Here is a 51,108-nt window from a genome sequence, read left to right on the forward strand (position 1 = left end):
AATATAAGTTCCTTTTTAGTTTTGACCATACTAATTTGACTGTGCAACTTAATGAATCAGTTTCAATGCTGAGTAAATCAAATATACTCATCTGCCAATTTTCCACCATCTGAAATAGAAATTTATTGATGCTAGTGATGGAATCAATTGATAAATTGTGCACTTGACATTACTCTTCAATACAATGCTATACATTTTTTGTTCCTCTCTGTGACTTTGTGGCGCATCTGGTGACAATTGCCATTTCTTTGGCATTTGTCTGTTTTTACAAGGCCAAATTGCTAGTTCATTGCTCAGCCCAGAACGGATGGAGCCGGCCGGATTCAAACCAGGGACCATTTGCCTCAAAGTCCAGTGCGGATGCCACTACACCAACCAGCTGGCAATGCTATATTTTGTTCAGTAATTTACATCATGCATTAGGATTTGGAAAAAGAAGACATCAGGATGTTTCTGAATTTTATTCTGGAACATGTACTAGATGTAACGTAGATGTTTTTCCTCAAAATTAGTGCAAATCAAGAAAGCATATACATGGTGGAGAATTTAAACTCCTTTAAAAGGTTGCATAGTGACAAAAGCAGAAATAGTTTGCTCTTAAAACACACTTTGTGTTGCCAGTAAAGTTTTGAGTGTTAGTAAGACATACTTGTAAACATCTGATTTTCTTAATAACTGTAGAAATTAAATGCATGTTAACATGTAAAAAACAAATTGCATTTAAACCATTAAGACATTTTAAATATATCATAATACATCATCAAGCAAAGTGACAGGAACCTAAAGTAATAAAAACAAGTTATATCAGAGCTTTGTTGTTCAGCCCATGGACATTAATTAGCGACTTAGGAAGTATGTTTAAATTCTACCAGGTGTTTCCTTTCAAATCCACATTTGTAAAAACAAACCCTGTCAGCAGATGTTTTTGCAAGAATTAAAATAGAATCTAAGCCAATCAATGATCTCTGCAGTCATTACAGCAGCGAAAGCTACATGTATCAAATAATTTGAAGTTTTGACAAAAGTCCTATATAAATAATTACATATTTATAAACTGAGTCACTTTAATCTGACTCATTTGAATCAATATGTTCACTACAACCTTTGTTCCAGGAGTACAACTCAATATGATTGTTTTCCCCTTTAGGATAGATTTTATGTATGTGTGATCAATATTGAGACTCGCCTGCTGGAAATACATACGGGGAATTTGGGTGTGAAGCTGAGCATATTTGCGTTTAAAATAAACAAGCAGAAAATGTTATGGCATAGCTTGAAAATCCACAATCAAGACTTAATTTTCTTTCAAGAAAGAGATGGAAATATATAAGAGGTCAGTGAGCATCTATGGAGAAAGACACCAAGTTAAAATTTTGTAACAGTTCTGATGAAAGGTCGTTAACCAGAATCAATGATTCTGCTTCACTCTCCACAGATACTGCCTGACCTTTTATGTATTTCCAGTATTTCCAGTTTCCATTTATATAATGTCCACTTCCAAATGAGGAAAACCATAGCTGGCAATGCATATACAGTAAGTAGCAACCATGTAGTCAGAGGTCCACTACTTAGATGCCACGGCCAGGAACGCACCAATGCCTGGACTTGCTTATTTTTTTATTTAGGGGTACAGCATGAACAGGCCCTTCAGCTCTTCAAGCCATGCTGCTCAACAATGCACCGATTTAACCATTTAACCGAAGCCTAATCACGGGACAATTTACAATGACTAATTACCATACTAACCATTACATCTTTGGACTGTTGAGGGAAACCAGAGCACCTGGAGGAAACCCACATGCATGTGGGAGGGAATGAACACCCTTGCTTACAGGGGACACCGGATTTGAACTCTGAACTCCAATGGTCAGAGCTGTAATAGCGTTGCCATAGAAAACATCCCATTTTGCATGCATTATAGCTTGGTATGGAAACTATTCTGTACATGTATGCAAGAAGCTGCAGAGAGTTGTGGATACAGCTTAGCATATTATGGAAACCAGCCACCCCTCCAAGGATGCTTTGATGTTTCAATAAAGCAGCCAGCAAAATTACACAGCCCACCTACCCCAGACATTCTTCCTGCTCCCTTCTCCCATTGGATTAAAGATACTAAAGCCTAAAAGCACATGTTACCAGGCTAATGGACAGCTTCTTCCCACTATTATAAGACTATTGAATGGACCCCTAGCACGATGAGATGGATTCTTGACCTCACAGTCTACCTCGCTATGCTTTGCACCTTACTGTCTACCTGCACTGCACTTTGTTTTTGTTACACTTTATTCTGCATTGTTTTTTTTTACCTTGTTCTCCCTCAATGCATTGTGTAATGATTTGATCTACATGAACAGTATACAAGTTTTATACAGTACATGTGATAATAATAAGCCAATTCCAATTAGGAATATTTGCAAATTGTAAGGGATTCAACTTGTTCACATATAACTCACATGCAATCACAAAAAAAGGTAGTATTACTGCTGTGCACAATAATCCCAGGAAACCACCATGATATTTTGTCCTATGGCAGTGTAAACCACACGGCTGCCAGATGTGCATTAAACATCCCAATGTCTTCTCACAATGTGCTTTAAACTGTGGAACAAAATTGAGTTACGCTTCAGCTGCACCAGTGCAAATTTCCAGATCAATTAGAGTTAATCAGCTTTTTACAATGCTCATTTTCAAAGGAGCAAAAGTCTATGATTTGCTGAAGAAAGAGAGTCATGTGTTTTCATTTTACCTTGCTGTCAGACAAGGTGTTTATTGTACAATTTGACCTTTGATCTTGGCTTATCTCCCATCCTGCTATGGAAGGGAGTAGCAGGTTCACAAGGGTATAATTACTGAAACAGAAAATGAAGGTTTTCCTTCCAATGACCATTGACCTCACTGTTTTGATATGATATGTATGACTGTGTTTAATTGGACATCCAGCCTCTTAGGGTAGTGAATGTCTTTTTGTGCCAGAGTGCAATACTCCACAGTGAGTGCACCAGTGTCAAAAAAGCTGCTGCAAGGGTCTTTGTATTTGCACCCCATATGGTTCTTGGAAGATTCTACAGGAGGCTTTGTTTGTGTTTTCATCTTCTCTATCCTCAACAAATGTTTCCTGGAGATCTGGGAATAGCTGAGTCAATGTCATAGGTACTTTGAAGAATCTACAGTACACACCCTGCAGCTTATGAACAAACAGAGAGCCATTCTTTCCAGGACATAACTTGATTGCAGAGATGCTCATGGTTGAAAAGGTTTGGAATTTGGAGTCAAAGAAGAGTCTGCCAAAGAGAGCTCCTCCTGTCTGCTACTCAAGTGGGATTCCTAAGTTCTGAGGCGGGGTGAGGGGGTAAAGTGGAAGCAGATCAATGTATGTGACGTGGAAGCTCTGTCAATGGAGTTCACCTTTCTGCAACATTTTTACTCTTTAGTGATCATTTTAAGGCAAGAATATTTGTGCCAGTCTGACTGTAGAGGAGCTGAGTTTTCTAATCTGGACTGCCCAGTCATCAATGTCTGCTCTGGCTGACCAGTGAACTGGAAACATCCAATATCTATAAACCAACCATCCTTCTAAAAACACTTACCAAAATGGCAGACTCTAACACACCACGTTAAGGAGTTGGAGCTGGAACTCGATGAACTCTAGATCATTTTGGAGGCTGAAGGGTAAGATAACACCAAATTTCTTGGTGTTCACCTGGCGGAGAGTCTCACCTGGTCCCTCAACACCAGCTCCATAGCCAAGAAAGCCCAGCAGCATCTCTACTTTCTGCGAAGGCTGAGAAAAGTCCATCTCCCACCCCCCATCCTCATCACTTTCTACAGAGGTTGTATTGAGAGCATCCTGAGCAGCTGCATCACTGCTTGGTTCAGGAATTTCACCGTCTCAGATTGCAAGACCCTGCAGCGGATAGTGAGGTCAGCTGAGAAGATCATTGGGGGTCTCTCATCCCGTCACAGACATTTACACCACACACTGCACCCGCAAAGCTAACAGCATTGTGAAGGACCCCACGCACCCCTCATACAAACTCTTCTCCCTCCTGCCATCTGGCAAAAGGTACCGAAGCATTCGGGCTCTCACGACCAGACTGTGCAACAGTTTCTTCCCCAAGCCATCAGACTCCTCAGTACTCAGAGTCTAGACTGACATCTACATCATTTATAATTATATTGAAATTTGTCCTCTACAGTGCCTATTGTCTTGTTCATTAATTATTTTAACTGCCCTGCACTGTTTTGTGCACTTTATGTAGTCCTGTGTAGGTCTAGTGTAGTTTTTGTGTTGTTTTACATAGTCTAGTGTAGCCTTGAGTTGTCTCACATAGTCTAGTGTAGTTTTGTGTTGTTTCATGTAGCACCAGGGTCCTGCAGGAATGTTGTTTTGTTTTTACTGTGTACTGTACCGGCAGTTTATGGTCGAAATGACAATAAAAAGCGACTTGATAGATAAGATGTATAGAGAGGTTGTTACACCCAAGGTGCAGGACACAGGAAACTGGGTAACAGTCAGGAATAGGAAAGGTTTTAAACAACCAGTGCAGATTACCCCTGTAGATATCTGCCTCAACACCAGGTGTAGCACTTTGGATACTGTTGGGGGTGGGGGGATGACCTAGCAGAGGAAGGTCACAGTGGTCAGTTCTCTGGCACTGAGTCTGGTTCTGTGACTCAGAAGGGAAGCGGGGAGAAAAGCTGAACTGTGATGATATGGGATTCATTGAGTAGGGGAATGGAAAGGAGGTTCTGTGGACGAGAACAAGATTCCCGGATGGTATGTTGTATCCTGGGTGCCAGTGTCCTGGACATTTCACATCGAGTCCTCAACATTCTCAAGCGGGAGGGTGAACAGCCAGAGGTTGTGGTCCATGTAGGTAGCAATAGTGTAGGTAGGAAGAGTGAAGAGGTTCTGTCAAAGTGAGCTCAGGGAGTTGGGTGCTAAGTTAAAGAGCAGGACCTCCACTGTTGTGATCTCAGGATTGCTACCTGTCCCACATGCTAGTGAGGCCAGAACTAGGAAGATGATCTAGACTAACAGATGACTGAGGAGTTGCTGTAGGAGGGAGGGTGTCAGATTTTTGGATCACTTCCAGGAAAGGTGGAACCTATACAGAAGAGACAGTTTGAATACTCTGGATTGTAGGAATGTTTGGTGGGGGGGAGGGGTGGTAACTTAAACTGGAGTTGCAGGGGGATGGAACCAGAGTGCCAGAGCAGTTAGTTGAGAGGTTGTGGAGACAGATAGATAGATAGATAGATAGATAGATAGATAGATACTTTATTCATCCCCATGGGGAAATTCAACCTTTTTTCCAATGTCCCATACACTTGTAGTAGCAAAACTAATTACATACAATACTTAACTCAGTAAAAAAAATATGATATGCATCTAAATCACTATCTCAAAAAGCATTAATAATAGCTTTTAAAAAGTTCTTAAGTCCTGGCGGTAGAATTGTAAAGCCTAATGGCATTGGGGAGTATTGACCTCTTCATCCTGTCTGAGGAGCATTGCATCGATAGTAACCTGTCGCTGAAACTGCTTCTCTGTCTCTGGATGGTGCTATGTAGAGGATGTTCAGAGTTATCCATTATTGACCGTAGCCTACTCAGCGCCCTTCGCTCAGCTACCGATGTTAAACTCTCCATTACTTTGCCCACGACAGAGCCCGCCTTCCTTACCAGCTTATTAAGACGTGAGGCGTCCCTCTTCTTAATGCTTCCTCCCCAACACGCCACCACAAAGAAGAGGGCGCTCTCCACAACTGACCTATAGAACATCTTCAGCATCTCACTACAGACATTGAATGACGCCAACCTTCTAAGGAAGTACAGTCGACTCTGTGCCTTCCTGCACAAGGCATCTGTGTTGGCAGTCCAGTCTAGCTTCTCATCTAACTGTACTCCCAGATACTTGTAGGTCTTAACCTGCTCCACACATTCTCCATTAATGATCACTGGCTCCATATGAGGCCTAGATCTCCTAAAGTCCACCACCATCTCCTTGGTCTTGGTGATATTGAGACGCAGGTAGTTTGAGTTGCACCATATCACAAAGTCCTGTATTAGTTTCCTATACTCCTCCTCCTGTCCATTCCTGACACACCCCACTATGGCCGTGTCATCAGCGAACTTCTGCACATGGCAGGACTCCGAGTTATATTGGAAGTCTGATGTGTACAGGGTGAACAGGACCGGAGAGAGTACGGTTCCCTGCGGCGCTCCTGTGCTGCTGATCACCATGTCAGACCTACAGTCTCCCAACCGCACATACTGAGGTCTATCTGTCAAGTAGTCCACTATCCAATCCACCATGTGAGAATCTACTCCCATCTCCGTTAGTTTGTGCCTTAAGATCTTGGGCTGGATGGTGTTAAAGGCACTAGAGAAGTCAAGGAATGTAATCCTCACAGCACAACTGACCCCATCTAGGTGAGAGAGTGATTTGTGCAGCAAATACGTGATAGCATCCTCCACTCCCACCTTCTCCTTATACGCAAACTGAAGAGGATCCCGGGCGTGCCTGGTTTGTGGCCTCAGATTCTGTATTATCAGCCGCTCCATGGTCTTCATCACGTGCGACGTCAAGGCAACAGGTCTGAAGTCATTCAACTCCTTTGGTTGTGGTTTCTTCGGTACCGGGACAATACAGGATGTTTTCCACTGTCTGGGTACTCTTCTCTGCTCCAGGCTCATGTTGAAGATGCGCTGTAGTGGTTCTCCCAGCTCAGTCGCACAGGCCCTCAGTAATCGTGGGGAAACTCCATCCGGTCCAGCCGCCTTGCTGGTACAGATCTTCCTCAGTTGACCTTCCACCTGTGCATCCGTAATCCTGGGTGTGGGCAAGGTCTCCTGTGAGTGGCTATCTTCCTGTGAGGGAAGTAAGCCTGGTGTGGAGTTCTGCGGTGAGGATGAGATTGTGCTGTCGAACCTATTGAAGAAGTTGTTCAGCTGGTTCGCTTTCTCCACATCTCCACTTATGTTTGCCCCCCGCTTTGCACCGCATCCGGTGATGATCTTCATCCCATCCCACACCTCCTTCATGCTTTTTTTCTGCAGCTTTTGTTCTAGCTTCCTCCTATACTGCTCCTTTGCCCCCCTTATCTGTACTCTTAGTTCCTTCTGAACTCTTTTAAGCTCCAACCGATCACCATCTTTAAAGGCCCTCTTCTTCTGGTTTAGGAGGCCTTTGATGTGACTAGTGATCCAGGGCTTATTATTGGGATAGCAGCGAACAGTTCTAACAGGAACAACGGCATCCACACAAAAGTTAATATAGTCCGTTGTGCATTCAGTGACCTCCTCAACGCCCCCACAGAGCCCCCCTTGCAGTACATCCCAGTTAGTAGTACCGAAGCAGTCTCTCAGGGCCTGTTCAGCTTCAGGAGTCCACTTTCTAAAAGAGCGTGTGGTAGTGCGATGCCTCATCACAATTGATTTATATCTGGGCTGTAACAAAACCAGGTTGTGATCAGCTTTCCCCAATGAAGGCAGCGGGGATGCACTGTATGCGTCCTCTACGTTTGCATACAGTAGGTCAATAGTCCTATTACCCCTGGTGTAACAGTCCACATACTGGGAGAAAGCAGGTAGTGTCTTGTCCAAAGTCACATGGTTGAAGTCCCCTGTAATTAACACCAGTGCCTCAGGGTGCTGTGTCTGAAGCCTAGCAACAGCGGAGCTGATGACGTCACACGCTACCGTTGCGTCGGCACGCGGCGGGACATACACAATCACCACAATGACGCTTGCAAATTCTCGAGGCAGGTAATATGGCCTCATACTCACGGTGATCAGCTCAATATCTCTTTCACAAACGGAGAACTTTGTACTCACATGCCCGGGGTTGTTGGTAAGACCTCAGACAAAGTCAGGAATCAAAAGGATGAACATTGGGTGACTAGTGTCCTCTATTGTCCTGAGCTGCGTATATTTCAATGCAAGAAGTATCTTAGGAAAGGCAGATGAACTTAGGGATGGATCGACACATGATATTCTAGCCATTAGTGAGATGTAGCTGCAGGAAAGGCAGGACTGGCAGCTCAATATTCCAGGGTTCCATTGTTTTAGACGTGACAGAACGAGAGGGATCAGAGGAGGAGGAGTGGCATTACTAGTCATGGAAAATGTCATGGCAGTGTTCAGTCAGGATAGTCTGCAGAACTCGTCTAGTGAGGTATTATGGGTGGAACTAAAGAATAACAAAGGTATGACCATGTTATGGGGCTATATTACAGACCACCCAATAGTCCACAGGTTTTAGAGGAACAAATTTGTAGTGAGATCACAGATTGTTGCAAGAAACATAAGGATGTTATAGTAGATGATTCTCACTTTCCACATATTGACTGGAACTCCAATAATGTCAAATGACTAGAGTTTGTCACATATGTTCAGGGAAGTTTCCTTAATCAGTACGTAGAAGTCCCAATGAGAGAGTGTGTGATACTTGATCTGCTGTTAGGGAATGAGGCAGGGCAGGTGACAGTAGTTCGTGTAGGGCAACACATTGCAATTAGTCATCATAATGCCATTGGATTTAAAACAAATATGGAAAAAGATATATTCTGGTCTGGGAGTTGAGATTCTAAATTGGAGAAAGACCAATTTTGATGGTATCAGAAATGTTCTCGCATGTGTGGATCGGGACATGCTGTTCTCTGAAAAGGTGTACTTGGTAAGTGGCAGACCTTCAAAGTGAAATTCCATGAGTACAAAGCTTGTCTGCGGCTGTCAGAATAAAAGGTAAAGATAGCAGGTTTAGGGAACCTTGGTTTTCAAGAGATATTGAGGCCCTGCCCTGGTTAAGAAAAAAAAAATGTAGGTGTATAGTAGATATAGACAGGCAGGAACAAATGATGCCCTTATGGAGGATAAGAAATGCAAGAGAACATATAAGAAAGAAGTCAGGAAGGCTAAAAGGAGGTATGATGTTGCCCTAGTAGACAAAGTGAAGGAGAATCCTAAGGGATCCTAAGAGCCTAACAAGGCAAGTGCAGATATTATAGGGACCCTAGCAGAGATATTTATATCAGTCTTAGCGACAGGAGAGGTACCAGAGGATTAGAGGATAGCTAATATTGTTCCACTGTTTAAGAAAGGCTCAAAAAATAACCAGGAAATTATAGGCTGGTGAGCTTGACATCAGTAGCAGGTAAGTTATTGTAAGATATTCTAAGGGATGAGATATATGAGAATTTGGATAGACAGTCTCATTAGGAATAGTCAGCATGGCTTTGAGCATGGTAGATTGTGTCTAACCAATCTTAGAGGTTTTCAAGGAAGTTACCAGGAAAGTGGATAAAGGCAAGTCTGTGGATGTTGTCTACATGGACTTCAGCAAGGCATTTGACAAAGTCCCACATGGGAGGCTGGTCAAGAAGATTCAGTCACTCACATTCAGGATGAGGTGGTAAATTGGATTAAACATTGGCTTTGTAGAAGAAGCCAGAGAGTGATAGTAGAGGGTTGCCTCTCTAACTGGGGTCCTGTCCTGTGACTAGTGTTGTGTTGTAGGGTTCGGTGCTGTCACCTTTGTTGTTTGTCATCTATAGCAATGATCTGGCTGATAATGTGATTACCTAGATCAGTAAATTTATAAAGGACACCAAGATTGGGGGTGCAGTGGACAGCGCAGAAGACTATCAGATTTTGCAGCGGGATCTGGACCTACTGGGAAAATGTACTGAGAAAAGGCAGATGGAATTTAAAGCAGCCAAGTGTGAGGCTTTGCACTTGGTAAGACCAACCAGGGTAGGCCTTACACAGTGAATGGTAGGGCACCGAGGAGTTATGTAGAACAAAGGAACCTGGGAATACAGGCCCATAATTCATTGAAAGTAGTGTCGCAAGTAGATAGGTTTGTAAACAAAGCATTTGTCACAAAATCTGTTGTAGAATTCTATGTTCTATGTTCAAATATTATTGGCCTTTCAAACCTGTTGCTATTCTTTGAATCTGGCAGAGTGAAAGCAAAAAAAGACCTTTACCTTATTTGAAGAAAATCAATCTTAAAGCATATCTGGTTGCATTAGGAGCAACACCTTATATTCCATCTGGGTAGCCTCTAACTTGATGGCATGATTATCAGTTTTTCAATCCAGTAAAAAGAAAATTCCCTGCACCTCCCCTCGTCCTCTATTCCCACTCTGGCTTCTCACCTCTTATCACTTGCCTATCATCTCCTCCTTCCCTTTCTCCTATGGGCCACTCTCCTCTCCTATCCAGCCCTATACTTTCCTACCCATCTGGCTTCACTTATCACCTGCCATTCTCCTCCCCCCCCCCCAATTATTAATTCTAGCATCTTCCCCCTTCCTTTCCAGTCGTGAAGAAGGGTCACAGCCCAAAATGTCAACCGTTTATTCATGTCTGACTTCCTGAGTTCCTCCAGCATTTTGTGTGTGTTCCATTTGGTTTCGATTTTGACAGAATGGATAGCAATAGATTCCTTTTTTTGTGTATTGTACTGTAAATTGAATCATTTGAATGATTTTTTGTTTCTCAAAACAACAGCAACTTGGTGCATTTTATGTCCTATTAGACATGCAAGAACAATAGGTAGTTAGATGTAAAAAAAAGTGCATTTGAAGAAACATTCAACAGCTGAAGAGGCACTACCAACATCATAAATAATGACTGTAATCTGGAAAAGTAGCTGCAGACAAAATAGCATTTTGTAGTATACTGTACATCTAAATTTCATGTTGAATAGTCATCCTTAGATAAAACACTATCACATAATTACTGCCCTAATGACTAAAAATATTTGGAAAAACTAACATCTTAAATTTATGAAACAAAGTTGTTTTAGCTCCTGTGTCATACTAACATTGCTTTTGGCTCCTTCTAGATTAGATTGTTCCCCATAACTTCAAACATAATTTTATTACATTTGTATTAAAAGTGATGAGATTAAACAAGAATCAATTTGTCAGATTGGGTAGAAGTGATGTGAACAAATCAAAGTTAGTGTAATTAATTACAGTGCTTTTCTTTGTACTTCCAATAGACTACTCTCATAAGCTTTTTCTTCCGTTATAATTTGCTAGCAGCATACTAGAAATAGGCTTGCATGAAATGAATTTAGATGTAATTTTCTAAATTACACGCAAGATTTCAAAACAGTGATAAAAGCACTCTAACTTCAATGTTGTTCATGCTATCTTAATGTCCCAATGTAAAATTCATTCAAATGAGTTAGTTTCAGAGGAAGCTTAGGACAAAGCTTCAATGTGTCTTAACTCAAAAGTTTCAAAGCTTCAGGATTTTTTTGTTAAAAACAATATTAATAAAATTGAACGGGGACAAAAGGACAGTTTGTACATCAAAAGTTGGAGCATTATGTGAATTGTTTTTAGTACTTAACCTTTAGTTTTCAGAAAAAGAACTTGTATCTTAGATTTCACTTGTGTTGCCTTCAGGTCAAAAAGAATCAGTTTCTTTGGCGGAGTGGAAGAAGCTGTCTCCTGGTGCATAAGCAGCTATGTTGCTTTAGAGACATTCATTCCAAATCTTGCAAACACAAGTGCTGACTACCTCCCCCTCCCTCAATAAATTGTTCTCACCATAAAATCTCTCATTCTTTGTTGCAGAAGATATATTTTCTGTGAAAATAGAAACAGATGTATCCAGCCAATTTGTGAGGTGGGGTGGGGATAACGTCTGTGGCAGTAAGTTTTCCTGCCTGTATGGACAGTTCCAAAAATCACAAGTAAATACTAAGATTGCAAAAATTCACGAGATGGTTATGATTAAGTTTGACTTTTTCTAAAGCAGTGTTTCCCAACCTGGGGTCCTTGGCCCCCTTGGTTAATGGTAGAGGTCCATGGCATGACCCCTGATGTAAAGAGAATTTGATGTCATTTTGGTAAAATGAGTAACCATGCAAATCTGACAACTTGATACTAGACTATATTTACAATTCTCAAATGCCCTGTCGCAAGTCAGATGATTGGTATACTTACAGGTTTTGGAGCAGATTTGAAAATAAATAACTAAATTCTTACAATTGTCAATTTGAAGTTTATAAGACTTCATAGATCTAATATATTTCCTCCCCCACCTCCCATTTGCACCTATAACAACCGATATTTCTATTATTGGTCACCTAGTTGAACTTTTTTTTTGGTCAGGTTCTAACATAACCAAATTATAATGCATTTATAGCCAGCAATTTATCAATTGGTCTTTGCAAGTTATTGCAATGGAGTTCATGCCCATTGAGACAGTTTAAATTACCTTGAAATTTACATGAAATTACATGACAGTATCCAAAACAGCCTAAGTGATTTGGGCTGCATGCAACCCACATCTCACCTTACATTATCTCATCTAATTGACATTCCCACCCATTCCTTTGTCACTTGTGTACTTACCAAGTTCCTGCTTGTTCTATGCTGTTCATTGCAACCGATCCATGTGGTAGCAATTTCAAAGTAGCTAATCTATTCCTTGGGCAATATTTTGTAGAATTTCTTTACTGCATTTAAGTCACTCTAGATTTGTGTCCCAATTGTTTAGATTCCAAGTGGAAACTTGTTGAATTTCAAACACCTTAATATTTGTAAACTCTAATGACGCACTGCAAACCTTTCCTTTTCTAGAGATGTGATCTAACTTAATTTCTCATTGGTTCTAAGACATTTAATCCTTTTGGTTTTGGAACAAGAACAATACTTGGTATGCAAAAGTGGTCAAAATAAAATTGGAGAAACAGACAAATTTGAAGATAATTAATAGATAGACCATAGCATGCAACATTTATTACTAAGTGACTGGGTACATTGTAGTACCAAAACTTGTATGCAAGTATGACCAAAAGAAAATGAAAAAGGAACACCCATCCACAGCCTCCAGACTCATCGTTCCCTTACCACACACTGCTTGCTTCTACCTCCTACCCAAGATCCACAAATCTGACCGTCCGTGTAGGCCTATTGTCTCTGCCTGCTCCTGCCCCCTCTGAACTCTTATCCTCAGCCCTCGACTCCATTTTGTCCCCCTTAGTTCAGTCCCTTTCCACCTCCTTCAGCGATGCTTCTCATGGTCCCAATCTCAATAACTTTCAATTCCCTGGCCTTATTTTCACCATGGTTGCTCAGTCCCTATACACTTCCATCTCCCATAAATGTCAAAGCTCTCTGCTTCTTTCTCAATAAAAGAACTGACCAGTCCCCCTCCACTGCCACCTTCCTCCATCACGCTGAACTGGTCCTCACCCTCAACGTTTTCTTTGTCTCCTCCCACTTTCTCCTGACTCGAGGGATAGCCATTGACAGCTGCATGGGCCCTAGCTATGCCTGACTCTGTTAGCTATGTGAAACGGCCTGCATTCAATGCCTTCTCCAACAATGCTCCCCAACTCTTCCTCTGTTATGTTGGTAATTGCCTTGATGCTGCTTCAGGCACCTATGCTGAGTTCATCAATTTCATCAACTTTGCCTCCAACTTCCATTATGCCCTTAAACTCTCTTGGTCCATTTCTGACACCTCCCTCCTTCCTCTGGAGACAAACTGTCAACCAACATCTTCTATACACCTACTGTTATCTTGACAACTGCTCTTTCCACCCTATTCCCTTTTCTCAGTTTCTTTACCTTCACTGCATGCTTCCAGGATGTGGCTTCCTTTTAGAGCACAGCAGAAATGTCTTCCTTCTTCAAAGAACAGTGTTTCCCTTCCTCAACTATTGATACCTTCACCCACATCACCTCCATTTCATGAGCATCTGTACTCAACCCCATCTTCCTGCCACCTCAACTGTGGTAGATGTTCCTCTTGTCCTTGCCTACCACCACCCTCCATGATTCTCTTGTTCATTTGTCCCTCCACGCTAACCTCCCTCCCTGCACTTACCCACTTTCTCATTCACCTCCTCCCTCATTTCCAGTTGGGGCCCCAGGCAGTCCTCCCAGGTGAGGCAAATCTACAGGGGTCAACTATTGTGTCCAGTGCTCCTGATGCGGTATCCTCTATATTGGTATGACCTGTTGTCATTTGGGGGACCACTTTGCCGAGCACCTCTACTCCACCCACCAAAAGCAGAACTTCCCGCTGGGCAAACATTTTACTTCAGATTCACTTTCCCATTCTGACGTGTTGGTCCACAGCCCCCTTACACCAAGATGAGGTCATCCTCAAGCTGGATGAGCAATACCTTATATTCTATCTTGATAGCCTCCAACCTGATGGCATGTATATCGATTTCTCTTTCCAAAATATTTTTTTAAATCCCTTTTTCTTCCCTCTTCCATTCTCCACACGCCTTACCTCTTTCCACATGTCCATCACCTCCTCCTGGGTCCCCTCCACCTTCCTTTTCTGTTATGACCCACTCTTCTGTCAGATTCGTTCTCCAGCCCTTTATCTTTCCAATGCACCTGGCTCACCCATCACCTTCCAGCTAACCTCGTCCCCCCCCCATCTTGTTTTGCACCCATCCTGAATGGTGCTTAAGAAGATGTTTCAAGCCGAGACACATTTCCATAGCTGCTGCCTGACCTTCTGAGTTCTTCTAGCATTGTGTGCATGTTGTTTTGAAGTTCCAGCATTTCAAACCAATTCTGATATAGTCCAAAAATTAATCTCAATTAAGAATGTACAAGCAAGCAGCTTGGTTGAATTTGTTCAGTTGCTGTGGGAGTTACAGCATTTTGCAGATCCAGTTATAAAATATTTCTAATTTACTAACAATACAATTTAGTGACATTTCTACCCTGTGCTGACAAAGTTGTTTCCCATTATTGACTGAAATTACAAAATTTATCTATGTGTCACAAATTCTCAAACATTCTCTTATTGATACACTTGCTCTCAGCTGTGGAAGTGTCCAAACAGCAGGTTTAAAATTTGGAAAATGTTATGCACTGCAATTTGGACATTTATCACAATATAATGAGAATGCAAACTGACAATATTTCCAATGTCTGTTGTTATCTGATTGCAGTCAAAATAGAGTAGATCAAATTCATTTTATTGAAACAAAAAAATTGCTTAAAGTTTCCCAAAACTTATGCCAAATCTCATTTTTCCATGAAAAATACAGCAATAAAAAGACATTGAAAAACAAGCCACGTCTTAATAGATAGTAGGTAGAATTAGTAAACCAAATTTGGAAGGGCATTTACAACTACATTTCACAATTTACATGCTTTAAGATTAAGTAAATGAGGCAATAAAGTACCTATTTGCTAACATTACCAATACAATTTAAGTATAGATAAAAAAATTGGATCATCAAGTTAAAAGCATTATTTCAATACAAATGCAATTATTCAGCATGCTGCATTGAAGTGGCCTTTCACAACACTATTCATTACTGAGGGGAGATTACCCCTGGATGTGTAATACATTGGATCAACTTATACAACAATGTAGTTTTTAAAAGTAAAAAAACTATTTACCTCAGTTGATAAAAGTGAGCATTAAGAATTGCTGTTTAATTGTTTGTGAAGATTACAAATCCATTTCCAGCCTTCATGGGAAATTTCCCATATCGACATGAGTGATGATTGCAGACGATGTTACACAAAGGGATAGTACTAAAGGATGTTTCAGTTATCTTGGACTAGTACTTAGCTAACAAGTTACCATAAAACACCTTTAGTTTGTATCATATGTTCTTCAAGTAGAGAGCTTACTTCTATTATAGCAAACCTCTGTGAAACAACCATTTCCATGCAAAATTTCTGTTAAAAATTATACTTCTATTTGGATATTCACCCAAATTATTATGTTAGAGCAATACTGAATTAAGAAGGTGTGGTTGCATACAGTTGGTTAGGAAACCCTGCAATTACAGATGAAACATTCCAAGCAAGGCAAAAAACATACATCATTATCTACTAGTTTTCATTATAGTTATTGGTGATACAGAAGAGAAGTTTTAAAAAACTACTTAGAAGCAATTTGACATTGAATAAGCTTCAAAAATAGTTTTCTCTCCACATTGTCTTCTTATGGCTTTGAAACTTGTCCAATGAAGAGGACAGTACCTGTGCAAGCAATTCAGAACAGAAAAACAGTTAGAGCAATCAGCAAATCTCAAATGTGTAGCTTTAGGAGCTATTCAAATTTGAACATTTTTCCATATAGAGTTAAGATCCATTTTGTAGACATTAACCTCTGAAAGTTACTAAATGAATGGTTCTTGTGTTACTCAGTCATGACCCTCGTGGACCCTTTGGTACAAAGCCCCGTTGTTCTGTATATAAATGTACTAAACCAAAATAACCCAAACTAATAAAAATAATTGACAACAAAACCAGAGTTGGGACAAGGCAGTTAAAGTTTAAATTATAACATCCAAATTCATCCTGTCAAAATTCCAACTGTACATATTTTGGCCAATACATTCAGGGTTTTTAAAAAAAAAAACTGACTAAAAATTTTTAAAAATGATCTTGTCAACTTCTATACACAAACTGGCATTTCAAATTGCAAGGATTCACCATTGTTCCATACTATACAAGGCCATATGCACAATACAAATTGTAGACCATCACTATCTGACTGCAGTTTGAGTACTTCTTGATAATTTGGAAAGATCTATACAGATACAGCATAGATTTAGATCGTTTTCAGACATAGGTTAGCTATTCACATAAATTTGAATGTTTATATACTCTTCACCTTTTAAATCAAAAAATAGATAGTTAATTAAAATAGAAGTCCCCAGAAGGAGAAAAGATAACAGCTTATATAATTGTTTACAATGGTCATTGAGACACGAGGGGACAAATTTAGGATGGCTATTGGACTGGAAGGAAGTTAGCAAAATTTCAGAAAGTTCAACAACACAAATATCTGCTAACGATAATTGAAACAAAGTATATAAAGAGAAAGTATTAAGCAATTTCTTAGGGGACTGGAATTGGTTGGGAAGCAGACGATGACACAGGGGGAAAGAAAAACAGATAGTCATCCCAGTCTTAGTGATGCAACATTTCATAATTTCAAACTACATTATGACTCGAGTTTTGCAATCCCGATGAATTGTGCTTGAATTCAATTCCAGCTCATTCATCCACTTTTAATGATGTTGACTAAATTTGGTTTTAAAGAACTGAAGATATTCTTTATTCCACGGAATTTATGCAATGTCTCATTCTTGTCACTGGATGTCCTAGCTGGCCAATGTACTGAAGCAGTTCAAGGAAATTTGTATGGCAGAATTACAAATGGCACAGGATTTGTATGCACAGTACTTAAAATCTAATATGATCTTCATTCCATATTTAATTTGGGATAGCAGGCTTTGTAAGGAATTCCAGACACCTCCATTTCTATACTTATTGATTAAATGGCATTGATCGTAGTTACAGGCCAATAAAATAAATTCCAGCTGAAAGCACATCTCTTTAAAAAGTTCAGAAAGAAACCAAGGCAAGTGCTACATTTTTCTGGCTTGCCAGCAGTTAAGCAGTGAACAGCCAAGTTATGCTCATGTAAAATGGCACCACAAGTTCAGGACTTCTGTGCATGCCAATTATAGAAGCACAAACATGCCAACCAGGTTGTTGGCAGGAATCTACATTCTGCTACTGGATCCCCATTTGCAGGCCTGCTGCCAGATCATATTCTGTAGAGTATCCATGAACCATTCACTTGAATGGAGTTATGTGTATGCAAAGATAAACAAATTAAAAACCACATTTTTAAAATGGTAATTTTGATATTCAAACATTGTACTTAAAGATTCTTGAATATCTTGTTGAATGTGTAGTCAATTGATTTTTCAATGCAGATTTCTTAAAAATGACACACCTTTGGGGTATGGCCTGGTCAGCTGCTGAAAGCCTTCTTAAACTGTGGGGTAGGACTTTGGATCACACAGCCTAGTGCATGACCTTCTCCAATTGTTTCCAAGAAGCTTTCAGTCAGCAACACTTATGTGAAAATGTGGCAGAATTTAGTTATCCAAGCAGCAAGCATGGATGGTTATATGCCTTGGCAAAGCATGTGCCACTATTTACAGAAGGAGATCTAGAGGGAATTGATTTGAGGATAAAAGTTGGAATAGTTCACATGCAAAGTGATTCAAAGGGTGCAGTATTTTCATATAAAAACTTAGGACTATTTTTTAAATTACAAAAATGCCACCCACCCAAAACATAGACAAATTGCAAGTGTCGAGACACTTCCTTGATTAAAAGGTGATCATTAACTCCAATATTTCATAAATGTACTACATGAACACTTAAAATTAGGATGAATACTGACCAATGGAATTCCCTAAGTATTGATCTGTACCAGGTTTGAACTAATTTGGTAGGGGAATGGGAACAGGAGCAATGGTGCTGAGGATGAGGCAAGTTCGGTTACAACCAGAGGCAGTGTGTACTGAGACTGCTAGACAAGGAGAGGTTGTTGATAGAGCAAAGTTGCAGTCAATAGAATGATTTGCCATGTTAAAGGCATATAAAATCAAAAATGGACTGAAAGTTTTATTTCACTCTATGCTCTGTAGGGAACAAGGTAGATGAACTTGCAGTACAGTTACAGATTGGCATGTATGATGTTGTGAGCATCACTGAATTGTGCCTGAAAAATTATAGCTGGGAGCTTAACATCCAAGAATACACATGGCAATGAAAGGACAAGCAAGTAAGCAGAGCGGGTGGCATGCCTCGGTTGGTAAAAAAAAGATCAAATCAAATGATTAGAAAGAGGCGACATAGGATCAGAAGGTGTCAAATCATTGTGGGTAGAGTTGAGGAACTGAAAGGGCAAAGATCCTGATTACAATGGGAGATAGTAAATCATGTTAAAAGGGCAACTTTACAATAGACATGGCGTGCAGGTAGATTGGGAAAAAAAATCAGGTTGGTGCTGGATCCCAAGAGGGGGAATTTATAGAATGCCTACAATATGGTTTTTTAAGAGCAGCTCGTGGTTGAGCTCACTAAGGGATCAGCTATTCTGGATTGGGTGTTTGGTAATGAACCAGAATTGATTAGTAAATGAACCCTTAGGAGCCAGTGATCATAATATAATTAATTCACCCTGCAGTTTAAGGGGGAAAAACTAAAGTCAGGTTTAGCAGTGTTACTGTGAAGTAAACAGAATTAGAGGCATGAGAGAGGAGCTGGCCAAAATTGCTTGGAAAAGAACACTGGCAAGGATAACGGCAGAACGGCAATGGCTGGAACTTCTGGGGGCAATTCGAAGACATAAGATAGATACATCCCAAAGAGGAAGTAGTATTCTAAAGGCAGAATGATACAACCATTGCTGACAGGAGAAGTCAAAGCCAATGTAAAAGTCAAAGAGGGGACAAACTGCATCATAGAGCAAACATTTGTGGGAAGTTAGAGGATTGGGAAGATTTTAAAAACCGAAAAGAAGGCAACTAAAAAAAAGTCAAAGAAAAAAGATGGAATACAAAGATAGCCAATAATATTAAATAGCTTCTTTAGTTTATATAAAGTGTAAAAGAGAGGCAGAAGTCGATAGTGTATCACTGGAAAATTATACTGGAGAGGTATTAATGGGGGAGAAGGAAATGGCAGATTAATCAAATAAGTATTTTGCATCAGACTTCACTGTGGAAGACAGTAGCAGTATTTCAGAAGTTTGAGAGTGTTGGGGGCAGAAGTGTGAGAAGTTGCCATTACTAGAGAGAAGAATTTGGGAAACTGAAAGCTCTTAAGGCAGATAAGTCACCTGAACCAGATAGACTACATCCAAGGTTCTGCAAGAGGCAGCTGAAGAGATTGTAGAGGCATTATTTATGATCTTTCAGAAACATTAGATTCCAGAATTGTTCTGAAAGTTTGAAAAATTGCAGATGTCACTCCACTCTTCAAGAAGAGAGAGGTAGAAGAAAGGAAATTATAGGCCAGTTAGCCTGACCTCAGTGGTTGGGAAGAGGTTAGAGTCAATTGTTAAGGAAGTGGTTTCGGAGTACTTGGAGGCAGATGATAAAATAAGCCATTGGTTTCCTCAAGGGAAATTCTTGCCTGACAAATATTTTTAAATTATTTGAAGAAATAACAAACAGGATAGACAAAGGAGAACTGGTGGATATTGTGTACTTGGATTTTCAAAAGGCCTTCGACAAGGTGCCACACATGAGGCTGCTTAACAAGAGCCAATGGTATACAGTAAAGATACAATCATGGACAGAGCATAGTCTGATTGACAGGAGGCAAGCTGAGTAGAGGTGTTTCACAGGGATCTATGTGGAGACCAGTTCTTTTTACATTTTATGCCAATTGATGACTTGTGGAAAAGCTTATGGATGATACGAAGATAGGTGGAGGGGTTGGTAGTTTTGAGGAAGTACAGAGGCTACAGGAGGACTTGGATTAGGAACACGGGCAAAGTAGCAGATGGAATACAGTATCAGGAAGTTATGGTCATGTAATCTGATAGAAAATAGACTGTTTTCATTTATTCTAATTGGAGAGAAAATTCAAACACGAGGTGCAAAGGTACTTGGGAGTCCTCATGTAGGATTTCCTAATGGTTAATTTGCAGGTTGTACCTCTGGTGAGGAAGGCAAATGTTATGTTAGCATTCATTTTGAGGACTAGAATATAAAAGCAAAGATGTGATGTTGAGGGTTTATAAAGCACTCATGAAGCCTTAGTTGGAGTGTTGTTAGCAGTTTTGGGTTCCTTATCCAAGACAACAGAGCTGATATTAGAGAAGGCTCACGAAAATGATTCCAGAATTTTAACAGCTTGTCACGTTTGATGTCTCTGGGCCTCTACTCACTGGAATTCAGAAGAATAAGGGTTGACCTATTTGAAACCTATGGAATGTTGAAAAGTTTTGATAGAGTGGATGTGGAGAGGATGTTTTCTATAGTGGGAGAGTCTAAGATCAGAGGACACTGCCTCAGAATAAGGAGGCATCCTTTTGGAAATTGAGATGAGAGGGAATTTCTTCAGCGAGAGTTTGGTGAATCTGTGGAATTTGTCACCACAGGTGGCCGTGGAGGCCAAGTCATTGGGTATATTTAAGGCAGAGTTTGTAGACACTTGAATAGTCAGGGCAGGAAGGAATATGGATGAAGGCAGGAGATTGGGGCCGAGAGGGAAAATGGATCAGCCATCATGAAATGGCACAGCAGTCTCTATGGGCCAAAGTTCCTAATTCTGCTCCCATGTCTTATAGTACCAGTATAACAAAGACAATATATCCCTTCCCATGGAAGCTGTGGGCTTCCCCTGGGTCTCCAGGTGAACCCCCCCCCCCCCACCCCACAATCCAAAGATGCACTTGGCAAGTTAATTGTTCATTGTAAAATTGTCCTGTGTTTAGATTAGGGTTAAATAGGTTTGTCAGAGGTTTCTGGGGCAGCCTGGCTCAAGAGGCCAGAAGGATCTACACTGCACTGTGTCGCTAATATAGAAATGTTTTGTTGGTTTTTTTTATATAAAAACTGTCTCTTCAGCTCCACCTCCCTTCCCCCACCACTTGTATTGAAACTAGGAACATGTGATCAAAACCAGAGTCATTGCTCTTATCAGATGCCTCTCTACCTGCTGAGAACTTCCAGCATTGTTTTCATTGCAGATTTCCAACATCTGCAACATCTTTTTTATCCTCCAGTTCAATAAACTTAAGCCTGATTAAAGATGTTCCATCAACTATAAACAACAACTCTTTCACTGCTGGTATTGCTTCATGACATTGTTTTTAATTTCAGATACCACTTCCTACAGAGTTTTACATTTGCTCTGCAACCAAAGAATAAAATGTTCTAGCACATTAATCAGAATTACCTGTGGGATTGTGCCAGACTACATAGAGAAATGGTCTATTTACTGTAAATGGAGGGGTGATCCTGAATGACCTAAACATCAGAACAGCAACTGCAATGGAAGCAACATGATTAGTTGAGTCAAGGCATTCAAACAAGTCATCTGCAATATATTGCAAAACAGATCGCAGCTACAGATTATTGTTAATTCAAAATGTTTTATTACCGCCAAAAAATGTCATCTTAAATCAATGTTTCTAAAGAAACCACTCAACTTGTATATAGCTTAGCTTTAATTACAGAGTTATTGTATTTTTACAAATGCGGGTTCAAGGTCACATGGGAATTTAAATGTTCAATTTATTATTAGACAATCCATACAATGTACAACCTGTAATTCTTACCCTCCACAGTCAACCACTAAACAAACCCCAAGGAATGAATGATAGAAACATCAGAACCCCGAAGCCCCCTCTCCATCCCATCACACAAGCAGCAGCAATCTTTAGGAATTCACCAACTACTGCACATTACAGGCAAAAGCTGTTGCCTAGACCATGGATCAAAACAAAAAGGAACAAGGCTGAAAAGCCCATTTTTCTCCATGCCGGGGGAGGGGGGGGGAAGAAATGGGCATATAGTTACCCTGATGACCAAGAAATTTACCTCTGCATCATGGCACAAAATCCTGTTCTTACAGGGGCATTTCCATGGATAATTTGTATTATTACCAACTTAGTCTATCAACTATTAATAGCTGTTTTTGCAAAAAAAGGTAAATAAATTGCTCGGGTATAAATTAGAGTCGGTTCAGAGCCAAGGATTAAGCATACTTTAGAATTCCAAATTCTTGTTTGCATGAAAGCAGGCAGGATGGTAATCTGGTATAACATCCCAGGGAACTAATCAATGTGTGCACTATCATACTGATGGTTAACTTTTGCTACTGTGCCCATATACCGTATGATACAAAAATTTGTTCAGTTTATACATTTTCCTGCTTCTTTGTTATTTTCCATCACCATACCTTCCTCGCACTGGGGGTGGGAGGGGATAGAAAAATCAACCCATGTGCCAATTGTTTGGCTCAATCTGTTCCATGTTGCCACTGATCTTCATTTTCCTGGCTTCAAATTCTTTTGACAAACCTATTGTGATGTATATCCTATCAGTCCATATAAAATAAACTATAATTTGATAGGGTTGTTGCCCAAAATTCTCCGTTAATCATTACTTGCCATTAACAACAACCTCCCTCTATTAACCAATACTTAGATCAGCAAGTTCTTTTATTTCTAGCTGTCTGCCCATTGTCATTGATAAACCAATCAAATTTATCATAATATCCATTTTTGAAGAATATAAACACTTGTAATTTTCCAGTCACTATGTGAAACATTTTCACCAGCCCCTCAAATTTTTATCATTGCTTCTGCAAGATAGGCTGAATCTTAACCACACATTAGTCAAAACAACCATAATTCAACTACAACTATATGAAGTGTTTGAAAAGCACTTTAGGCCAAGTTTAAAATGCTGATAGACTTGCCTGTTGCTGCAGAGGCCTTTGTTCCATCTTCATTTACTTCAATTTTAGCCTTTTGTTGGACATGTGAAACATATAATTGACTAGACCCTGCAAGAAATAGTTGCAATTTATGTTGAAGCCGAAAAAGTTTTTGCAAAGTTATTCAGACAAAAGATGCTACTTACTACTGAGTTTTCTAAAATTTGCTTTAGTTTGATCAAACATGTCAGTAATTCCAAAAGATGAAAGCAGTTTCTCCAGTCTAGTTTCTGTCTCAGCAGTGAATCTACAAATATAAAAGTCTATTAGCACCAAATTAATTTAGCATTTAGAGCGTGCTACTTCTGTAGGATGCAGAAAAGACAATTAGAATTATTTTGTCTGTGACTAATTTATACACAGGTTTTCATAGCACTCAGAGTAACTGGTTTACCCAAAATTCAGGGGTGGCAAACGTATGGCACTTGTGCCCCAGGAGCTGCGAGCAAAAAAAAGTTACTTGCACATGGCATGCAACGTTGCCCTTTGATCCTTTAAACCCCACTCGTAAGTTACATAACGATTCCCTATACTGCCAAATGAAGCAGTGAATGGATTTTTACAACCCAAGAGCATTTTCACAGGAAATGTAGTAATTTTTCCAAAAGTTTTAAAAGTTTTCTAAAATGCTTATTTCTGTTACTACTAAAAAAAATTGAATAAAATTGGAATACATTTAATAATCAACAGGAGTCATCCTTTTTCCAGTCTATAATTATTATTACTAATTTACATAGAAACATAGAAAATAGGTGCAGGAGTAGGCCATTCGGCCCTTCGAGCCTGCACTGCCATTCAGTATGATCATGGCTGATCATCCAACTCAGAACCCTGTACCTGCTTTCTCTCCATACCCCCGATCCCTTTAGCCACAAGGGCCGTATCTAACTTCCTCTTAAATATAGCCAATGAACCGGTCTCAACTGTTTCCTGTGGCAGACAATTCCACAGATTCTTCTGTTTGAAGAAGTTTTTCCTCATCTCGGTCCTAAAAGGCTTCCCCTTTATCCTTAAACTCTGACCCCTTGTTCTGGACTCCCCCAACATCGAAATCAATCTTCCTGCATCTAGCCTGTCCAATCCCTTTAGAATTTTATACGTTTCAATAAGATCCCCCCTCAATCTTCTAAATTCCAGTGAGTACAAGCCTAGTCGATCCAGTCTTTCTTCATACGAAAGTCCTGCCATTCCAGGAATCAATCTGGTGAACCTTCTCTGTACTCCCTCTATGGCAAGAATGTCTTTCCTCAGATTAGGGGACCAAAACTGCACACAATATTCTAGGTGCGGTCTCACCAAGGCCTTGTACAACTGCAGTAGAACTTCCCTGCTCCTGTACTCAAATCCTTTTGCTATGAATGCCAACATACCATTTGCCTTTTTCACCGCCTGCTGTACCTGCATGCCCACCTTCAATGACTGGTGTACAATGACACCCAGGTCTCGTTGCATCTCCCCTTTTCCTAATCGGCCACCGTTCAGATAATAATCTGTTTTCCTGTTCTTGCAACCAAAGTGGATAACCTCACATTTATCCACATTAATTTGCATCTGCCATGAATTTGCCCACTCACCTAACCTATCCAAGTCACCCTGCATCCTCTTAGCATCCTCCTCACAGCTAACACTGCCGCCCAGCTTCGTGTCATCCGCAAACTTGGAGATGCTGCATTTAATTCCCTTGTCTAAATCATTAATATATATAGTAAACAACTGGGGTCCCAGCACTGAGCCTTGCGATACCCCACTAATCACTGCCTGCCATTCTGAAAAGTTCCCGTTTACTCCCACTCTCTGTTTCCTGTCTGCCAAACAATTCTCTATCCATATCAATACCATACCCCCAATACAGTGTGCTTTAAGTTTGCACACTAATCTCCTGTGTGGGACCTTGTCAAAAGCCTTTTGAAAATCTAAATATACCACATCCACTGGCTCTCCCCTATCCACTCTACTAGTTACATCTTTAAAAAAATTCTATAAGATTCGTCAGACATGATTTTCCTTTCTCAAATCCATGCTGAATTTGTCAGATGATTTCACCTCTTTCCAAATGTGCTGTTATCACATAGCCGACTCTAGCATTTCCCCCACCACTGATGTCAGACTAACCGGTCTATAATTCCCTGGTTTCTCTCTCCCTCCTTTTTTAAAAAGTGGGGTTACATTAGCCACCCTCCAATCCTCAGGAACTAATCCAGAATCTAAGGAGTTTTGAAAAATTATCACTAATGCATCCACTATTTCTTGGGCTACTTCCTTAAGCACTCTGGGATGCAGACCATCTGGCCCTGGGGATTTATCTGCCTTTAATCCCTTCAATTTACCTAACACCAATTCCCTACTAACATGTATTTCCCTCAGTTCCTCCATCTCACTAGACCTTCGGTCCCTTACTATTTCTGGAAGATTATTTATGTCCTCCTTAGTGAAGACAGAATGAAAGTAGTTATTAATTGGTCTGCCATGTCTTTGTTCCCTATGATCAATTCACCTGTTTCTGACTGTAAAGGACCTACATTTGTCTTGACCAGTCTTTTTTCTTTTCACGTATCTATGAAAGCTTTTAGAGTCAGTTTTTATGTTCCCTGCCAGCTTTCTCTCATAATCTTTATTCCCTTTCCTAATTAAGGCCTTTGTCTTCCTCTGCTGGTCTCTGAATTTCTCCCAGTCCTCAGGTGTGCCGCTTTTTTTTGCTACTTTATATGTTTCTTCTTTGGACTTGATACTATCCCTAATTTCCCTTGTCAGCCACGGGTGCACTACCTTCCCTGGTTTATTCTTTTGCCAAACTGGGATGAACAATTGTTGTAGTTCAACCATGCAATCTTTAAATGCTTGCCATTGCATATCCACCGTCAACCCTTGAAGTATCATTTGCCAGTCTATCTTAGCTAATTCATGTCTCATACCTTCAAAGTTACCCTTCTTTAAGTGCTACACCTGCCCTTACACTTCCTCCCTCACCACCATTCAGGGCCCCAGACAGTCCTTCCAGGTGAGGCGACACTTCACCTGTGAGTAGGCTGGTGTGGTATACTGCGTCCGGTGCTCCCGGCGTGGCCTTTTATATATTGGCGAGACCCGACACAGACTGGGAGACCGTTTCGTGGAACACCTACGCTCGGTCCGCCAGAAAAAGCAGGATCTTCCAGTGCCCACACATTTTAATTCCACATCCCATTCCCATTTTGATATGTCTATCCATGGCCTCCTCTATTGTCAAAATGAATCCAAACTCAGGTTGGAGGAACAACACCTTATATACCGGCTGGGTAGCCTCCAACCTGATGGCATGAACATTGACTTCTCTAACTTCCGTTAATACCCCTCCTCCCCTTCTTAACCCATCCCTGACATATTTAGTTGTTTGCCTGTTCTCCATCTCCCTCTGGTGCTCCCCCCTTCCCCCCTCCTTTCTTTCTCCTGAGGCCTCCCGTCCCATGATCCTTTCCCTTCTCCAGCTCTGTATCACTTTCGCCAATCACTTTTCCAGCTCTTACCTTCATTCCACCCCCTCCGGTCTTCTCCTATCATTTCGCATTTCCCCCTCCCCCACTACTTTCAAATCTCTTACTATCTTTCCTTTTGGTTAGTCCTGACGAAGGATCTCGGCCTTAAACGTCGACATCGCTTCTCCCTATAGATGCTGCCTAGCCTGCTGTGTTCTACCAGCATTTTGTGTGTGTCGTTGTTTGAACTTCCCGCATCTGCAGACTTCCTCGTGTTTGCTTCTTTAAGTTCAGAACCTTTGTTTCTGAATTAACTATGTCATTCTCCATCTTAATGAAGAATTCCACCATATTATGGTCACTCTTACCCAAGGGGCCTCGCACGACAAGATTGCTAACTAACCCTTCCTCTTTGCTCAATACCCAATCTAGAATGGCCTGCTCTGTAGTTGGTTCCGCGACATGTTGATTCAGAAAACTATCCCACATACATTCCAAGAAATCCTCTTCCTCAGCACCCTTACCAATTTGGTTCACCCAATCTATATGTAGATTGAAGTCACCCATTATAACTACTGTTCCTTTATTGCACGCATTTCTAATTTCCTGTTTAATGCCATCCCCAAACTCACTACTACTGTTAGGTGGCCTGTACACAACTCCCACCAGCGTTTTCTGCCCCTTAGTGTTATGCAGCTCTACCCATATCGATTCCACATCCTCCAGGCTAATGTCCTTCCTTTCTATTGCATTAATCTCCTCTCTAACCAGCAATGCTACCCCACGTCCTTTTCTTTCCTGTCTATCCCTCCTGAATATTGAATATCCCTGGATGTTGAGCTCCCATCCTTGGTCACCCTGGAGCCAGGTCTCTGTGATCCCAACTATATCATATTCATTAATAACTATCTGCACATTCAATTCATCCACCTTGTTACGAATGCTCCTCACATTGACACACAAAGCCTTCAGGCTTGTTTTTACAACACTCTTAGCCCTTATACAATTATGTTGAAAAGTGGCTCTTTTTGCTTTTTGCCCTGGATTCGCCTGCCTGCCACTTTTACTTTTCACCTTACTACTTTTTGCTTCTACCCTCATTTTACACCCCTCTGTCTCTCTTCACTTGTTCCCATCCCACTGCCACATTAGTTTAAAGCCTCCTGAACAGCAGTAGCAAACGCTCCCCCTAGGACATTGGTTCCAGTCCAGCCCAGGTGCAGACCATCCTGTTTATACCTGTCCCACCTCCCCCAGAACTGGTTCCAATGCCCCAGAAATTTGAATCCCTCCCCCTTGCACCATTTTTCAAGCCACGTATTCATCTGAAATATCCTCCTATTTCTACTCTGACTAGCACGTGGCACTGGTAATAATCCAGAGATTATTACCTTTGTGGTCCTACTTTTTAGTTTATCTCTTAACTCCCTAAATTCACCTTGTAGGATCTCATCCCATTTTTTACCTATATCGTTGGTACCTATGTGCACCACGACCACTGGCTGTTCACCCTCCCATTCCAGAATGTCCTGCAGCCGCTCAGAGACATCCTTGACCCTTGCACCAGGGAGGCAACATACCATCCTGGAGTCTCGTTTGCGGCCACAGAAACGCCTATCTATTCCATTGGAGCTCAACATGCAGGGATATTCAATATTCAGGAGGGATAGACAGGAAAGAAAAGGAGGCGGGGTAGCATTGCTGGTTAAAGAGGAGATTAACGCAATAGAAAGGAAGGACATTAGCCTGGAGGATGTGGAATCGAATAATTAATTTATTAACTAATGATAATCTCTGCTCAAAATACACAGCACACAAAAGAATTTAAGATAATCACCAATTTGGCACACACTCTAGAAGGATTGCCTTCCCTACCTGAGTTCATACCTCAATATATGGGAAATTACAAATAGATTTGAATGCTTCATGCTTACCTGGGTATAGAAAGTTCAAGTTTCTTTCCTGTCATAATTTTCTTCCAGCTATTTATAGTTTGTGTATTAATGTGAGGAGATATTTCAGAGAGTGGGATACCAATATTCTCTGGAAGAACAATAAACATGCTAATGGTCTCGCCATGGTACGGCATCTCAAGGATATAATATTTCACATTTGCAGGTGTGTTGGCAATACCTATAAAATAAAATCAAATAATCAAAATTATCACAATATAAGCACAAGATATTCTGTAGATGCTTAAAATCCAGAGCAATACAAACAAAGTGCTGGAAGAACTCAGCAGGTCAGGCAGCATCAATGAAAATAAATATACAGTCATCATTTTGGGCTGAGACCCTTCAGCAGGACAGGAAATGAAGGGGGAAGGAATGCAGCATAAAGAGGAGGAGAGGTAGAGGAAGGAGCACAAGCTAGAAGTTGACAGTTGAAGCTAGGTGGATGAGGGTGGGGGAAGAGGAGATGAGGTAAGAAACAGTAAAGTGATAGGTGGAAAAGGTAAAGGGTGAAGAAGGAGGGATCTGATAGGAGAGGAGAGTGGATCATGACAGAAAGAGAAGGAGAAAGACCATTAGTGGGTGGAGATAGGCAGGTGAGGAGAACAGGTAAGAGGAGAGCCAGAGTAGGAAAATGAATAAGAGGTAAGGGAAAAAGGAGGGGGGTACTGAGAAAGGAATTACTAGAAGTTAGAGAAATTGATGCTCTACCCTCCTGTTTAAAACTATCCAGATGGAATACAAGATGATGCTTCTCCCATCTGACAGTGCCACATCGTGTCAGTAGAGGAAGCCACGGACCAACGCAATGGGAATGATGATTGGAATTAAAATGGTTGGCCGCTGGGAAATCATACTTTGTGCAATTATTGCGAAGGTGCTCAACAAAGTGGTCCTGCAATCTACATTGGTCTCACCGGTGTAGAGAAGGCCACATTGGGAGCACCAGATACAGTATATGACCCGAGACAGTTTTACAGGTGAAACGTTGCCTCATCTGGAAGGACAGTGTGTCACTTGCCATCTTTCACATTATAGAAGCAGAAGTCAAATATCAGTGCCCAGTGACCTCAGTAAAATACATCCCATGGCCTTAAGTTTACCAAAGCAAAGCAAAACTCAAGACAAGCTGTTGAGTTCTTTAATAACAATTGATACTGGAATTTTAGTACATTACAAATTACCCCTGAACCCAGATACCCATCATTGCCCTTCTTGTCAAAGTGTGTAGTCCGTGTAGTCAATTAGACCAATCAGAGATGCAAATAAGATGCAGGGTCCATTTACTCAACTAGTTAAAGCACTTAATCACTAAAGGACACAGTTAAAGAAGAATCCCAGGTTTAATTGGTAACCTGTACCGATACAACAAATGTGTTCACAACAGTCAACAGCAACTTGGGCATTTGTTGACATGAAAAACTCTATCAATGCTAATATCTATGACTTCACAGAATAAAATTATTGAAAAATTCAAGATACAAAACAATGCATGCAATTCAGAATTGGAAAAAATTCATGAGTATACATTTTAATTGGCCTGCTTTAGCAAGCGTGCAGTCAGTCACGTCAATTGACAAATTGCATTTTAGTGATTTTTTTTTAAATTATACAATACATTTTAGATCAGGAATATAGCAGCATTTCAAGAATAAGTCTATGTCCTATTTGTGGTACTCCAAGATCTATTGGCTAACACACTACATAATCAGCTGGCTATACATTTCAAAAATATTAAACTTACCAAAATTGAATGCTGATCTTTGGAACATCAAAGGAACTTGATACACATTCCCATCAGCTGCATAGAAATTCCCACTCTGAGTATTTTCTGGTAGAAATCTAGACTTCCACAAACCCTTAAAAAATATAGCATTGACTACTACAAGTTTTGTCGCAGGATTGAGAATTGTTGGAGAAATTATATCTGTGATCATACCTAAGGAAGCAAAGCATATTGTGATATGTACTTCAGCAGAACAGGGAGTTATATCTTTTTTCATCAATGAATTCACATCACAATACAACTACAAATATGCTTAAAATGTTTACAAAAGATACAAATCCAGCACAGATGAATGCATGCAAATTAGAAAAAAATGTCTCTTTTATTTTAAACCGTACAATTGTTAAAGCAAAATAGAAGGATACCCAACTATAACTTGCCTACAAGAAGGCAGAAGTTTTAAAATCATCATGCAACCTTTATGAGAAGTACCTACCGTAGATTCCGGACTACAGAGCGCACCTGATTAAAAGCCGCAGGCTCTAATTTTAGAAATAAAATCAATTTTTTAATTGTAAAGGCCGCACCGGATTTTAGGCCGCACCGCTACTTTTAAATATACATACGTATCGGTAACACAAATTACGTTGCATATACTTTTTTACTGAACAGCACGAACAACATTCCAATATCTCCTAGCGACTGGTAAAAATATATATACTGCAGCCTACCAGGAAAAGTTATTGATCGACTTTAACTTAAAAGCAGCGTTTTCGCTTGGGTCTAATCGGGTCTGACGCGCTTGCGCAATGCGATCGGGTCTAATCGGGTCTGACGCGCTTGCGCATTGCGATCGGGTCTAATCAGGTCTGACGCGCTCGGGTCTTGCTTTTCTTCGAGTATTTTCCATGTTGATGAGGGTGAGTACAAATGACTGATTTACAATAATTTAATTGTGAAAGTGCGCTTGATTTATCGTACAATTTCATTGGACCTCTGTGAACTACTCATCAATTTTATTGGTCTACTGTTACGAGGCAAAATGTTTACGAGGCGGCATGAAAAAAAACCATGTATTAGCCGCTCAGGATTATAGGCCGCAGAGTTCAAAGCTGTTCAAAATGTGGGAAAAAAGTAGCGGCTTATAATCCGGAATCTACGGTATATTAAAAAAGCAAATCTCAGTTCACATATCTGTGGTATATAAAACGGCCTTTGACACAAAAAAAAACCAGATTTAGGGAAGACGCACCTTTAGTTTGATTCGAGGTCCATTCGTTGATTATGGATGCAGCTTCCAAAGGATCATCAAAATTTACATTTCTCAGTAAAGCTTGATAAACCTCATGAGTTTTCTGAATAAAGGATGGCTCCATTTCAAATTCACTTGGTACAAATAATCCATTAGCAATAGTAACTATATCCTGATTTCTGTTCTCAGTTAACAACTTCTCTACCCTTTTGAGCTTTCTGTAAGTACCTGAAAAGAAAATCAATATTGAAAGGCTGTTACCTTGGAGAAACTTCAGTTTTATACCCTCTAAATCATGTACTATTCAAATCAGAGGTACCTGGCTACAAAATAAAAGTGAACATTAAATATTTAGTCTAAACATCCATTAATTTTGTATTAGTTACATTTGATAAATGTCTCTATAATGCAGGGGTTCCAAATCTGGGTCTGTGGCATATAAAAAGGCTGAGAACTCCTACTACAGTGAATCAAATACTGTATCTGTTATATTTGACACTAATACAATGCAAGCAATAAGTTGTGATAGCAGACAAAAGTTTCCAGACATGCAAATGACATCACTCAACACCAAATATGCAATGCATTTGAATAAGTGTTTTGACAACAGTTAGTACTAATTAAAATTCAATGTTACGCATGATCTAATTTATTATGTCTGATTAAGACTGAAGTTACATGAAAACAGCTATTATTTAAAAAAGCCAAATGCTAGAAACAAAGACATTGAAAGAATATGTCCATGAGCCTAAAAGAATAGCAGCAAAATGGTTTGGAAATGAAGCCAAGCACCCCATTGCTTTCTTACTGAATAACCACCGCCATATTTATTACAATTGCATTGCAATATGTACACAAAATAAAACCATTTAATCATTTGGGATGCCATTTACTTTAGGAAGGATGAAAGAACCTTCTCCAGTTTCACTAAAAGTGCAATACCAAATGAATATTGTGTTCCTTGTGGATGGTTTGTAAAAACAAGTATCTGTTACTTCAAATGGCTACAAAGGCAAGACATCAATGCCAAATTGAAAAGTTTGGGGAAACTCTGCCCCCCCCCCCCCCCCAAGTTACAATCCAAATAGTAAAGTCTATTTAATATATTCAGATAGGAAGAAGGAAGTTTACCGTTGGTATAAAGCACCGTTTAGTTAAACAAACCTTGTGAGTTGTACTTCAGAGCTTTGCTTAATTGTTGTTTTGTTCTTCCATCAGCTCCCATATGTAACGTCCAAAGTAATGATGCAATTCCGTGTGGGGACAAGATAATGTTTTCTGTTGGATTAGCGCTAACAACCTGATTGAAAACATCAATTCCTAAATCCGACCCAAGTTCCAATATTTTAGCAGTTTTCTTTCGGCTGTGTACAGAGCTCATGGCCATACAGAGGAGGATAAGAATGTTTATTTTCCTCATTGCAAATCCAATTCTGAACCACAAAGGTACCTGCAAAAAGTTATCCACATAATTACACAGAAAATGGCAAAGCAATAATTTCAACTATTCAAAAATTCCTCCAATACTTCACCTAATAACAAACTTTTATCCTATACACATCTGCTATCTCTTTTTTTAAAATGGAGTATATAAAAATATATCCAATTTTCTCTCAAATATTAACACTCAAGACCTTTATTTTCCCCAAAGTGTTGTTCCTTTATTCAAAATTTTATTCAGCACATCTACAATCAAGCTGGATTCATATTGGGATAGATGACCTGAAAGCACAACCACAATATTCTTGAGCACAATTACTTATTCCTTCGAATGCACTGATGGGGTATTTTAAAAAATCTAAAATGTTAAAGTACAGAACTACATTAGCAATGTAATTTGTAAGACAAAGGATCAGTAAAAAATCATTTTCAACATTATTTTTTGCAGTTTTTCAACAATGTGATATCAAATGCACAATACGATTACTATCACCTTGGTTTACACTGACTTTTATCTATGCAGTCCCAAAGTGTGCCCTAGGCTTCAGATCACAATTTTGTATAAAAAGAGCAGGAACACACATAGATGAGATTTTCCATATCCCATTTTTTTCTCCCAAATTCATATGGTTGTCTTTTGCTCAGCATCATTTGATATTACATATTGACTTTTAGTAAGTGTTAATTTTCCAGTGAAAATGTCAAATAAACATAGTGAAACATCAAGGCAAAATAAAAGTAATGACAGTGCAAAAAGCAGAAGTCTTAGCAAACTGGCTAGTGGCTTAAATACAACTATGGCTCAGTGACTGTTTAGAATGAACATGTCAAACCTTAGTTGATTCAAGACTAAAGTGAAAAATATATGCCTTTAAGTCATCCAAAAATACAAAATGGGACATGCCAAGTGACCAAAGTGAAAAATGAGATGGTCTTAAGCATCCGGAACATGAAACAAAAAGTGCTGCTCTTGAACTGTTATCAGGTCAATCCAAGGTTGTGCTCAAGTACAAGACATCAGGTGAGGGAAATGCCTTCAGCAGTGAAAAATTTACAGCTGGCAGAGGATGGCTCAATAATTTCAAGAACCCTTTTTAGTTGTAGATTGTGATCTTGTGCGGGGAGATAGCAGCAGCATTGTGCAAAGCTGGCAAATGCTAGCCAATGGATTGTGTAAATTTATTCTGGGGAGGGATCAGGGCGATTGCTAAAGTGCATAGACACCTTTAGAATAAAATTTGGCATGGCACATAGTTGGACAGGTGGGGTGGGGGAAAAGAGTTCTTCTTGCAATGCAACAGCGTATTTTGAATGCATCAGTGTGTTTTGCAAGATATGATGAAGTGTTTAGGTGCCAAGTTTCAGTTCAGGAGTAAATGTCAAGCAGAATTATAACTGGATGATCAGTGGGATAACAATATAATCCAATTCAGCACCCAGTTCCCAAAGTGTCTGACATCCTTTAGACACATCTTGGCATAATCTATAGATTCACAAGGATATTCTAAGCATAGGATTAACACATAACAGTTGTTGAAAATGTATTTTCTACTTAAAATTAGACTGGATGTAGGCTTGGAAATGCAGACAAGTGATGAACAACTAAGGTCCAGTTCCCAAGATCTAGGTATTTTTGTGGAGAAAAAAAAACAAGACTTATTTTTCTAGTAGTTTCCTTCGGTCTTACTTCCTTCAGCTAAATAATTTTAAATCTCCTCCTTAATTTGCATACTTTTTCTCTCTTCATCTTCCTCCCCCCACCCCTCTCCATGAGAACAGACCCATGATCATTGTATAAGTCATGGCCTTTCACTGGACAATTGCAATAGCTTCAGATTTTATCATTGCAATGGAAAAAGGCATTATGACTGGCACCACTTGAACATTGCTGTTCTCAACCTCAAGCCCAAATGCTTCCCTACTACCACAGAGAGGGAAAACATTACTGCTTAGACTCTGTACAAGACCAGAACTGGTGCCATTTGAGAGAGCTCATTGAGTTCAATGACATTTGTCTCTGCTAATTAGAAGCAATGATTCATCATTTTGCATCAGTTTCCCCCCCTAAGTGTTTCTGAGATGTCAAAATGTCAGAAACTCAAATTCAACTACAGCTTTGACAAAAGCAAATGTCCCCAAGTTTTGCCTTTTGAGGGCTGAGGCCTCCATACAGCCCACAGTCTGTACCCTTCATTGTCTAGAGGCTAATAGGGTAGGGATATGTATAAATGTGCAGAAAGTATTAATAGCATTGAGCCCTAATACATTTATTCTACACCCGTAAGGCTTTAAGAATATCAATTCCCTCAAATTTCAGTCATTGAGTTATGCTATTTTATTGAAGTCTGCAGCAGTCATTCTTGCTCTTGTCATATGAGATAAACTCTAACCAGTTAGCTGCTAAAGTCTTGCCGTTGCATGCACATTTGTACACAAAATCCTCGTGACCATGTGGGTTTCCGCCAGGTGCTCTGGTTTCCTTCCACAGTCCAAAGACATACCGATTTGGTAGGTTATTTGGTCATTGTAAGTTGTCCCGTGATTAGGTTAGGATTAGATCAGGAGGTTGAACAGTGTGGCTCAAGGAGCTGGAAAGACTGTTCTGCACTACATTTCAAAACAAAAATAAATCAGCAAAATGAAAACAAATGTGAAAGGTTTAAAAACATGGCCAGTATGAAAAGAAACTTACTCTACTAGTTATGCATAACTTTTTTACCAAGTAAATCTTTTAAATAGTACTTCCTACATCTGCCAATTAACCATCAAGTACATGATCTCATTTGCCTTTAAGAAACTGATATTCATATTATTCCATCTTTAAGTTTAGCTTTCAATTTATATTTTTGCCCTTTAGATGGATAGTCTAAACTAGGATTTATGTTGGGAATTATCCATGCTTCAGCCCAGTTAATGCCAACATATTTTTCTGCAATACTGCACATTAACAAAAATGATTACTCCTATTTTTCTACCTACTGTGAAAAGATGTGTCAAGTATCATGTTACCAAAAACACCAAAGTGAATGAAATTAACAAACTGTGGAGCAAGCCATATATCCCAACATCTGTAGTATTTGATTTTCATAGAACACTTCCTACCTAATTCCATATTTGTCAGTGAGATCACAATGCAGTATTTTCCCCCGGCTTCACCATTCTACTCAGTCTTCACAAGACTCAATTCTCTTACAGGAAAAATATGATTAATGACACCTTACCCATAACTAAGCTAGCTTAATTGAGCAGCAAGGTAACAAATGGTTAGCACAATATTTTATGCTACCAGTGACCCAGGTTCAAATCCCACCACTGCCTGTAAGGAGTTTGTACATTCTCCCTGTGACAGCATGCGTTTCCTCTGGGCACTCCAGCTTCCTCCCTCAGTTCAAAGGTGTACCAGTGGTAGGTAAATCGGTCCCATGATTAGGCAGGTGTTTGTCAGGGGATGCTGGTGGTGGTGCTCTAGGACCCCGAGGGGCCTATTCCACATGGTATCTCAATGAAAAAAAATCCAAAAATGCAGCCCACCAATATTTCAAACAGCTTTCAGTTTTATGGAAAGTTACATTCTGCTGGATTAGAGGAAAATTCATGTTTCTAGACAATCAGTTAGAAAATTCTTTCATCGTCATACTTGAGACACTTAAAATTGCATTTCTTTGCTTTGGAGTAAGTCTCAGCTTACTGTTAACAGTTTATTTCTCACACCTAGATTCTACTGCAAATTAAATACATAGGGGTATTGTTGAACTTTGAATTTGATGTGAAGATGCAATGTAGGACAAAGTAATGGCAGCGAAGTGGGAGAAGGAAAAGTCCCCCCGAATAACTGAATACAACAGTGAGCAAATGTACTTTCCTCATTAAGGAGTTATTCACTATGAGCAAATACTAAAATCCAGAGTGATGGATTTCCCAAAGCTCGTTCATAATACTCTAACTTTATGTATTGCTTTTCTCCAGTTCAAGCAGATGCATTACCATTATAAAATAGGGAGACTGGCAAATCAGGTCCAAGCTCAATTTGTTGGCTCATTTATTGTTTTGAACGTTTTCTTCACCCTGGAAAGGGAGTGTCCTCATCCAAAGAGAGGGTCAAGCTTGTGTGACTCCTCGTCTTAAAAGGTGACATATCACCATTCTCTAACATAATGGAATATTAGCCTGAATTTTCCAGACAACAATAAGACGGGGTATTCAATGAAAAATCTCCGTAAAGGTCTGGCAGATTCTGATTTCCCCACCTTTCCAACACAACTCGTAAAAGCATTTTGGAGATCTGCGGCTGCTCGTCACACGGTAATGCCAAGCAAACCGGAAAGTAAAAAGTTCCAAAGGTCATTTAAACATTTTACAGGTTTAAACCAAAAGACGTAATCAGGTACATGAGATCGCGGAAAAACATCTTGTACCGAGTGTGTCTACTTATTTGTATTTCCGTCATCATTATTATTATGCGCCGCGTAGTATGACGTAGGCGATCATGGTCCCATGATCATGATTGTTATTGACATTTTTCCCCTACAGAAGCGGTTTGCCATTCCTTTCTGCTGGGCAGCGTCTTTACAAGATAGGTGACTCCAGCCATTATCAATACTCTTCAGAGACTATGCTTGGCGTCAGTGGTCGCATAACCAGGACTTGTGATTTGCACCAGCTGCTCATACGACCACCCACCCCTTGCGCCAGTGGCTTCACATGACCCTAACTGGGGTGGGGAGGGGTACACCTTGACCAAGGGTGACCTGCAGGCCGGCGGAAGGAAGGAGAGCCTTACACCTCCTTTGGTGGAGACGTATCTCCACAAGTAGAGTTTTGTATACTGTATACTCTTTATTTTTAATGCATCAACTGCCTGATATCGGGCTTTCATATATTATAACAACCCCCCCCCCCCCCGTATTGTTTATGCAGACATAGATCCCGCTCCCGTGCGTGGAGTTCGTGATCTCTTATTCCTTGTTTCACTTGCTTGGTTCTTCCCGCTACTGCAAATGGATCCATGAGCTGTCTGAGGTTCAGCTTTCAAATGTTGTGATAAAAACAATGGGCCACGCCATTGCCCATCTTTTATATATAGCAGCAGACTTACTTTCATATTTTCAAAGTTCGAAGCAAATTTACTACCAATGTACATATCGTATTTCATCACAGTTCCAGGCACTTGTAATTTCAACGCTTCAGTGCCTGCACTGTACTTCGGGTGCAATTTTTAAGGAAAATCTGCCCCGTCTGATAGAAAAACACATAAAACAGCTCCTGTTCAGGTTAACAAAATGTTTACTGTTTTCAAAAAACTGCAGCCCTTCACTCTGATAGTGGCCGGCTGGACCTGATCCAGAGAACAAACAGCGAATAATAATGTCTGTCCATAGTCAAATGTTAAATTAGTCCAATGTTAAATTAGTCAAAAACAAACAACTTGTGTTTGCACATCAGATAAACGTCAACGCATTCCACACAAGTACAATAAAGTCGTGTATGTTACTGAATAAGAGAACTGTAACATTTGTAAATTGATACATTCGAGACCAAATGCCGTTTCATTATCTAGATTTTGTCTAACATACTCGCTATATCTCGATTTACTTCACACTGCAAAATTCCAATACACGTTAAAAATACATTAATTCTAAAATTTAAACCTGGGTTACCACTGCTTCCAAAAGTTACGCTTCGCTGAGTACACGGACGATGTAAAGGCTGTACTAGGGAGATTGTACCGATACGTTGAGTTAGGAAAAAAAGCATACATTAACACTGAGAGAACATGGTAAATACTACGCATACCTTCTAGACTAACGCCTGTGAATAGTTACACCCGCAAGCAGGAAGGGGCTAAGTTTCCCATGGATTTTGCTTGCACAGAGCAAACTATATTCTAATCAGTCAATTTCTTTCTAACCCTCCACAGATTAAGCAACCTCTAAATTGGAATTCGAAGGGAAAACTAATACAAGTAAGAATCCAATCATTAACTACCCAGCAGTCCATCCTTGTACCCCATATTTATAAGAAAATACATACTTATTATGTTATGCTAGTACTGTAACATAATTCATTAAAACATATTAACCTACTTAATAATTGGAACCCCTCGGTAATATTCAGTCGTCAGTAACGTTGAAAGAGAAGAACTCTTACTTAGGCACAGTTACCTTTCCAACTGGCTCAACGTCCCGCCTAAACTCACTTTAATAGGCTTGCTCCCTTCCTCCTCCCTGCTGCTGGTGATTGCCAGAGGAAGGTGGTTCCACTAAAACACGGAGCTGTTTGGCATTCCAAAACCCAGCGGCAAAACTCTAACCGCAATCCGAATCCTTTGTTACTCCGCTCCGGATATTAATCTACCGCCAACTAAAAGCTTCGAAAAGCTGGTCAGTGTTGGTTGGACTGACATATCTAAGAAAATGTACAGTGCAGAGTAGAAAGTAGAGGGGAAAAGTCGTCGAGGAGTATACACACAGCGGAGGCAATATGTTTTATACGCCCTTTGTTGTGTTGTGACACACGTAAGGAGCGTTTATGGAAAGTCACCAATACAAACAAGACTCATCTACCTCTTCCGTTAAAACATCCCACGCTTGGACCGCAAATTTAACCCAGCGTCACATCCGACCGCTGGTTTGTCCAGCGCCTCTAATTCTAGCCATTCCAGTTACGACATTGGTGGGGAAAGAATCGGGAAATTAAATAATTACGTCTTTTCAAGAACCGTTCAGGGTTATTGAGTCAACGTGCTAACCAAAAAGCGGACTTCGCTGTGTTCAACATTGGACTGTCGATCTGTAATATTATTTTAGCTACATGTACATTAAACATTCCATCAAATCGTATTCTGCAGGTTAGATTACTAATATTACAGCTTCACAAAATACACTATGGCAGGTCACTTTGCTGATAAAACGCTAAATAAAATGGAACATGTAGACGACGGATCCAGAATCAGAATCAGGTTTATTATCGTGAAATTTGTTAACTTAGCAGCAGCAGTTCAATGCAATTCGTATTTTAGCAAAGAGAGAAAAATAATACTAAATAAAATAAAACATAATAATAAATAAACAAGTAAATCAATTACGTTTAATGAACAGTGCATAAAAAGAAGTACTGCATATTAAAAAAAGTGAGGTACTGTCCAAGGGTTCAATTTTCATTTCGGAATCGGATGGCAGAGGGAAAGAAACTGTTCCTGAATCGCTGAGTGTGTGCCTTCAGGCTTCTGTTCCTCCTTCCTGATGGTAACAGTGAGAAAAGGGCATGCCCTGGGTACTGGAGGTCCTTAATAATGGACGCTGCCTTTCTGAGACACCGCTCCCTAAAGATGTCCTGGGTACTTTGTAGGCTCGTACCCAAGATGGAGCTGACTAGATTTACAACCGTCTGCAGCTTCCTTCCATTCTGTGCGGTAGCCCCTCCTTATCAGACAGCGGTGCAGCCGGTCAGAATGCTCTGCACGGTTCAACTATAGAAGATGGTGTTTATGTACATGTTTTTGACACATTACTGATTACGGATCTTAATTTGATTTTTTTTTTTCATTTTCTAGTTTCACAGATTTTCCCATAGCCTTGCAAAACAGAATATAAATTGTTGAGATGTGGAAGACAGTCAATAAAAATAAGGGATTGTAATATTGTTAGATACTTCTTACTGGGTTCTTGGGTCCTGCAGAAAGAAAGCATGGTGAAATACAATTGCATTGCTTATTTAGTGGACTGCACTAAACTGGAAGGCTGCAGGTAGTGCCCATGGGATCATGAAGCAAACGCAAAGCAGAATAACATATAAGTGGTGAAAAACTGGAAAGATATGGAATATAAAACACATACATTATAAAGATTCAACTGTTTCTTTGGGCCCAGACATCACATAACATTTATATTATTCTGAGATTCTATGACTGTAAATAACTGTATGATCAGCATTATCCTTGCAGCACCCATAAGGTAAAACATTCCAAAGGTCCATCTACCTAAAGCAGAATCTCCCAGTGGCCAGCCATTTCAATTCCTATCCACATTCCCATTCCCATTCTGACATGTTGATCTATGGCCTCCTCCTTTGCCACGATGAGGGCACACTCAGTCTGGAGAACAATACTTCATATTCCATCTGGATAGTCTTCAACCTGACAGAATGAACATCGATTTCTTCTTCCGGTAAAAAAAAAATACCTTTCCTTTCCTCTTCTTTGACTCCCCACTCTAGCCTGTTACCTCTTCTCCTTACCTGTCTATCACATTCCCCTGATGCCCCTCCTTCTTCCCTTTTTCTCATGGTCTACTCTCCTCTACTATCATTTTCCTTCCTCTCCAGCCCTTTACCTTTTCCACCCACCAGGCTTCATCTATCATCTTCTAGCTAATCCTGTTTTAATTTGGTGTCTTCCCCCCTCATTATCAGTCCTGAAGAAGGGTCTTGACCCAAAGGATCAATTGTTTTTTTCATTTCTATAGATGCTGCCTGACCTGCTGAATTCCTCCACCATTATGTGTGTGTTGCTTTAGACTTCAGTATCTGCATAATCTTTTGTGTTGTAAATTAAGTGTTCATTTTATTTTCTATATTTTATCAAAATCTACATCCATATCTTTATTCTCTTATCCACAGCCCTTATTTTATGACTTAATTTTGTGTATAGTATGTTATAATTTTTTTTAGAATCCTGATATGCAACATTCATTGGAACCACCTTCTCCACTTCGAAAATTACTTCTTCAAAAAACTCTAATACACAAGATTAGGCCTCTTAGGCTGGAAGAACAAGCACTTCATATTCTGTCTGGGTAGCCTGATAGCATGAACATTGATTTTTCTAAGCCAGTAATTTTGATACGCTTCCCCTTCTTTCTGCTTCCATTCATCATTCTGGCTCCCCGCTCTCTTCTTCTCCTGACCTACCTATCACCTCCCTCCAGTGTCTCTCCTCCTTACTTTTCTGCCCAGTCCACTCTCCTCTCTTATCAGATTAATTCTCCTCCAGCCCATTATATTTCCCCCTTCTCACCTCCCCAGCTTCTCACTTTTACCCCCTCACATGCTTCACCTATCATCTTTTTTTTGTAATTTATTTTTTATTGACGTTCATCAACCAACATTTTCATAAGATGTATTTCAGACACTGTACATATATATCATATATTCATATTTGTCACAAATCTCCACATAATATTTATCTGAGGTATGCACTTATAGAAAAGAGAGGAGAGAAAGAAAAAGCAAAAGGAGAAAACTATATACAAGTAGGGAGTGAATCCTTCCCCTCCCCACCTTCTTATTCTGACTTCTCCATTTCTTTACAGATGAAGGGTCTCAATCCAATATGTTGACTGTTTTTCCTTTGCATAGATCCTGCCTGACCTGCTGAGTTCCTCTAGCATTTTGCATGTGTTACTCTAATCCACAAATTTCTTTTCATAAAACTATGAAACCATGTCTAACTACATTCTGACTTCTAACGACTCCAGTTACCCTATTCTTGGTTATTGATTAAAGCATGTTCTTGAAAACCAGCCAAATTATGTACTAAATAGTCTTTATTTCCCTATTTTTTTCTTTTGTGTCCTTCATGAAGTGGAGTTACATTGCTACTCTCCAATTCATTAAATTAGTTCCAGATTCCTAGGATTTTGAAATACCCTATTAATATATTCACCATCTTTGCTGGGATCCTTCTTTTAGGATTTGACCTCTGGAGGTGATTTGTCACATTGTAATACCCGTTTTTTAAACTAATATTATTCATTTAAGTTCCTTAAACAGTAATTTAGAAATTAGCAGGAACAGATCATCATGCCCTTTGCACTATGCAACAATTTTATGGCTAATCATCTATTTCTGCACTATGTCATCATCTTCGCTGCCTATCCTTTGATTTGAAAACCAACAGAAGGCAGCTAAAAAATATGGAGAGAAAAGATGAAATATGAAGGTAAATTAGCCAATAATATTAAAGAGAATACTGAAGGTTTTTCTCAGATACATACAGAGAAAAGGGAGGCGAGCCACTAGAAAAAGATGATGGAGAGGTAATAATCAGGGACAAAGAAATGGCGGACAAGCTTAGTAGGTGTTTAGCGTCAGTCTTCTTTACGGAGGACATTAGCAGTATGCCAGAAATTTGAGAGTGTCAGGGGTCAGAAGTGACTATAGTTGCTGTCACTAAGGAGAAGGTTCTTGAAAGACTGAAGGTAGATAAGTCACTTGGACCAGATAGACTACACCCCAGGGTTCTGAAAGAGGTAGATGAAGAAATCATGGAGGCATTAGTAATGATCTGTCAAGAATCACTAGATACTGGAATGGTTCCAGAGCAATGGAAAATTACTAATGTCTCTCCAGTCTTTAAGAAGCGAGGGAGGCAGAAGAAAGACATTTATAGGCCACACACACAAAATGTTGGTGGAACGCAGCAGGCCAGACAGCATCTATAGGAAGAGGTATAGTCGACGTTTCGTGATGAGACCCTGTACCTCTTCCTATAGATGCTGCCTGGCCTGCTGCGTTCCATCAGCATTTTGTGTGTGTTGCTTGAATTTCCAACATCTGCAGATTCCCTCGTGTTTGCATTTATAGGCCAGTTAGTCTGCCTTCAGTATGTGGGAAGATGTTGGAGTCCATTATTAAGGATGACGTTTCAGGGTACTTGGAAGCACATGATAAGTATGTCAAATTCAGCATGGTTTGCTTAAGGGGAAATCTTGCCTGATAAATCTGATGGAATTCTTTGAGGAAATTAGAGGCAGGATAGACAAAGGAGAGTCAGTGGATGTTGTTTACTTGGATTTTCAGAAAGTCACAAGGTGCCATACATGAGATTGCTTAACAAGATAAGAGCCCATGATATTACATGCACTACATGAAAGATACCAGCATGGATAGAAGTATGGTTAACTGGTAGGAAGCAAAATGTAGGATAAAGGGTTTCTACTCTGATTGGCTGCTGACGACTAGTGGTGTTCTGTAGGGGCTGTTGTTGGGACACCTCTTTTCATGTATCAACAATTTGGATGAAGGAATTGATGGTTTTATGGCCAAGTTTGCAGGTGATATGAAGATAGGCAGAAGGGCAGGTAGCGTAGAGGAACCAGGGAGTCTGCAGAAGTATTGAGACAGATTGGGAGAATGGGCAAAGAAGTGGCAGATGGAATATAGTGTAGGGAGGTGTATGACCATACACCTTAATGGAAGGAATAAAGGCATAGACGATTCTCTAAATGAGGAGAAATTTCAAAAATCAGATGTGCAAAAGGACTTGGGAGTCCTTGTGCAGGATTCCAAAAAGGTTAAGTTGCAGGGTGAGTCAATGGTAAGGAAGGCAAATGCAATTCTAGCATTCATTTCAAGAGGACTAGAATAGAAGAGCAAGGATGTGATGCTGAAGTTTTGTAAGGCGTTGGTCAGACCACACTTGGAGTACTCTGAGCACTTTTGGGCCCGTTATCTAAAAAATAGTGCTAGCATTGGGGAAAATGATTTCAGGAATGCAAGGGTTAATGTATTAAGAGTATTTGATGGCTCTATGCCTGAACTTGCTGCAGTTCAAAAGAAAGAGGGGGGATCGTATTGAATATTGATAGGCCTAGATAGAGTGGATGTGGACAGAATGTTTCCTACAGTAGGTGAGTCTAGGACCAAAGGGTATGGCCTCAGAATAAAGGAACATCCATTTAAAACAGAGATGATGGTGATGAATCTGTGGAATTCATTGACACCCTTAGTTGTGGAGTCCAAGTCACTGAGCATACTTAAAGCAGAAGCTGAAGGTTCTTGATTAGTCAGGGTGTCAAGGTTACAGGGTAAAGGCAAAAGTTATAAGAAAAAATTATCAGAGTGTGTGTATATATATATCACCACCTACAACCCTGAAAATCTTTTTCTGCAGGCATTCTTAGCAAATCTATAGAACAGTAACTACAAACAGGATCAATGCAAATGCAAATATAAATAAATAACCATAAATAATGAGCATAAGATAACAAGATAAATAGTCCTTAAAGTGAGAACATCAGTTGTGGGAACATCAGAAATAGAATGAGTGTAGTTGTCACCTTTTGTTCAAGAGCCTGGTGGTTGAGGGGTAGTAACTGTAGATGTGCTGAAATAGTTGGAAGGGTCTTACCCTTAATGTATTGGGTCGAATCCACTACCCTTTGTGGAATTTTCCATTCAAAGACATTGGTGTTCCCATACCAGGCCATAATGCCGCCAGTCAGCACACCTTTCACCACACATCTATAGAAGTTTGCCAAGGTTTTTGATGACACGCCAGATCTCCGCAGGCTCCTGAGGAAGTAGAGGCATTGTTGTGCTTTCAGCCATGGTGGAATGTCAGAGCAGACTCCATGCACTGAGTGGATTAAGTCTGCTTCTATGTCTTATGGTCTCATGGAGTTTTAATTTTCCATTAAATACACACCTACCTCTTTCTTAAGTAAACTTAATAACCTTGTCTTTGCTGTCTTCTTTGTAACAGAATTTTAGAGGTTCACCACCCTCTGAATGAAGAGACTTCTCCGTTTTACTATCTGTACTGTTAGATGTTAGTAAGATACTTGGAGGGTGAACTTTTAGATGTAAACATCACAAGCAGATCTTCAAGACAATCTGTTTTCCCTCATCTACAGTGATGCTTTGTACTTTTTTAAACAGAAAGATAATGATTAACTACATTTTAAATGCTTATAAATATCTACTTAGCTTTAATACTTTGAGTGTAGACAGGCAACTTTGCAGAATTATACACTTATAATGGGAGTACACCACAAAAGCAGAACGTGTTGGAATATTCAGAAACTGGTCCAAGGGGTTCTGAGCACAGAACACCAGACACCCAAAATGTATCTCCCTTATTACAGTGTTGAGAAATGGCTCCAGGTACAGTATGCACAGAAAGGTAGAATATTAATTGGCAAAACTGATGTGCGTAGCAGGTACATATCTTTAGCAATGTGTTAATAAAAGGGATGGCCACTTAATTCCTTCTCTGATCTCATCATAGCTGTTTCCGTAGAGTCATAGAGAAGTACAGCACAGAAACAGGCCCTTCAGCCCATCTAGTCCATGCTGAAACCATTTAAACTGCCTAGTCCCATTGACCTGCACTGAGACCAAAGCCCTCCATACCCCTACTATCCATGTACCTATCCAAACCTCTCTTAAATATTTAAATCTAGCTCACATGCACACACACACACTCTCACGACCCTCTGAGTCAAGAAGGTTCCCCTCAACTTCCCCTTAAACCTCTCACCTTTTATCCTTAAGCCATGACCTCTGGTTGTAGTTCTACCCAACCACAGTGGAAAAAGCCTACTTGCATTTACCCTGTCTATACTTCTCATAATTTTGTATACTTCTATCAAATATCCAAAACTGCACACAATACTCCAAACTAGGCCTTACCAACGTCTTATACAACTTCAACATAATATCCCATCTCCTATACTCAATACATTGATGTACGAAGGCCAATATATCAAAAGCTTTCTTTACGACCTTATCAATGACTCCACTTTCAATGGATTATGGACCTGTATTCCCAGATCCCTTTGTTTTACTACCACACACCTCAGTTCGCTGAGTAAGACATACCTTGGTTGGTCCTACTGAAGTGCAAAAAAATTGTATTTATCTGCATTAAATTCCATCTGCCATTTTAGCCCATTTTTAGCTGATGTAGATCCATTAGCAAGCCACGATAGCCTTCCTTGCAGTCCACTAAACTCCCAATCTTGGTGTCATCCACAAATTTGCTGATCCAGTCAACCACATTATCATCCAGATCATTGATATAGATGACAAACAACAAAGGACCCAACACCAGACCCTGCAGCACACCACTAGTCACAGGACTCCAGTCAGAGAGGCAACCCTCTACTACTACTCTCTGGCTTCCCTCACTAAGCCGATGTCTAATCTAATTTACTACCTCATCCTGACTGCCAAGCAACTGAACCTTCTTCACTAGCCCTGCCTTCATCCACTTTCTTGGTAACTTCCTTGAAAAAGTCTATGAGATTGGTTAGACATGACCTACCACTCATGAAGCCATGCTTAATTAGTCCATGTCTATCCAGTACATTTACTCTATTTATTGTTTTCTCCTGTGATCGTGCACAATTAGACTGCCCCATATCCAAGGACTAGTTTCAGTGACTTTAATGTATCAGTGGATGTTACACTGTGAACTGATACTTTCTGTGGACTGGTTCTCATTTGAATTCATTAGCAGGTTCCCCTTATTCCATAACTTCTGAAAGACATCCCATACTTAATAATCCCTGACATTTACTGCCATATATTCATTTGTTTTATCTTTCAAATTCTGTTCATGGTGGCACTTAACATGGAAATAAACCTGAGACTACCACTTTGAATTTGTATTTTTTATTCTCTCTCTAACTCCTTAAAACTTACTTTTAGGACTACATCCCTCTTTCTATCTATACCTTGTGTTTGGTACCAACTTCTGATTCGAATCTTTCTCTTTTGGGACACCCTGCAGTCATTTAGTGCATTTAGTGACATCTCTGACCCTTGCAACAACAGTCATAGCTGATCTCAGATACCCTTTATATCATATTAACTTCTTTGACATCAGGCTTCTACTGAACGTTTTGCAAGTTATCTATATTATCAATTGTACTAGAAAACATGCAGACTGGGTGGTGAAGAAGCTGTATGGCTGTGTGTCATTGATCAGGGCATTGACTACTCAAGTTGGGACATTATATAATAATAGTACATGATCTAAGTGAGACCCATTGTTCACTCCGAGCTGCGTGGGTATGCAACTGCGCTGTAACTGAATTGCTCCCGTGTGCAAAGCTTCCGTTGCTCGCGCACAGCTGGAATTTTTCTTCTATATAAGGTGCCGTGCAGTTTTCAGATCATGTAAAAGTTTCTTTCTCAGAGCAATGGTTAGTCTGCACAGCTGTAAAACAGATTAGAGTGCACGTTCGTGAGACCACACTTGGAGTATCGAGTGCAGTTCTGGTCACTTGGATAAAAGAAGGATATCAATAAGTGGAAAGGGTGCAGCAAAGATTCACAAAAGTGATACTCGAGCCTTGACTTATAGAAGGAGAGTGGATGGGATGTTTTTTTTTTCCTTGGTGTGTAGAAGATTGAGAGGAGACCTTGTATAAAATCATGATGGGAATAGGTGAGATGAATGGTCATATTCTTTTTCCAGGGGCAGGAGAGTCTGAAACAAGAAGGCATAGATTAAAGCAAACACGAGGAAAGCTGCAGATACTGAAATTCAAGCAACACACACAAAATGCTGGTGGAACACAGCAGGCCAGGCAGCATCTATAGGGAGAAGCACTGTCGACGTTTCGGGCCGAGACCCTTCGTCAGGACTCTTTAAAATGGACAGGTCCATTGCAAATGGAGAAAAAAGTGTCCCGGTGGCGTGGAAGGGATTGTGATAGGGACGCCAGGTACCTTCTCATGGTGGAGAGTGTCGCCCTCAGAGCTCAACGGGAGAAACAAGGTCAGTCCTGACGAAGGGTCTCGGCCCGAAGCGTCGACAGTGCTTCTCCCTATAGGTGCTACCTGACCTGCTGTGTTCCACCAGCATTTTGTGCGTGAGGCATCGACTAAAGCTGAGAGGGGAAAACTTTAATGGGGACATGAGGGACAACATTTTCACAGCGTGGTGGTGAGTATCCGGAATGATCAGCCAGAGAACATTGTGGAGGAAGGTTCTACTACAACATATAAAAACAAACATTTAGACAGGTCCATTGATTGAAACATTTTAGAGAAGCATGGACCAAACACATGCAGATAAGACTAGCTAGTTACACAACTTGGGAAAGATAGACCAAAGGGTTTGTTTTCATGCTATATTACTCCATGGCCCTCTTTCACAGCATTATAAGTAAAGCCGTGGCAATTATACATTGACAGAATTTCCTATTTTGCATTTGCCCTTCATTGAAATACATCTGACTAATCTATTTATTCTGGAAATATTATTTTATAGCATTGCACTGATTTTCCTTTAACAGTTTAGGTACTATAATATTCACTGGCATCTCCTGTCAACAACCTGGAAGAATGCCCTTATTTATTTAAGCATTACTTATGAATGTTTTAAAGCGATCTTCCAGTTTAGATGTTTAACATTGTTTAGCATTGCTACAATTTGTCTCAATCCAAATTTCAGAAGCAATGGGACTGCTTCTATATTTTCAATGTTGAAAGTCAATCTCCTGCATATTTCCACTTCACAATCCCAGTTTAAGATGCTAATGATGACTTAAACTTTTAATGCAAGTCATTTGTGTTTATTTAAATAACTCATATTATGTCAGATGAAAGGTATTTTTTCTTATTCATCCATTCCAGATTATCTATTTTTGTTTCATTTTTTTTTCTCTCTTTCTCTGGAGTCAATCATTTGCTGCATTAGCATACATTTTGTGGTTCAGTTTTGTGAACTTTGTGTTATGTATTGAACTTTCTGCCATCAGCTTGTCATTTCACCGTTATTTTGATCTGCCTGAACCTCTAAAAGGGCAGCACAATAGCACTCTCAGCCTGGCAGCTTCAGTGACCTAGATTCAATCCTAACCTCCAGTGTTGCCTGGGTGGAGTTTACATCACCTGTGATCATGTGGACTTCCTCTGGGCACTATGATTTCCTCCCTTTCCCAAAAACATGTGGGTTGGTAAGTTAAGTTGCGCCAGTATTTACAGATGGGTATTAGAACCCTGGGGAAGGTTGAAAAAGTTGATGTGTTGATGTGAATGTGGAAAAATCAAATGGGACTATGGAAGGATTATTGTAAACATTTTTGTTTGACAGCTGACACAAATTTAGTGACAAAAGAATACTTGCTTCTTTCCTTCCACATTCTGCCTTACTGTTTGTGTATTTTTACTTATTATTTGTATTACCTTAACTTTATTTAATGCAAAACAATATTCAATAGAAATATGTATAGAAATAACAGAATATTCACTGTCTTTAATTTTTGGTAATGTTTGATATTTTAAGCTGTGCTCAAAAAGTAAGCCTAATATAAACAGAATAATTTCCAGTCAATTCATTGATTATGTGAGGGACATTCTTTAAATCTGATTCTAAGTTCCTCCTTGCCATTAGAAATATTTAGAGTTATGTCAGCATACAGACCATTGCTGTGCATCAGCTTGGGCTAAGTACTGTATTTCCAACCATAAACAATGTACTAATATATCCAAACAAAACACACTGAAAGACATGATTAATTGTGGTCTTCCACCTCTTTGAGGAATTCATGCAGAAAGCTATGCATATGAATTGGGGTGAAGATAGTGCAGTCACTATGGAAACAATAAGTGCTCCTATCGGGAGGTGCACGTATAACAAAGGTTTAGAATGCAGCAAGTGAAAGCAGCAGGGGAACTAAAGGCAGTGGAGACAGCAGCTGATCAAGCGCTACAGCAGCGAGCTTCCAGTAGTAGGGTGCAAACTAACTAAGGCAAAGCAAACCCTAAAATGGTTTGGAGCGCATTTTCAGACAGTTACTTCAAAAAAGAATAAGTAGCTGTCTGACTCAGTCTTGGGACAACTACTAAAGGAGTATTTTCTCTTTCCTGTATCTGTATTGTTACATTACAATCTTTACTTGTTTGCTGAATATATTCAATTGTTTCCTTGCCCTGGTTTTAGTTTGTCTAATTATTTTTCCTTGATTATGATTAGACATTCTATTTCTTTATACGTAGCTTCACAATACTACCTATACTCCGCAATTTAAGAAACACACACAAAATGCTGGAGGAGCTCAGCAGGTCAGGCAGCATCTATGGAAATGAATAAACAGCTGACGTTTCGGGCAGAGACCCTACATCAGAACTGGGCTGGATAGGCATTTTGTGAATGTTGCTCTGGATTTCCAGCGTCTGCAGAATCTCCTGTGCTCACTTTAAGTGTGTCTTTATTTCTTTGTCTTTCAGTTACTGGGCTGTCAGATATAGTATGTACCAAGATCACTGCACT

General features: G+C 39.9%; 1 protein-coding gene across 3 annotated transcripts; it reads right to left on the minus strand.

Moving 5' to 3' along the window:
• Positions 1-14,960: 14,960 nt before the first annotated feature.
• On the minus strand, positions 14,961-39,546 carry serpine2 (serpin peptidase inhibitor, clade E (nexin, plasminogen activator inhibitor type 1), member 2). Of its 3 annotated transcripts, none has more exons than XM_073040963.1 (9): positions 39,301-39,546; positions 32,829-33,114; positions 31,665-31,892; positions 30,431-30,625; positions 28,669-28,867; positions 23,429-23,529; positions 23,265-23,351; positions 21,738-21,827; positions 14,961-15,998 (listed from the first exon to the last, which is right to left on the minus strand). In XM_073040963.1, exons 2-9 carry the CDS (start codon positions 33,082-33,084, stop codon positions 15,961-15,963), a joined length of 1,194 nt encoding a protein of 397 aa, XP_072897064.1. In that variant the 5' UTR covers positions 33,085-33,114; positions 39,301-39,546; the 3' UTR covers positions 14,961-15,960. The 3 variants fall into 3 exon arrangements, with proteins under 3 accessions (XP_072897064.1, XP_072897063.1, XP_072897065.1); XM_073040962.1 differs by having other exon boundaries at positions 39,188-39,340; XM_073040964.1 differs by lacking the exon at positions 39,301-39,546 and adding an exon at positions 39,266-39,283.
• Between the last annotated feature and the right edge of the window lie 11,562 nt (positions 39,547-51,108).

Source organism: Hemitrygon akajei, chromosome 3, assembly GCF_048418815.1.
Source record: "Hemitrygon akajei chromosome 3, sHemAka1.3, whole genome shotgun sequence".
Classification (NCBI taxonomy): Eukaryota; Metazoa; Chordata; class Chondrichthyes; order Myliobatiformes; family Dasyatidae; genus Hemitrygon; species Hemitrygon akajei.

Excerpts from the sequence above, each read along its gene's own strand:
- serpine2 (XM_073040963.1), bottom strand. The coding sequence starts at position 33,084 with ATGAGGAAAATAAACATTCTTATCCTCCTCTGTATGGCCATGAGCTCT. Across the intron at positions 23,352-23,428 it reads AAATTTTAGAAAACTCAGTA|GGTCTAGTCAATTATATGTT; the intron begins GTAAGTAGCATC and ends TATTTCTTGCAG. Across the intron at positions 21,828-23,264 it reads AAAGGCCTCTGCAGCAACAG|TTGCTGTTCTGATGTTTAGG; the intron begins GCAAGTCTATCA and ends CTTCCATTGCAG.